We start from the raw sequence: 72,089 nt of genomic DNA on the forward strand, positions 1-72,089 counted from the left end.
CAGTTGAGTCTTCACAGCAGGCCCTTCCTCGACCAAATCAACTCATTTCTTCTCCAACTTGACAATCTCTCGATGGAGCTCCTCAAGTTTAGTGTCGACATCGGATATGTCATCTGCAATTAAAACCTTCCTGGCAGTGAATCTCTTGAAGTCCTTTTTCATCGCCGCAATCTGAGCTTTACCAGAAGAGACTTTGGCTTCCTTGAGGCTAACAGCTTGGCCCACGTCCTTTTCTTGATGGAAAGTGGCTAAGGCGTCCATAAAAAAGGATTGAAGGTTGGCCAAAGCAGCAGTCTGGCGAGAATCATGCCTTTGACCAAGCAGGAAGATGAACAATTCCTTAGCAGTATGACTCGCTTGAGAGTCAGCTCGAATCTGGTCGAGGAATCCACTGTCGAAAACAATAGCCTTCAGCCGGCCCAGGCTCTCCTCAATTTGCTGAAGGTTAGCTATCCCACTGGATTGAGCAGTCTCAGCAGTAGCATCAGCTTGACGAGGCGGAGAGTCCCATTCCAAAGTGCCATCGAGAAAGCCATCAAAAGCCGCCAGTGGGTCTGTCTCAAATAAGGTGTCAAGCTTCTCACTAGACGCATGAGATGAAGAACCACCCTTGGCTTGAGGTGAAGGCTGCACAGTAGCAGTTGTCGACTTTGGAGGAGGCATGGGGCTAGTATCCTTGTCAGGTTGCACTCTCGAGTGCGAGTCATCAGCTGGCTGCAGGATCTCGACCTGAGGAGCCTCCTCTTCATGAATAGGAGAAGTTGCACCTTGAGTTTCCTGCGGGAGAAAGTCAGAAAAGTTAGCCTTGGCCTTTTTAGTAAAATAGGGTGCACATCCAGGGCGCTGCCAAGCGATTGGTTGTGAATCCAAATCGAAAACCAAGTTGTCCCAATCAGAACTAGTCACTAGTATCTGGATCACTGGAAGAATTCGATAGAGTCAAAACTAGGGGAAAAGTGGGTTTTAGGATAACCCTAGGCACAGCCAGCTTAGACAGGCCAACCTTCTGGAGAAGGAAAAAGGTTTTTCAAAAAGAAGGCTCAAAGCAGAAGGTTGAAAATTCATGGGGATGAATGATTACCTTGCGAATAGGCCCTTTGGAAGGACTAGAGTTGGTGGAGCTCTTGGAATGGTGAGAAGACTGGCGACCAGATTTGCTCCTGGTCTTCTTTTTCCCCTCAGCTGTCGAAGTCTTTTTGATCGAAGATGCGGCCTTAGGGGGTTTCTCGACGCCCCCAGTTTTGGATTTTGCAAGATTGGGAGCTGGAGAATTTTCACGGGATGGAGGATTGGAAGTGGAATGCTCGTGGACATCAACCTGAGAAAAGGGCAAAACTCGATTTGAGTGGCAAGTCACAAACTAAAAATGCCGCAAAGTATTTCTGAAAATGAGAAACATACCTGAATAGTGGTGTTGCCACCACCTTCCTTGCCATCGATTTCAGGCTGAGCATCAGACACCAATGGAGAAGCCTTGCTTGTTGTTGAAGCGCCAGCCACTTTGGCCTTCTTTTGGCTAACTGAAGTAGTAGGCTTAGCTTTCCTTTTTCGACCCTGCAAAAGAAAATATTAGTCAATATTTCAAAGAAGCTAAAAGGAAAGGAAGAAGCCAAAAGGAAAATACCTTGAGCTTGTCAGCGAGGCTAACATTATCTTCCTCATCATCATCATCCTCAATCCCAACAGGATTATCCTTAGAAGAGTGGACCACCGGGGAAATAACTCGAGGAGCTGGTTGGGTGATGACTTCAGCTGCAAATGGAAAGAGAAGTTAAGAAGTAAAACAGCAAAATCAAGGCCAAGTCGAAATATTACCTTGACCAATACGCATATTCAGCGATATGTGGTTGAAGATTTCGACGGGCACATGATACGGGAAGTCCCATAAGTGGTATTTAGTCTAAGTCACTCGCTTTCGAGGAGGAAGAGCTTGATTGGCTAACACATTTAAACTTACATGGTCAACCCATTTGGGCAAGACCGGTGGAAAAGCCAATGCAAGCCTACTCGTAGGCAAAGATGGGAACCTAAAGCCAGTTTTTCGAATGACAAAAGATAGACCTTCCTCACCAGGAAGAATGACTAACTTGGATTTTTTAGCTTTAGATTCCCATTTTTGCCTTAAAACCTGAGCTGCTTTCGCAACTGTATCTCGAAGGCGAAGAGTTGGATACTATACCACACCAAAGAACTCTTGAAAAGACCGGATTTCTGCCAGGTGCATACCTTTGGTCTTCTTGAAGTCCTGCTTCTGCAAAAGAAAAACATCTGTCATGCATTGAAGACAATCTACAAGAGGCTTCGAAATCTGGGTCCAATACTCAGACCACCAGGTTTTAAAGGCCCTAGTGGCATAGTATGAAGGAGCATAGTTGAAAGGGCTCAGATTGAGGAGTCTCTTGTTATAGAAGTGAACAGTTGTGTCAAAAACAGAAGCCTTCTTGATGGTCCCAGGATATAGGACAAGGCTCTTGTCGAACAAGGTGTTGGGCAAAGCTTGACTAAGCCCAAACTGTCGAGAAACCAATTGAGGATTGTAGCCACACAAAGTGTAGTCGCTGATAGCAAAGCCTACAGTCAAAACCCTGGGCGAAAGGATGGTCCTCCAGAGCGTAACGTGGTGTTCCTTGGGTGACGCAGGGTCACACGTGTTAGGGTAAGAGTTCTTCAGCCAGAAAGGGCCACGAATAGCTTTTCCATAAGGAGAAAAACTAGAGCGATAATGCTTTAGCTCAAGAAACATGGTAAAATATTTCCTGAAATCAGCCTCAAAGCTCGACGAGTCATAGGCCGGGGTCAGGGTTTCAAGCCTGTGAACGTCAATCCTAGTGCTAAAAACAGTTGGGGGATTGTCTCGCACCGGCAAGAGAGATTCGAAAACCGCATTCAACCAAAGTTGAAATAACCACAGAGGTCCAGCTGCATTCAAAGAAACGATCTTGGTACTCCGAACGTCCTCGATAGCTTCATTCAGCATTTGATAGAGGTTACCAAGAACAAGCCTAGCCATAGCGAGTTGTCGACCCTCGTGGATCAAGTTGGCTAAAGGTAAAATCTTGGCAGGTATACGCAAGGACTTGGTACAAAAGACATAAGCTGAAAGCCAATATAACAAGAACGCGACATGTTCAGCATCAGACACCTCACCACTCTTGACATAATGGTCCTTAATAAACCGACCAAATGAGATGTTATCAGTAGGAATCGAGATGGGGCTAGCAGCTGCAGGCGCGGAGTGATAATCATCACCAATGGGCCACAATCCAGTGATGGCAGCAACATCCAGAAGGGTTGGGGTAATCATGCCAAAGGGGACATGAAGGCAGTTAGTAGACCTCTCCCAAAAGTAGAGCGCACTCAACAGCATGGCTGGGTTATACGAGATTTGAGATCTCGACAGCTGAATCAAATCGAGAATCTCAACATCTTTCCAATGCTGCCCCTTGTGCTCCTCAACCCTATCTAACCATTTGAGATAGGCCTTGTCGTTAGCAGAGGGGTTAGGAGGGGCTGAACGAAAGGCCCTTTTTGGATCATTGAGGAATGGCATGCGGTAAGAGGGTTGGAAAGCCAAAATGAGTTCGGTGAATGATTCGTGTTCATCAGGGAGACTATTAGGCCTATCATGCTTCACTACTTTCAAAGGACCCAAAATGGCGCGTAAAGTACCATTAACAGAGAAAGGAATGAGTACCTGGGATTTCCAGATAGCTCTCTTCTCCGCTTCGTTGGAGGGTTCTGGAATTGCCACGCGTTTGGACTCATCCAGCTCAAGCTCGGTGGCCAATGGAATGGTCTGGTCAGGGTCAGAAGCCATTGAAGAAGATGATAGGTGCGCTGAAGAAGACGGAGTAAGAACTCTGGAGAAGAAAGTTGAAAGCTTTTGAAGAAGGCAAAGCTTGAAGAGGAGCGTTAATGGGGTATTTATAAGCAGAAATGCAGACGGAACCAAGGCAGCATTGTGCTCCAGTTTATAAAATTTGGGGTCCAAGTGAATATTTTATTAATTAAATCACGTCGTTGCCCAGCTTTTTGGTATAAATGTAATCATGGCCCTAAAAAGGCTATAACTGTCAGCTAGTTGAAAGTCATCAGACGTTATGACTATTGATTGGACCTAAGAATCGAGCGGCCAGGGTTGCAAGGCATTTGAATTACTAAGATTGAATGGTCGCGATAAAAAATGCTTGGTGTCTTCAAGCTAAAGCAATCGACAACCAACATTTTCGGGGGGCAACTGTTGAATTAAAATTATTAATGTTACATTTCTCGACATCAATGTTGGAAAGATGGTTTCTCGACATAAGGGACCATGGTAAGACTTGTGACTCATCAAGTGACATTCCCCAAGTCAAGATAGTAAAGTAAATTTTGACAAACTCAGCGGAGGAAGCAGTTACCAAGTGATGGGTAGTTATCAGCACGTGCGTGTACCCACGATGCCACGAATGGCGACGGTTACCCACGACTCAAGACCACCCACGTTGCAAATAGACAATTAAAATCACGTGCTCAAAACCTCCGGCTGAACGTGGGGCAAGGCGCCAAAATTCAAACCCATGAAGCCCGCGCGCACTGAAGAACAACCGTCAAGAACGTGGAGGAAGAGAAAACACTATAAATATGAGAAGAATCATCAGAAAAAAGGTTCCCAACTCAACTCTGAAAAACTCACTAAAAGGCTCTCATGTCCGAATCAATGAGACTCAAGGAGCAAGACGTGATGATGGAGGAGTACGTTGCAGAACCAGCTGTTTATCTTTCCCGCATTTAAGCTTGTCGCTTTATCTGTTAATTTCCTGTAGAGATTTATCATTCCTGTTGTTTAATTTCCTGTCGAGATTTACTTTTCTTGCAGTTTTCCCTTTGCTTTGTTACGCTTTGATCTTCATGTAATTAATCTGTGTTTAATGAAGTCCAGTTTCTTTTAAATCGTTCATCTTTGTCGAAAAATATCAGCTCACACACAACACTTTGGCAAGACGTTTTCCCAAAAGGACCCTGATTTTAAACTTCCTTTAGTCGAACTAAGAGGATATTTGTTTACCAAAAACCATCGTAAACACTTATCTAGTATTTTTTAAGTTGCTTATCTATAATATTAATAAAAGCAAAGTTTTGCAGCCTTGGGGGCAAAAAAGTCTTTCAACAATTTATTCCAATATCTATGAGAGTTGGGTATGGATATTTTTGTAAAAAAGTCATTTTATTTCACTCAGGTTTGATCTCAGCCATTCATTCATATCAATTTCATTCCTTCTTTCATTCAATCAATGGATTTATTAAATTAGTGAAACGGTTTTCAGTTTCAAAACTGTAAACAGACGCTTCCCCTTTCACCTTACCTTCTTCCTTTTCTCCTTCTCTCAGCCGTTTCTAGGTTTCAAGTCGTTTAAAACCTTCTCTCAGACACACTGCTTTTCCGTGTCTGCCTCTGATTTCAGCACCTCCTCGACACCCTCCCTCGCCCTTCCACCGCCGTCTGGCAAACCTTCATCATGGGCTTCATCTGCGACCAGGTGTGTATTTCATCTCTGGTGGTGTTGTGCTGTTAATTTAGAAAGAAATTATCTGATTTCGTTTGTGATATGGTAGGATTCAGAACTGATATCGTTTCCCTTTTTTCCCTAATCCTGATGGAGAAGATTGCTGAGGTTTGGCACCGGAAATAGTTCCTTGAATGGTGGCTGCTGGCTGGGTGCCAGGGTTTTCATACTCGATTTGGGTTTTCCTGCAATTTTTCAGGTTGGTTTCTCTTTCTCACATCTGTGATTCGTTCATCCTCCGAGCATCCATTTGTTCCCTTTGTTTTTTTTCCCAGTTCGTGATGGAGATGATTTTTGGCTAATTTTCAGACACAACAGCTTTCTGGGACAAAATATTCTGACATTTTTTTAAGATATCTTCTATTCCATTCCAGAAACAATAATGACCAAAAGTTCAAATCAAAACAGCTTATTAGTTTATGCAATTTGGTTCTGCTTCAGCATGTTTGACTGAGAGATCTCATGCTTAAGGAAATTGCTTCATCTGCTTATCACAAAGAAATTCCAGAGTTTGCTCATCACATGTATCTCTATTTGGGATGTTCACACCATGGGTATGAGAATTTTCTTGCAATGAGTTATATGATTGATTTAGTGCCCCATGAACTGTTAGTTGGGCATCGTTGCTTTTAACTTGAGAGATTGTGCTGAGAAACATAGCAGAATGCATCATGCAGCTCCTGAATGCATTGCCTTTGATCTTTTATGATATATCCTAATTTAAGAGATCTAATTAATGTAGCCTTTAGATTTCAGATATTTGATTTATGGGTTTTTCTGTAGTGGGAGACTATCTGCCATAGGGTTTTCTTTATGGTGGGCAGGAGTACACTTCTTTTTGTATAGATGCCTAGCCTTAGTGAGTTTGGGAATACAATTAATAGCAGATCATCCAAAAACTTACAATTAATGGCAGCTTGGAAGGAAAAATTGCAGAAGCAATTTCTGAAAATTGGGCTAATCTTGAGCCAAAAACATAATTTTCTTTCATGAACCAAAAACATAATTTTCCTTAAATTTTTTCATGGTTTTCTAGACTTTTTAGACAGTGATTGGGTTTGGATCTCTTGATGACATGAAAATGCCTCAACTACTGTTTTACCTTGGTATTATATATGTTCTCTTGGAGTAAAAAATGCAGGATGTTATGGCTCATTATACAGAAGTAGAATTTATTGCAGCAACAGTTGTAAATCAATCCTTATGGATCAAGAAATTGTTGCTTGATTTGCAAATGGAGCAGATGGAGCACACGAAGTTCTTTGTTGATAATTAAGCTATTATATCAATATCCGACAATCCATTGTTTCAGAGAAAGACCAAACATTCAAAGATCAAGTTTTATTTTCTTAGAGAAGCTGAATGGTAGGAGTCTAGGAGAAGTAACTTAAGAATATTGCATAGCTGAAGAGCAAGTGGCAGAAGTTTTCATCAAAGCATTCCCCAAAGTGAATTTTGAGTTTTCAGCTAATCATTCAAGGAGGAATGTTGATACTTTGACTTGGTAGCCGTTTGCAGAAGTTCAAATTTAGATTTACTGATTTTCAGTTGTTATTTAAGTTTGAATAACTCTTATGACGGCTGGATATTTGAAGTTTGGTAGATTGTTAGTCAGTTGTCATATTATATTTTGTTTGGTTCTATATTGCAGTTTGTAATTATATTTAAAAGGCAAGTTATGATTAATGAAAATTCACAATTCTTCATCATATACGTTTTTCTCTTTGATATTGTTCATTTTCTTATGAGATACCATAAATTGGAAGAGGTTTTCATTCAAATTTAAAATAGGTTTATGTTCAAAATTGCAATGTTGAATTAGTTCTGGATTGTAAGAAGTTTCTTTGTCTTATGACATGTTCTGTGCCTTAACAATATGCTCCAAATATCTGTATCTTGGCATCTTTTTTCCCGTTATATTGATCTAATAAAGAAACCTGGAGTCCATAGGTGATCTGAGTATGTTGTTATGTAAGAACGAATTCAAAGTTGTGCAATTTTTACATGTGTGGTATCAATAGCTGATCTAAATATGTTGTTCTTTTTATATGTCCAACATCCAATGCCAACATTGGTACTTGATTAATCATCCACAGCCAAATTTTTCCATGGCATTTACTTCAAAATAGTCCTGAAAGCCTGCAATATTTTTTTGTGCACATTATTTGACAGTTGAATCATCCACAGCCATAGGGTGACAATTTGAGTTGTTGTTACAAAAACATGCACAACACATTGAAAGAAAGAAAGAAAAATGGTTTCCGAGATCTCTGTTTCTTCTTCTAAGCGCTCTTCAGCTACTCCTAACTTCTCTAACTCATTCACTGCAAGGTACTAACTTCCACTAACTTTTGTACTATCACTTGCATTATGTAAACTTTTAATAAACCATAGTACCATCTAGGTCTGCCAGTGTATCTTTCTAAATTCCTTCCACTAAATTTTGGAATTATGAAGCTCATATTGTGTCTCTTTGTTTTGTTTTGACTAGCAGCTGTGTAACACCAGTAAATTATTAAAAAAATTGAAACTGATTGGGGTTGTGCAAAAGCAATAATATGGAGATGATTTGATTAAATTAAAACACAGGGGTTTGCAAAATGATGAAATCCCAAAGGAATTTTAGTGAAGCTTACAATTGAATATTAAAGGTACATAAATTAATAAATTTAAATATTTATTACTATGCACTATTAAATCTATTAAAAAGATTGAAGCTGAAGGGGTTGTGCACAAGTAATAATGTGGAAATGATTTGATTAAATTAAAACATAAGGGAGTTAGCAAAGATATGGAATCCCAAGAGAATTTTACTGAAGCTTACAATTGAATATTAAAGGTACATAAATTAATATATTTATTAGTATATTAAAAATTAATGTAATTCTTGCCTTTTGGTTTCTTTCTTTGATGTTAGACCCACACTCTTGAGCTCTATATATAGTTACAATAGTATGTGCATAGGCATCAAAGCCAGAGCTAATATTATGTCATGGCTAACTCAATGAATCCATATTCTGTCATGTGCAACACTTGCTCTTCTTTGTTGATTTACTCTCTCTTATATGTTTTCATCTTAATAGTTTCATTTTGGCTCTAATTTACTTGGTGCAGAACTATGGTAAGATTGGTGCAGATGTGGTGGAATACCTACAGCTCCCAGATGATGGAGAATTTCTCCTTACTGACCCATTGGGTGTGACCAAGGAAGTATCCTTTAATTGTGTGTATAACTTTTTCTAGATAATCATGTGTATTCAAACTCTACTATATATTTTTATCCTTGCTGATTAATGAATGTTATTTGATTGATACACTTGATATATATTAAGCTTTCAACTGGCCAATTATTTACCAGCAACGAAACAAATTTGCTCATCATCAGTTCAAACCAATTCACCATATTTAATTAAAAGAAAACATCAGAATTCATAAACTAATTTATTATATCTTTTAATCAATAAAATATATTTAAATCAAGACAAATTTAACAAAAACAACACACAAAAAAAACCAAAAAATGAGTATCCCCCGTGCATCGCACTGGTAAAAAACACTAGTTATTAATATTGGGATAGATTATAGCTAAAGTATTTCATCCGTGTATTGTTTACTTTGAAAAGAACTACAATTACAATGGGGAAAATCAGCCTACTTGCGGTATCAAATGCACTGAACAACATAATAATTGATTAAACAGGAGCTGCTTTGGTCGACTTTCCTTTTTGGAGTCCTCAAGTTACATGACTTGCTTCACATGAAAAAGAAGAAAAACACCATTTTAAGACTTCGCAGAAGATTAATTGATGGGGCCATGGGGGTACCTAACCTGCATTTCCCATTATCATAAACTCCAATTGTATTTTTTTTTTTTTGTTATGCTTTCCTAAGGTACTAACCTAACTCCAATGATGTAAATTCCTTATGATTTCATTCCCAAGGTTTAAGGAATTTAAGATTCTCCCTCAAATGACTATTCTATTGGAGAAAGATAACTAGATAAGTGCACTTATTTTTATTTTGCAAGGATGGTTTATATAGAGTCCACAAATAGTATTCAGAACTATTTGTTGTCTTCATCATCTCGTGTTATTCAACAATCAATGAAGATCTAGATCCTCTTTCAACCAACCAATCCCTAGAAGCACGTAATTTCCCTTATCATCAATTCAATGAACATGATCAGATTTGGATAATCTATGTTGCTTCAAGAAAGCCATACAACTCCTTCAAATCTCGAGGAAAGCTGACACATTATACACTTCCTATCACTATCGGGAAAAACACATATAGTGGCGTGGATGGACACGTTATCTTCCACTACTGTCCCTCTTATTTTTTAACTAAAGGTATGACCGCGGCTTACCGTGAGATTAATCACCCGTTTAATTATTAGTGCACTAAGCGGTATGAAGTTGATTAAAGAGTTTGATTTTCCTATTCGCAAGATTTGTAAGTCGAATGTTTAATCACTTACTTAAAGAATGAAGTGCTAACTATTACATCAACGTACTTAATTCATTATTGTAGAAATACCAATAATGTCGCTCCATTTCCACCCTCATCTAGGGTGAGAAAAAAAAGAAGAGAAATAGGGTGAGAAAAAAAAAGAGAAATAGATATAATGAGTGATATAAAAGAGAAGGAAGAGATAAAAAAAATGAAATTGAAGAAAGTGAGATTACAATGACTTATATTTATAGGCTTATTTAATTAAAATAGAGATATTTGATAAATTAATTTTAAGTAGTTGGCTTAATTACATTTTGGTCCCCTAATTTTGACTATAGATGATTTTGGTCCTCCAATAATTTTTGGAGTAGATTAGTCCCTCAACTTTTTAATTGTTACAAATCAAATCTCTCTATCATTATTATCCTATATAAACTCTCAAATCCTCATTTTTTTCAAAGAAATTCTTCATAAGTTGAATCAATTTAATCATTGTAATGCTATTTCGAATAACTGGTAGATGAAAAAGATTTTGCTGGGAGAAATAACTCTACCATGATGAGGATGTTTCCGACTCGAAGAAGATAAAATGAAAATCAAATTATATTTGTGAGTGGTAACCAATTTCTTAGCATAGAATGTTAATCAAACTAAATTTAAACCGACATAAAATCATTATACTTGTGAAAATAGTTCTATTGTGAGAGACCAGAGCATTAAATTATGATTGTACAACCACACATAAATGACTCCCTATTCGACAGTTGGATCAAATGATCATCATTTATTCATATTATCCTTACTTAAAAGTTAAAACACTCCTAAACCCATATATATATAAAGGATATTAATGTTTTTTTAACCTCAGGTATAGATTTGTTTGAGCCGAGATCTCTGCTTAAGCTAAAATAACCACATGTCAATTGATTAAGTTAGAACAACCACATACCAGTTGATATACTATTTGGCGGTGAAATATTAATATTTATATCATAAGAATAATTATTTTTCCCAAAGTATCCCCACTATCGCAACCATGAGACTAAACCCCTAAAAACTCGGGAATCAGGTATGTCTCAAAGATTAATTATTTAGATCACACATATCAATAAAATGGAATGAATGTACATTATTAGAGACCAAAATCATGGAGTCACTAAGTGAACCAAAATTGCTAAAAGAAAAATAAGGAATCGAATTGCAAACTTGCTAAACTAAAGAAACAAAAATTAAAAAAAAAATTAATCTAGGAGAACCACAATCATGAAATCACTAAACGGACTGAAAGTTGTATTAAAAAAAATTTTAAGTATGACTCAGTTAGCTTAAAAAAATTAGAGGGACCAAAGTCACATTTAATCCAAACTAAAGGAATAAAAGTGCAATTAATTTATTTAACTTTCCATTCTATATATTATAAAATAAAGGAATCGAGATATTTTGTCTATGTTTAGTGTTTCTTTCCCTATCCCACCAACAAAATTGTCAATGTAACAGTGATGAGTAATTTTTAAATTAAATAACATAACAATTTTGTTGGTAGGACAACGCATAAGACACCAAAGTGGGATGGATTTTTAGCATTTCTAATTTTCTATCTCAAATGAAGATTCTAGGAACATTTTGGAATTAGAATATTCACCGCATTGATAACCACACCTGAAAAGAACTCTAGTGAAGACCCAACAATAAAAATGCTAAAAAGTATGGTACGAAATACAAGAAATCAAAGCTAGCAAATTGCGTTTCGTTGATTTTTCACTCCTAACATTTAGCTGCTCATCCAACAAACAAACCACTCCAGATCTTGTGCTTTTGGAAAAGTTATATGTATTGCCATGATCTAAATCACTAAGCTTTTTCCTAAATCTATTTACTGTTTAGTTTTGCACAAGATTTTTAAGGGGCCACAATAACAACACATGTTTTCTTGCGACATACATTTGGCATACATATTAGCGGCGGTTTCTAACCGTATATCTCATTCCAATATACCTTAAGAGAAGTTAACAACAAATAAGATTGCATCAGGAAATCAATGGTACATTATTTACAGTGACTGACAGTAAACTAACATGGAGGGGAATTTTTCCCCAACCAACATCCAAGTACATTACATTTTTAATTATGAGAAATGAGAACATAACTAGATAATGTACAAATAAAATACAGATAGAAGAACAGGACATGCATACAAGGCTAGGGCCTAGGGGTCAGCCTTACCAACCACCTGTTCATCACTAGAATCATATTCTTCATCACTTAGCTCCTCCTCATCACTGGATTTCTCTTCTGTAGCAGCTCCTATGTGTTCTGGCTTAGCAAACTTCTCAATGTACTCTGAAAATTGAAGTCAAAGACACATCAGTGTATGATGAGAAATTGTTGTTTCTGAAATAAGTAGTCAGAAATTATACAGAAATTAGATCTACCTATATTTCAAGCTTAGAAAAACAAATGAAAGTGATGCTTTCTACAGGTTAGTGTTCACAAAAGTCAAGAAAAAACAAGTACCAAATTCCCGTAGTAGTCATATGCACAAATGATATTATACATATATCAGGAAGTATAGCCTGTCTGCTGAGGCTAGACACAAGCTTAGAAGACTGACTGATAATGAAGAAATATAAGGGTGTGTTTGGTTGAGAAAACATTTCTAAGACTTTTAATTAAAAACATGTCACCTTGTTTTTACTTTATTTTCGGTTTTCAAACGCTTGTATAGGAAAAGATGACAGTTGTTTGCTTTGTTTCCTATACAAGTATTTGAAAATAGAAAATAAGTGAAAAACTTAGATGATTCTTTTGCAATTAAAAATAGAAAATGAAAAATGAAAACTGAATACATTTTCTCGAACCAACCAGGTAACCTTTTCCTATGGATAAGGTATGAACTTGAGTGAACAATGGGTAGATGGTGAAGATAGACATTTAAGTTTTGATATTATTAACAACTTAAATTCCGCTGGACCAACATTTGATGTAACTCAATGTGTAGGAGACAATGAGCCAACACCCTACAATTAAATATTGAGCTGCAAATTATCCCCATCAACAAACTCAATGGACTGTTTAAATCATTAATGATAATAAACATCTAGGTGGCCTACTAGACAAGTCAGAAGACAGATATACAACCCATTTGGATGCAAACCAAAGAACACTTATTGGAGCTTATCTAATACTTTTTTCCTAGTAGATAAGCTTCGATAAGTCCGTATCCATAGTCTTTTTATTTATTTGCTAAAGTGATTATAGTATATAACAACAATGGAGATAGTGTCTCCTCTTTCACTGGTAAACTTAACACCTAAACTCCTCCATTGCAAGTATATTTCCATATGCACACTAGATACCACCATATATGCCTCACTTTTCTGTTTAAGGATTTGATGGCATCATAGGAGGCAGCTGCAAAATAGTGGCAGAGATGGTGGTAAAGTCAGTTTTGTTGGCAAATGACAACATGCGATAGTAATAGAAGAGGAGAAGCAATAGCTTCTCTGTTAACAATTGGATAACAGTTTGAGGTTATAGATTATCCTAAATTATATCTGTCTGTGAGATTGTACATGCTCGTGCAATGCATTACAGTCCGCACCTACTACCCTGAGCTCTAGAAAGTTAGTTCAAGAGCCCGTTTGGATACAGGCTTATTGGAGCATATCTACTAAAAAGGCACTACATATAAGTGCTCTTTGATTTGCACCCAAACGGGTACTAAATGTCCATCCTGGTTTAGAGTTCAATTATAGCTCAAATAAGAAGAACAAAAGTAAAGGTTCACAGAAAACATAGCAAGCCTTGAAACTAGCCTTGGGATAAGAATATTCAGAAAATGAAATTCCATAAAGGATCAACAATACCTTTAACCCTTTGATCATAAGTAGCTCGGTCACGCATCATTAAAGCTGCAGCTTCTCCATTCAAGGGGTCTGATGGATTTGGATACAGAAGGAGTTGTGGGAGAAACACCTCAAATACATTGACAAGATCTGGAAGAACACAGATTTTGACACATTACAACCAACCAAAAATGTCATAATGGAAAACTTAAATACAACCGCACATTTTCTCAGAAGGTTCATAGAAATGTCATTACCAAACATGGGGCTCCAGGTCTGATTGATAACATCGAGACAAACTGATCCTGACCTGAAATTAATGTTATCCAAGACAATGAACATTTACTCATTCTTAAAATTAACACATGAGGTAAACTATACACTAGATAGTTTCAGAGGAGTAATACAAGATTCTCACATGTCATCAACATTTGGATGATAAATCTTGTTGACAAAGCCTATGGAAGGAGATTTATAAGGATAAGCATCTGGGAGCTCAACTCTTACTTTCCACACACCTCCTTCATAAGGACCTGCAGAATTTATCATATGGATGAAAAGAGGATTGTAGAAAAGCAAAGTGCACAATAAAATAACAGCACCATTGAGTTTCATATCCAGAACCAGAACAGAACAAAAAGAAAAAGTGAAAATCAGTAAACAATAATTGGACACCAACAAAGAAAAAAAAAAGAGCACATGCCAATTATTTTCTAGGGACATTCAGGCTAAGAACCCCAAAAACAAGCACAAAGGGGAAATCAATAAGGGAATTCACAGAAACTGCTTTGTCAAATTAAAACCAATTATATTACTGCTTCCAAAATCTATGTGCAGACTGTGCAGAAAGCACAGAGCAATCAACAAAAGAAACAAAACAATCTTCATACCACACAAATCTAAATCCAGAACCACCAAAGTCAATATCTGGTCAAATATCAAACACCCACCATAGCAAAAAATCTTCATCATCCAAACATTTCCCAAATTCAAGAAACAACAAGAGATAGAGAAAAAGAAAAGTGAAAACATACTCTCTTTGGGTCCATGGAAATGCACATAAAACTCTTGCATTCCATCATTGATCATCTCCACCGTGTAGTCACTCATCATCCTTTGAAAAAATGCAAAAAAACCCAGAATCAAAATCAGAATTCAGAGTCAAACTCAGACACCCAATTGAAAAAAGATTACAACTTGAATGAAAATTAATTGAGAAAAAAAAAGTTTGAGGATTAACAGTTTCATCAAGTCCATCTCTCGCCGCTTGCTTGGGGAAGACATGTTTTTTTTCTGTGATGCTTTTGAGAGAGAGAGAGACAGAGAGAGAGACAGAGAGAAGGTTTGGGAAGATGGCAAACAAGAGGTTTGTGGAAGGAAGAGCCTTTGCTTGTGCTACTCAAAGAAGTAAAATTGGTTCACACAGCAATCATATAAACAAAACTACTGAGTCAGTTTTGGGGATAATAGTTTAATATTGAAATTGTGAATAAATTATATGGCAAATGGATGGAATGGAGAAGCAGATTTGCAATAGAACTCTTATGGCAGTATTGTACTCTATTTTATTACCATATTTTACATGCCTTACACTTTCAAGATTCCTTGCTATCTTATTCACATGTTGCCTCTTCTAATTATCAATTCACTATGTATTTCATAAAAAGATGTTTAAAAATTAATTTTGAAGGGGTGGGGAGTGAATACAATATGAGTTATGTATTTTTTTTAAGCAATGTATTCTACAACAGGTAGTCGTGAGACTAATCTCTCATACGATGATTAATGCTCTAAGCGGAGGTTACGAGTTCGGGTAGTTGCGATTTTTTGTTTTCAAATATAAATTTATACACAAAACGCGTTCGGCAAAGTAAAAAATAGAGTTGAAATAGTTTTTATTTTAATTTCAAAATAATTTGACCTTAATTTTTAAAATCGCAAAAATGATTTTGTGATTATGGTTTTTAGTTTTAAGAGCATGTACGTCAATGCCACCACCCACCACAACCCCGACTCTCCACCACCATCGCCACCACCAACACCAATACGACACCACCACCACAATCAGCACCAACACCAACACCGACATTGCTACTACTACCATTATCGTCTCCACCTCTTCCATCACCAACACCAACATGGCCACTACCACCAACACTGCTACTACTATCAATACAAATTATGCTAAATGTAATTTCAGTGATGACTTTTGAAACATAAAACGAAAATACACCCCGAAAATCAAAATATTAATCACTATATAAATCAACTTAATTACTATTATTTGTGTTTTATTAGTCACTAAGGTCTGGCAAGTTTCCTGTCCAATGGTACATCATTTTTAAGATATAAAAGTTTAATTGGATTATACAAGTTTAAAAGGTTGTGTAAATGACCAATGTGGGTTACTAACCCACTACTCAATGGACTAATTGAATAAATAAATGAATAAATAAAATATAGAAATTCCAACTCAATCATCCTCAATGTAATTGGTTGATGGGTTATTTAACCCAAACTTTCTCATGAGTCATTTAGATAACCCCATTTTTTAAAATTTAATTTTAAATTCTAAAAATTATTCTTGATGAGAGAGAATTAATTTAATACTAACTTATAAATATCTTAATTCATATAATATTTATGGTTTAAGTCAAAATTCAATTATTATCTATTAATAAAAAATTATGCATTAATTGATTGAATGTGAATTTAGAAAATAATTAATACTAATAATTTCAATTATTTGAATATAATAGTAATTAAATTTATTATGGGAGCGGAGTTGTAATTTGGGCCGGTTTGATAGAACGGATAAGTAGAAATGATAAGATAGTGTAATAATATCATGTTGTAATCTATTGTTTATTGCGTCAGCAAGATAAAATAATACAATCTTATCTCTTATCGATTATGTTCATCATGTGTAAAAATTATCCTTAATACTTATCCTAACAAAATAAGATAACAACTTTATATTCTTTTTCAGTATCATAATCCCAAATTAAATTATTTCAATATTTTTATTTTATATACTTTATAAGAATATTAATTAACAAAAATAAAATATTTAATTTTGATATTATGGTAATTTTATTATTTATCAATTACTAGTTATTATTGCTAAGTCATTATTATTTAGTTACTCATAAATTAAATTAAAAATTATGTAGTTTATGAATGGTGAAAAAATTGGGCTTTCTCATATAAAGTAATAAAATTTTCATTATCACTTACTACTACTTAGTTAATATTATTTTTTGGTTATTTTTTTATTGTTTTATAAACTAAATAATTATGCACTAACAATAAAATACATTACTCACTCCTTGGCCAGCCCCATATCGCTTAATGCACTGACCGTGGGGCGAGGGATTAGTCTCACGGCTGTCGGTTGTGTGGATACCTTGGTCAAGACAAAAAAAAAATACATTACTCACTTATAAATATTGATTTATTAATACTAAATATAGACTAATTTAATATTATCTTATGCTATTATCTAAAATTATTTCTCTACTTATATAATAATAATTAATAATTGAAATGTAAATTATTTTTTAAAAATAATATATTAAATAATATTTTTTATATTTAATTAATTTTTATAAAATACTATATAAAACTTGAATTAGTGATAATGCACTATCAGTGTAATCATTTTTTAAACAGACATCCAATGATGAGTTGCCAAATCAGAAAATAAGCTTTTAATTTAATTGAAATAAAATAAATTAAAAATATTTTTGAATACGTGATACTCAATTATTAAATATATGTATAAAACAATTTTACACTAACAGTGTACGACCATTAAAGTCTATCAAATTTTAATATCAAAGAGTTTATCGCCGCATGTGTGCATAATTTAATTCACTAAACAAGTGGGCACATGACTGTGATCATTTGTTGGACCAACAATGGCACAAGTTCTGGTAATTTGCTTTCCGACATTGGAAAATCTGAATAAAGTAATGGTGATTGGCCGGTGGAAAGATGGATGTTTGATGGTACTCAATAAAGTGATTAAGGGTGGAAATATATGAACTTTTTAAAATGATAATAATTTTACTAAAGAAAATAGTCTAGAAACAATTTACCCATGTAAGGTTGCTAATGTGGAAGTGGGGATAAAGTCTCAACAACAAATTCCATTTGAGAATCAGCTGGTGCAACATTGCTCTCTCTTTGTTTTTCTTCTTGAAGAACCATAAAAAAAAGACTCAAATTATGGGACGGAAGGGAGTCATAAGCAGGATTTGGCTCTTAACTTGATTGAAGGAATCATATAATTCCACTGAAAACTGCATCACTTGTTCTTGATGTAAATACTCAAGAAGAACACAACTACAACCACATTGACAATTGTGTTGAAGGAGATAATTTTGAATTTAATCCCTAATTGATTTCATCAGAGTGATCTTGTGCGATTCGATGAATTTTAATTGTCACCAGAAAGCAATTGAGGAACCGGGACAAGTCTTGGATTATCTTAATGGTGAAAATAGAATGGATTTGCGAGATCTTCCGTAGAAAAGATGTATGTACATAAACATAGTAAATGAACTCAGTACCGAATTGATGAATAAAACTTGGGATAGCATATTGAAGATAGTAAACAGAAATTGAAGAAGAGAAAATGATATCTCTCATTGATGAATTGTGTCTTACACAGTTATAAACATTTGATCAACTATCATCTAAAACAGTTCAATAATTATAACTAACTGGTAGTTTTCTGCTTTCTATCTAAAAATAGGAACTAACAAACTAACAACTCTAATTGATCATTAGCTCACTAACAGCTATAAGCTTTTATTCACCCTCCTTCCTACACTATACTTCAATATCCTGCTTGGGCTCCCTTGTCTCTCCAACATCAACTTTAGCTATTTAGTTAATTAGTTAACTGTTATACTTCTTCAGTTAGAGTAGTTATAATAATCTTTCATGTCATCCATTGGATATAAGTTGGACCTCTTTACATAGAGAAGTATCGATTCAATAATGACTACAAGAGTATAGTCAATTGAAATTTTCACTCAAAAATAGGGTGGACAAAAAAGCTTATTAAACCAGGACCCCAAAATGTTCAATCTTAATCCCCTGTCAACAACATTGAAACTTGAAAGTTAAGAACCACAAATCAGTAACACAATTAGCATGTACCATAACTAGCTTAAAAAGGTTATCAGCACATTCTTAATTGAAATAAAAGTGTAAAATAAAACTACAATTTTCATATTCTCAATTATGACTTTAGTTTTTAGTACAAAATACAGATCTATAGGGAATAAACACTAAGATCAAACAGAATGCAAATAGAATTTTGCTCATAATCTTATCAACTATACATCACTTTTTTTCTTACCATATCCATCTTTAGCAGTGATAAAGAGCGTATATTATAACTAGTGTGAAATTTACTTTTCAGTTTCCACGAGAATGCACGTCAAAATATAACCTTTTGAAAAAGAAAAGAAAATCATGTATTGAAAGCAGAGCTGTAGATCTTCATTTACCCTGATAGTATTACATAAATAAATGTTAACATTAATAAAATTGTAACTTCAAAATATATAGCCAAAGTATTTTTTCATAATTACATTTAATAAATGTTGGGTTTCATTGTAGCTTTTTACCTTAATGACAATTCATTCCAGCAATATCTGTTAAGCAAACAGAGGTGCGCTGCATTTACATAATCAAACAACATTAATTGAAAAGTACACAACAAAAATCATTCAATTCATACATTAAGAAGAAAAAAAAGTGAGAGAGGTCAATGAAGTCTGGAAGACAAACAACTCCTGAATATGCAGACAACATAAATTTGCAAGAGCATGAATAGAACAGTCAATCACTAAGCATAGGTAAATTAATAAACCAAACTGAAAATATCTGAACCAAAACCGTTTCTATATCGCATTGAAAGAAAGAAAGGAACATCCAACATAAACCAGCATCAAAACAAAAGCTACAATTTGAATTGCATTGTTATGTATTTGACCATGACCCTCTATAACAAAATGTCGATTTGTATTCCTAAGGTTTCTGTGTTAAGTAAACCTTGCATTCTGTATCATTGTGGAACGACAAAGTCACATCTTCAACTCATAAGCATGTAACTGAAATAAACTACAACTCCTGAGCTGTTCAACTTTTCCTGCTTCCACCATTAAAAAAACACCATCTTTCCTGAATTGACCCTACACCAAACCCACCTTTCAAATTCCAACCTTCTAGTTCTACTCCTCAAAAGCAATGATGATTCATATTCAAAAGAAGGGGAGGAAGTTCCATCAGTACTGAAAATTGCCAGTGAAGATAAAAAAAAAATTTGCCAAAATATCCATTCTCAACAAAGCTCCAATTTTGACAGACATTCATTTCCTACGCTTTCCCTTTGGCCGTGGCTTTTTCAGGGTTAATGAGATGGGGCCACATGATTTACGTCCAAAACCACTCCTCAATCGAGGTTCTTGTGATTCATCATCTTCACTATTAGCGTCATCAGGAGTATGCCTATTCTGGTGTCCTCTGCGTTGCAAAAGAAATACATTTAAGTAGTAGCTAACTAAATCTGCAGTGCTCTTCTGAGGAAATGTTTTAAAAATTGGATCCCAGAAATATCCCAAATATTCCTCAGAAGATGGAGGGTCCCATTCTACAGCGTCCTTGAATTTTTTCTCTTCTTCATGTGTCCACAAAATCCTAACATCTTCACCTATCTTATCCAAATTCCATTGGTGAAAAGCCACACCTAATTCCAGCTTAACTTTAGCCCTTTTCTCAGCAATGTGGAATCTGACGCACTCAACAGAACCTGGCACTGAGCAGCCACATAAATCTTGTCTTCCCTTTCCTATGGGATCCCTTTCAATAAGAAGTCTGGAATTAACTTTTTGCAAGGGCCATATTTGGGTCCCCAACCACTTAGAATTACTTTCAGAAGTCAAGCCGGTCCACTCTGGTACTTCAGCCTGATTTCTCGGCCCTAGGGGGATGGGTAATACCGGACATCCATCAAAACCTGTCTTTGAACCAGAGGAACTGTCAGATTCTCCTCCAGTTCTTAGATATGATTTGGAAGACCTTCGCACAGCTGATGTAAGTTGTCTGGATGGTGGCTTATTATTACTTGTCTGCCTCTCTCTAAGATTGTAGGCTGGCTCATGGGGATCATCATACATGCAAGGATGCATCTTCTGAGTCTACAAAATGACAAAAGGTTTTGTTTTAATGTGATATCACAAGGAAATTTAAAATTCTGCTTTAATAAAAAATAAGTGGCAGTTTTTGAAGAAAAAATTTAATGCAACATGAGAACCAGCTAATAAAAAAGAAGACCTTTATTACCCAAAAAGCATGCAACTACTTCTATCAAGAACTTGTCAATAGATAGCAAACATAAACTTGATAGTTATTATATTAAATAATAGCAAGTGAGCACCTCCGCGCATAGTTTAACCTGCAATTTCAGGTATACCCTGCCAAAGAGGGCTAAATCCAAAAATCATAAATGAAGTAGCTAACAGACAAAAAGTAGCCTCCAACTCTAATTCCAAATAGATATACAAGTTGCAAGATACTAGATAGAACAGAAGCAGTATTTAAAAAAATAAGGGGTCTGAGCCCAAACTTTTTTTCTTTTCTTGATTGTTAAGCCCGACCTTCCTCAATATGTAAGAAAAGTGTGCTCAATGTCAATAAAATTGCATCACATGTAAGAATGAAATAAAACACACATAATTAAATTATGGAGACAGAATTTAAGCTACAAGTAATTAATAGAAGTATGCACAATGAAGTAGCTAACAGACAAAAAGAAAGATCAACAATATGAATGTCTCAGCACAAAATAATGACATGTGGCCTAACATTATAGTTCATACTTCATTAGTGGACTACAAGACAAATAAAATTGATTTTCCTTAGGAAACCATTTGATAGAGTAATGAAGAAGCAAAAGTTGGCATTAAAAGTTGGGGATAAAATAGAAGCAGCATTCCAGGGTAACAAGAGCAACCAATGATCACTACACACTCAAGCACAAATACACTTGAATAAGATGAGTAAGAATTTAAACTCGACTTAATTAATAGAAGTGAGCACTATGCAGTAGCTAGTAGCTAACAGACAAAAAGAAAGATTCACTACACACTCAAGCACAAATACACTTGAACAAAATGAGTAAGAATTTAAGCTCAACTTAATTAATAGAACAGTGCACTATGCAGTAGCTAACAGACAAAAAGAAAGATCAACAATATGAATAAAATTGATTTTCCTTAGGAAACCATTTAATAGAGTAATGAAGCAGCAAAAGTTGGCATTAAAAGTTGGGGATAAAACAGAAACCGCATTCCAGAGTAACAAGTGAATCCAATGATCACTACACACTCAAGCACAAATACAATTGAATAAAATGAGTAATTATGTGGTGTGTAAATGCAAAGATAAGTTTAACTGCGCAGAAGATAAACAGAATGAAAAATATGAATATTAAAAGAAAAATCTTTTATGAGACTTACTGCTTATGAGTCTATTAATTTTCAGGCATGCAGTAGCAACACGTACATTTACTAAATCAATTTAAGCCTAAATATCTTCAATTAATAGCTTAAATTTTCAGATTACCTGCCAAGTCTGTTGCTCGCTGCTCGACTCGAACACTTTTTTGAAAAATACAGCCTCTCGAAACAACAAAACCTGCTTCCAGAACTCCTGATTACTGTAAGAATTCCACTTTGACTTTTCAGGCACCGCACCAACTGCCGGATCATAAGGATTCTTCGCAACACCAGCAAGCCATCTCAGCCAATCAAGCATAGACTGCCTCTTCCTCTTACAGCCAAACTTCTCGCTATCACCACCAGATGAAGCCAATACCACAACACCATCATCACACTTCTCACCTTCACTCAACAATCCAGGCAAGCTGCTGTTCACGGCATCAGATGCATCGATTTCTGGCTCAGCAGACATTTTCCCTCCATCAAACCCTTCCAACACTCCCATTTGATCATTGCCCTCACACAAATTCCCAAGAACAGACTCATCCATCAGCCCACACAACTTGACCTCCTCCCCATCTACCTCATCCGCAGCAGCACGGCCATCTAGCATCCCTCTCACCTCAGCCTTCAACTCCATCAAACACCTACCAAACCTATCCCTATCACCCACCAAAACACACTCAGGAACCACCTTACTATCACCAAATTTCTTCCCCCATGTATCCAAAGGACTCAAGTATTTACCATAAAACAGTTTCACAGTAGGACCAACCCTCACACCACACCCAGACTCCTCCCCAACCAAATCCCAAAGCTTCCCATTGGTCACAGCCTCAAACCCACCTTTCCCCTTCACCACCATGTACAGCTTGTACAAATCCACCTTCTTCCCATCACCCAGCATTGGAGGATAAGGACGCAACAGATTCAGAGCCTGTAAGAACTCACCCAAAAGCTCCTCAAAACGACGCGGAGTCCCACCGCCACCACCGCCGCCGCCGCCGCTACCTTTCACTGTTCCCCCACCGTCGAGCAGCGACCGCCCCGTCATGGATTCCGAATCCAAACCCTAGAAACAAGCAACCAAGCTCCAAATCATCCATTTTTGCAACAAAAAATAATTAAAAATACATCAACCCCTTTTCTGAAACTTAAAAAAAATTGCGACAAATTGAGAGTAGTGGAATCAATGGAATGAAATTGACATCGATTGAAATTTTGGGTGTTTTTCAAAAATCAATTTTGGCGGAGTGAAGATGAGGATCTAGCACTGGCTAGGGTTTTTCGAAGCGTGTTCTATGAAAAACTTTTCCCGCGCTTTTCTCTCTCTACAATGACGTTAGAGAGAGAGAGAGAGATTGGGGAGAGAGAGAGATGGAGGGGCTAAAAATTCAAGTTTCAACAGAGGCAGACCCTTCTTCAAAATCTCAATTTTTGATTGGAAGTAAAAACAAATAAAAGAAGAGAGAAGGGAGAAAGACATACCAGATTTTTTTTATGGGGGGTGAGAGAGAGATAAGGGACCCCTATGATGGGGTTGAGTTGTGACTTGCTTGACCTTTTGCCCTTGCAATATGCAATATGTGTCTTTTCTTTTTCTTTTTTCTCAATTATCAAAAATTGATTTGAGAATTGAGAGAGAATTTAGAAGAGATCATCCATTTTGATAAAACTCACAAAATGGTGATATATTGTTAGGGTTTGGGTGATGAGAGGTTTCTCCAACACCACCCACCTTCTTATATATTGGTGGTTGGTTTGAGGATGCACTAACCATGGTTAATATTTAACTAGATGGGTGGGTTTGGATTGGGGTTGTCAATTGATAGTAATTTGTTGAGTTTTAATTTTTTTAATCAATCAAAGAGGAAAATATAATTTAGATATGGTTTTATGGAAAGGAGATATGAGAGATGGGAGGTTAGTCAAGGAGGTTAGTCAAGGGTGTCTTATGGATAGCTATGAAAAAAATATATATACAAAATATAAATTTACTTTTCTCATAATAAAAAATATCATATTAGTTAAACACAATTAATTATGAGATATATCATATATTGATTTTCATATTTGTTGACAACTGTTTGTGTAGATTTGAATTAAATGAATTTGTTATCTATTAATATTTGTTTGGTGATAAGATCAAGCCAAAAGTATTGATGGGAATAAGATTAGATTGCTCGTATGGGTCTATGGTCTAGTCAAAATCTTATTCAAGTCAAGCCCGATCAAATTATTCAATAAAAAATACCTTATACTATTTTAAAGTTTAATTAGCTAGTTACCCAAAGGGTTCCAGTTGTTGTGGTTATTATATTATAACAGATCAATTTTTTTATATTTGAGACAGGTGTCCTCTTTCGGAGGCAATCCTGTTCGAGCCGAAAATATTCACATCATGGTGGGGCTAACTCTCCTAGCTGGGGTTTTCTCCATCCACAAAGATGAGATTTATTAGGGTTTGGCTAATGATAAGTTACTCCAACACCACATTTTTATGTATTGGTTGGTTAGATAATGTACTAACCTTGGTTAATATTTAACAAGATGTTGGGTTTGGGTTGGGGTAGTGAATTGATGAAATTTTGTTGGGTTTTAATTATTTCTTTAATAAAATAAAGAAAAATATATAATTAAAATATAGTTTATGGAAAAGGAAAAATGATGTATTAGAGTTAGTCATGGGTGTCTCATGATTAGTCATGGGTGTCCCATGATTAGCTATTAAAAAAAATAAAAATTTTAATTCACTTTTCCTCCTAATAAAAAATATCACATTAATTAAACGAAATTAATGATAAGATATATGAGGCATTGATTTGTATATGTTGAAGACATTTATGGTCTGCGTAAATTTGAATAAATTGAATTTTTTATTCAATTTTTGACAAAAAAAAGTGGAATTTTATTAATCAACTAATAGATCGGACGAAAGAATGTCGTTCAAATCGAACAGACATTCTTCAATCCCTACAAAGAAATAGTGCGAAAGAGCGAACTTGGCTATAAAGCCTGCAGCTGGTTGCTCGTTCGACGAACATGAACCAAATTAAAATGTCGAAATAAATGCGAAACGACAAAACAATCAGAAATAACTACAACTAAATACGAGTAAGACTGAGCCATCCTCTTCCAAGCATTATCCACCACCAAGTTATCTGTTTCCACATCAATGTTGTGAAAACCAAGCTCATGCGCAAGTTGAAGACTCCACCGTAAAGCCATCGCCTCTACAAGGGAAGAAGATGATGTTGCAGGCCATCGCGAAGCTGCAAACACCAACACCTGTCCATGTGAGTTACAGATTAACATGACAAAACCATCAAATTCCCCCACAACAAAGCAACATCCACATTAAGCTTGATCGTTCCTTGCCTTGGCGGTTTCCACCGTGATCGCGCCACACTTGCAGCAGCCCCATGTCCAAAAACAACATTACCACCTCTCAACAAACCACCAACCTCGTCCCCCCCCCCCCCATGTCTGCCATGGCCAAGGACCTGGCCCAATCCAGCACCTTAACATGCGACATCCTCTGCCCCTGAAAACACCATTTGTTCCGGCGTTCCCATATAGCATAAATCAAAGTCAAAACCACATCAGAAACTCAATCATCCCACTGTTGCAGCACCTATGACAGCCATTGGAGGATCGGAAATTCTGAAGGATCATGACGGAAGTCCAAAGATAACCAGGGTCGTGTGCAGACATTTTGGGGCCTTAGGCGAAAATGTTAAATGGTGCATTTTTTTAGAGAATTTTTAAGAAACTTATCATAAATATTAATTTTTATATTAATCTTCTAGCCTTTTTAGCTGCAAAATCATTTATCATAGTTTTATAATCAATAAATTCTAATAGGAATTTATAATTTTTTTATGAAAGATTTGTTATTTTTTTTAAATAACATTATATACTTTTTTATGTAACAAAAAAGATGATATTATTAGTTAATTAGTTTTAAAAAAAAAGTTGATATATTGGTCTAAATTCATTTTTTAGTTGGCTAATATATAGGAAATAAATAATTCTGATTTTTTTTATACTTTGTTTGTTTAAAATTTATTAATAGTCAGTAACTAAATTTTTTTTTGGGACCTAAGTAAAAAAAAATTGGGGCCTTAAGCTGTAGCGTATTTCTCTTAACACTGTCTACGACCCTGAAGATAACCCAGATTGGAACCACACAGGAACTGATTCATCACAAAAAACAGTGCATGCGCAGCTAATTCCTCCATCTCTCCACACAAAGGGCACATAGTATCCAGTTCCACACCTCTGCGAGCAAGAGCAAGCCACGTAGGCAAAATCCAATGACATGGCCGCTAAGCTAGCTCCTTGCACCTAGGCAAGGACTTAGTCTTCCAAAGAGCCTTCCACGAATCCGAGAAACCTTCCCCTGAACTGAAACCCACATTTCGTTGCATTCCCTCCAACACAAACTCATAACCTGACCTTGTCGTATAACACCCATCCTCTGATTGAGCCCAATACAACACATCCATGCCTACACCTCCTGACCATGGGGTCTTGACGATAGCCTCTGCCTCATGAGGAACAAAATTATGGCGGATCAAAGCACGACCCCAACCCCGCCGGTTAGCATAAAAGAGATTAGCAACATGAGTAAGAGCCACCCGGAGATGTTGGCTAGAGTAGACCCTTCCTCCCGCTGCACCAGGGATCCATTGATCTTTCCAAATGTCCACCCCAACGCCTGATCCAATCCTCCAAAGACACCCTTGCTCAATCACCCAATGAGCTCCAAGAATACTACTCCATATATAACTAGGATGAGAGCCTTTACGAGCCATTATCAAAGAAGAGTAGCGATATTAACAAGCTTGAAATGTTCGAGCCTTTATTGTTTTTTTTAACATATTAATATTTATTGTTGATAAGTTAAAGCCAAGAGTATTGTTGATGATAATAGTTGAATTGATAGACTAGTTAGGAAAGGATGGTTTTGGGATGGAGTTGAGATATTAGAACAAATGGAATATGAAAAGAACCGTGTTAATCCTCAAATGACATGTACATGCCTATTTATAGGCTCAATTCACCGACCTCAATGGTGGTGAATTATTTTAGTTCTTTCTAGAGTTTTCATGATAGTTTAGTATCTCTATAATTCTAGGCTTTTCTATCATAACCATACACATCATCTCCAAGAGAATTCTAGAGAGTTTGTGATAGTTAGATACAATTGTCTAAACTAATCTAGAAATTTCCATCACCTTTTAACACTCCTCCTTGATGTAAATTTCTTTAACTCCAAGCATAGTGCGTAGCTCTTCAAATCTTGGTTTCCGCAATGCCTTCGTGAATATATCTGCAATTTGATCTTCAGTTCTGCAGTACTTGAGCTGAATCTCTTTACTTACCTCTGCTTCTCTGATGAAGTGGTATTTAATTGCTATATGTTTTGTCCTGCTGTGATGCACTGGATTCTTCGCTATTGCGATTGCTGATTTGTTGTCACAGTAGATTGTAGTATGATCACTTTGTTTTTCTCCCATTTCTTCAAGTATTCTCCGTAGCCATATAGCTTGACTTGTTGATTCTGCAGTCGCTACGTACTCTGCTTCAGCTGTTGATTGTGCAACTGTAGCTTGCTTCTTTGACGCCCAAGAGAATATTCCTGATCCAAGTGAGAATGCATAGCTGGAGGTGCTTTTCATGTCATCCACCGAGCCTGCCCAATCACTGTCAGTGTAGCCAAGCAACCTTGAGTTGGATTTGGTTTTGTACCATATGCCAAACTCTTTTGTTCCTTGTAGGTATCTTAAAATTCTTATGCCTGCTCCTAGGTGAATTTGACTTGGGCTCTGCATGAATCTTGATAAAAGGCTTGTAGCATACATGATGTCTGGCCTGTAGCTGTTAGATATAGAAGACTACCAATTAGACTCCTGTAGCGCGATGCATCAGCTTCTGGTGCTCCATCGTCCTTTTGTAGTTTCTCATTTGTCACTAGCGGAGTACTTACTGGATTGCATCCATACATCTTGAATTTCTTGAGTAAACCTTTTGTGTATTTCTTTTGTGAGATAAATATCCCATCATTTTTCGGACTTACCTCTATACCGAGGAAGTAACTCATCAAGCCAAGGTCGGTCATCTCGAAGGTCTTCATCATGTCTTCTTTGAACTCCATCATCATCTCCGTATTATTTCCTGTGTAGATAAGATCATCTACGTACAAGGAGAGTAGGAGAGTATGCTGACCTTGAGTCTTGATGTATAGTGTAGGTTCACTCTTGCTCCTCCTAAATCCTCGATCGATGAAGTACTGATCAATTCGACTATACCATGCTCGAGGAGCTTGTTTTAAGCCATAGAGTGCTTTTCTCAGTCTTAGCACCTTTCTTTCATTGCCTTCGCACACGAACCCTTGTGGTTGCTCCACGTAGATCTCTTCTTCTAGTACACCGTTGAGGAAGGCTGATTTGACATCTATTTGATGGATACTCCATCCTCTTTGCGCTGCAAGAGCTATTAGAGCTCTTATCGTATCAAGACGAGCCACTGGTGCAAATGTCTCATTGTAGTCGATGCCAGGTTGCTGTGAATAACCCTTAGCTACTAGTCTTGCCTTGTGTTTCTGTATAGTGCCATCAGGGTTGAGTTTTGTCTTGTAGACCCACTTAACCCCAATGATGTCTTTTCCATGTGGGCAATCTACTAACTCCCATGTGTTGTTTTTCTCAATCATCTTTATTTCTTCTTCCATTGCCTTGACCCATACTTCTTGCTTTGATGCAGCTTCAAAGCTTTCAGGCTCAAGTATGGCCAAGTTGCAAGTTTCATATATGTCTGCCAATGATCTTACTCGTATAGGAGTAGATTCAGGTGAAGAAATTTCTTCTTGTGGTTGTTGTGGAGGTGAAGGAGGCTCACCTGGGTTTTCTGCTGCTTCTTCACCTTCTTCTTCGTGAGGTAGATGCTTTAGTACGGGGATGTTCTTCTCCACTTTTTCTTCATCCCAATTCCAGGCAGCATTCTTGTCGACTTCAACATCTCGACTGATCATAAGCTTCTTTGTCTGTAGGTTGTAGACCTTGTAGCCTTTAGACTTTGTGCTATACCCAAGGAAGATACCTCGTACAGTCTTATCTTCTAGTTTGTACCTCTTTACATCTGGCACATGAATGTAGCATATAGATCCAAAGACTCTTAGGTGCTTTGCCGATGACTTCTTGCCGCTCCAAGCTTCAATTGGAGTTTTATTTTGTACTGCGTTTGTTGGACATCTGTTGAGTATATAGACAACTGTGTAGACTGCTTCTGCCCAAAAGGTGTTAGGCATTCTCTTCTCCTTGAGCATCGATCTAGCCATCTCCATAACTGTGCGATTCTTTCTTTCCGACACACCATTTTGTTGTGGAGTATATGCGACTGTAAGTTGTCTTTCTATGCCTTCATCCTCGCAGAATTTGTCAAACTCCCGGGATGTATACTCCTTTCCACGATCACTTCTAAGTACTTTTATATGTTTTCCACTTTGTTTCTCGACAAGGGCCTTGAACTTTTTGAATACCCCAAAAACTTCAGATTTTGCTTTTAGGAAATAGACCCATGTCATTCTAGAGAAGTCATCAGTGAAGAGGATGAAATACTTGTTGTTGTCATGTGATGGCGTCCTCATCGGTCCACATACGTCTGTATGTATCAATTCCAACACGTGTTTTGCTCTCCATGCCTTTCCTGTTGAGAACGACACTCTGTGTCGCTTTCCGAGGAGACATCCTTCGCAGGCTTCATTGATCTCCTTTAATGTATCACAAGCATCTTTTGCACTTTTAGCATCCAAAATGCTTGGAAAAATTGCGTCGGTCACCGCTTGCTGCAAAGTGAATAGCGCTTTTGAATCTTTGAGCTTATTCTCCTTCAACTCTTTCTTTTGTGCTGAAGTATCTGCAGGAGCAGTATATCCTTCTTCAACAACATCCCAACAGTCTTGGAAGCAAAAATATGTCTTCATTTTTGCACTCCAATAATCATAGTTTTCCCCATTAAAAATAGGGACAGAGATAGATGAAGGTTGGGTGATGTTGGCCATATATTAGAAAAATTTATAGATGTGGGTTAAAAGTGCAAGGTAATTTTTAGTGGTAGTTGGGATAGTTTCGAAATAAAAGGGAGGTAATATAACTACGCCCAATATAAGATGGAACGTAGCTCTGATACCACTGATAATAGTTGAATTGATAGACTAGTTAGGAAAGGATGGTTTTGGGATGGAGTTGAGATATTAGAACAAATGGAATATGAAAAGAACCGTGTTAGAGATGGACACAATTATACAATAGTAGCTTTCTGGCTTAATCCTCAAATGACATGTACATGCCTATTTATAGGCTCAATTCACCGACCTCAATGGTGGTGAATTATTTTAGTTCTTTCTAGAGTTTTCATGATAGTTTAGTATCTATATAATTCTAGGCTTTTCTATCATAACCATACACATCATCTCCAAGAGAATTCTAGAGAGTTTGTGATAGTTAGATACAATTGTCTAAACTAATCTAGAAATTTCCATCACCTTTTAACAGATGAGGATAAGATGAGATTGCTCGTTTGGACTATGGTATAGTCGAAATACGATTCAAATCGTACCTGGTCAAATTAATAAATAACAAATATCTATATATTTTTTAAAATTTAATTATTTATGCAATACATGTTGGCAGTGACGAATCCAGGAGTTTTAAGATGTGGGGAATATATACGCGCGCGCATATATATGTATATATATATATAACATATTTGCAACTTGTTTAATTTTTAGTTGTTTTCTATGTTGTGTTTTGATTTTTTTTTAGAGGAAAAGGATATATATAAATGAAAGGGTAAATAGCTTGGGAACAACCCTTCCAAGAAGGAAATAAAACACAGGAAAGCACAACAAAACAAAGCAGAAAGAAAACGAGAGTACAACGACAAAATGAAATAAATATAAAACAAAACAGGGAAATAAAGAGCTACAAGGGAACCAATGCCAACACCAGCACCCTCAAGCATCCAAGCAAATCACGAGGGAGGCCAAAGCACCACCAGCCAATAGACAGAGAAAGAGCCCACACATAATAGCACCATGACCAGCATCAAATTAGCATGAATGCAGAGGCATAAAGGCATAAACAGCAGCACCAACTAAGCAAAGTTTTCCCATAAGGGCACATCTCTATCACATCCCAATTTAGCGAGATAATCCGCCATGGAATTGGCTTCTCTATAAATGTGGGAAATCCCTAGGCACCTGACCTCACCCAGCAGCCAATCAATTGAGTTGAGGTCATTTAAAAGGGCCCAAGGCCTATTAACTTTGTTGTTCACCCACCCTACAGCAAGAGAGGAATCATCACTCTCAAAGTAAATATGAGAGAAGGAAAATTCTTTGTAGAAAGATAGGCCCTATGTATGGCTTTGACCTCAGCTTGGTAGGCCCAAAGAATTCTCGTAGCTGCTGCAAACAACTTATCACAAATAACTTTCTGTTCCATTTCATTTCTACTCAATTTCTTTTCCTACCTCTCTTATTTTCTTATCACATTATTTATCATATCTTACATTTCTCCCTTGTCTCTTCTTATCTCTCACTTGGTCTGAATGAATGTTTATCTCCTTTTGAACTTAATTTAATAACTTATAGTCATTAACAAGGTTAGGAACTCTGTGCCCAAAAAAAGCAAGAATTAGGAACTGAAAAGTACAGTAAAACATTTGACCAGGACATGTAATTCGAGGGAAAATGCCTAACCAATTAATTGGTATTATCAAATATCTGGTATGCATGCATTTAGAAACTGAGACAAATTTAGAAGGAATAAGAAGAGGTTAATACTGGATGAGAAAAAGGGAAGAGGGCTGAAGTGATGGACATGGTGTTGTATTGTTAGAGAAGAATACTATCAAATGGAAATAAGAATGAGTGATACAATGGATCGGATATACTATCAAATGGAAATTAAAGAAAACAAAAGAGTGTATTACCTAGTCGAAATGATAGTGGGAGCATTTTATGTAGTCTGGGGGAAATATTACATTAGTATGCTAATATTCTATCACACTGTTAGCCTATTTTTTGGAATTCAGGTGGGGTGATTTGCCCCATCATCCTTAACCTGCATCCGTCCCTGCATGTTGGTCTAGTGGTGGTTATATTATAATAGATACATTTTGATAAAATTCAAAAAATTGAAACTTATCAGGGTTTGGTTGATGAGAAGTTCGTCCAACACCATATTTTTATGTATTGGTAGATTAGATGATGCACTAACCTTGTTTATTTTTTAACAAGATGGATGGATTTGGGTTGGAGTTATGAATTGATGGAATATTGTTGGGTTTTAATTATTTTAATAACATAAAGAGAAAAGTATAATTAAAATAACATTTTATGGGAAAGAATATATATATATATATATATATATATATATATATATATATATATATATCGTTAATCGTTTGGTTCTCTGCTAAGGTTCTTGGACTTTGCTTCCAAGGTGGTGGTTGCGGCCACTCCAACAGCATCACCGGCGTTCACGTCCCCTGTCTCTGGTAGTGCGGCGGCGTCTCTGGCAGACCTTCAGGTTTCAACATTGTCCCTGTTTCGCTGTCACTGATCCTATTTCGTAGACCTCTGCTTGTGCCGCCTCTACCCCCACGGTGCTCGCCTCTGCCTTCCTACTAGTGCCCCGCCGCTCGCTGTCTCTCTCCGAACGCCGCCCTTCGGTCGCCGTCAGTTGGCTACTCCCCTCCATTTCGCGCACCATTGTTTCTCCAGTGCGTTTTTTTCCTCTGTTCTCTGGTCCTCTGCTCTTGCTGTCTGTTTAACTTCGGCTAGGCAAAGTTTTGCACGGGTTGTGTCTCCTCCCATGTTCAATGCGATGATGAAGGCTGGCTTCAGACGTAGAAGTGGCTCTTAAAGGTTGGTGGTGGGTTTTGTGCATTTTCGGTTTGCACTTTTGCTCTTGTCATGATCTTTCTGGGTCAACTTGTACTTTTATTCAGTCTTGGGTATCATTTTGGGTGGCTCAAGCTTCTTTATTAATAATATTCGTTTCATTTTCAAAAAGAAACTTACATTCAACAAAAGCTTTCTAACTCACTTTTTTTTAAATATAAGTGAGTAAGTAATGTCTTAATATTGCATATACCTGCTAATTTACTCGAGATATTTTAAAAATAAGTAATTTAGTAAACTTTATAACTGTATTAAAAGATAAAAATTTATAGATTTTAAGTTATAACTTTCTTGTTTACTTCCGTTTAAAAAATTAAGGAATGAGAAAATTAAACAAAGAAATAAAAAACTACAAGTCTAAGATATCTCTAGCCAAAAAAAAAAGGAGGCAACGCTCTATGGAGGAACATCCAAAATAGAAAGACCACACTAATACTAGCTAAATAATCAGCAGGGCCATTAGCTTCTTTATGGCACGACGCATATGTACTTTTCAATTCCGCTATGGAAGTTAGCGAATAACATAGAGATATTTGTCATATAAATTGAACCTAAACTCCTTATCTGATATGAATTGCAGAATCTCCAACGAGTCTTTTAAAAAATTATACTAAGTTGAATTATTATACTTGTTAAGAATTGGGGTTTTGTATTGTATTTTTAATTAATGTTATTTTATTTTCTATTAGTAGTTATATTTGTTTTTACTGGTGAATTAAAATATTGAAAGTTGTATTTTGATTAATTCAAATTAAATTGCGGGTAGTGGGTATGAGTATGAGTATATAGGTACCTAAAGAATACGAGTACGAGTATTCAAGTTGCTATCCATGTAGATATGAGGATGAGAACAAGTAATTTTTGAAAGGCTTAAATATGCTAGGGCTTCAAGAGATTGTAAGGGGAATCAAATTCGGTCCCTGAAATTTTTGTCTTTAAAATGCCATCCCTATAAATTATTTTAATTAGATTGGATCCAAAGTGTGGTTTACCATGATGAGGCACGAATTTTGTACGGTCAGCATTTCACTTGGAATTATTTTTATTTTTAATGCAAATGTGTAAATTACTAATCACTTCATGAATTGATTCCCAAATTACACATCAGTTTCCTCTCTTATTCTTCCTCCATAACCACCACACCTTATTTCGACCACCACCACAACTCATCCTGGCCACTAGTGGCGGATTCACCTTATACTCAGGGGGTTCATGTGAAACCCCACATTTCAGATGAACCCCTGAAAAAAAAATATTGCACTTACCTCCTTATATAATTTTTTTTTGAATTCCGTGAAAATTTTAAATTATACTAGTAGACCAAGTTTTGCACCTATTTATACCAAAGACCCACACTCACTTACTCCTCCCACTCTCTCACACACACACGCGTGCACTCAACCACTCACCCTCTTTCTCTTGTTACCCTAAGTCCCACCCAACTGCGAAGTGAGAACTAACCCAGGCCAAGCACGCACGCGACGCACTCACTGGCGTCCGGCCACCACCACGCACCACCTGCGCTGCGCTTGAAGCCAAATCCAAAAAACCTGATTCGAAGCCCGCAAAGCAGCAGCATCAACATCAACAAGGTAATTCGTAATTCGCATTGCTCTGATGTTCGTTCTTGCGTGGTTTTTGCGTTTCACGGTTTAGCTCCTAACAACGGCGGCGACGCTTTGCAGGTGGTGGGAAGAAGAAGGAGGTGAAGAAAGAGACTGGGTTAAGGCTCACCCCTCAGGCATCGGAAAGTTGAAAACTTTGGAGAGGGTATTCCGAGGTATTTTTTTCCCCCTAATTATCATTTTGACATGATCTGTGTTTTCTCAACATTGTTAATTTTGATCTGATAGTTTTGTGTTGTTTGACTTTGATATTTGCCTCTTTGGTGCAGCTATTTCAATGTTTATTTTTTTCATAATTCTTGTGTGCAGCTTGATTGGTTTTCTTCTAATTGGGTGTGCATTTAAGCTGATTTCTTTCCTGGTTGTGTGATTACTTCTTAGCTGAGTGATGATGTTTTGAATTTATTTTTTTGGTATAGTGAAGTTGAGTCTGTTTTTAATTCTAGGAAGGTCATGGACAAATTTTTAGTAAAGAGAGCAAGGTCATCAAGTTGGTTGGAAAAGGAAGACATGTGTTATTTATCCACAAATTTATCTTCTTTTGCCTGTTGCAACAACAACGGTAGAAAGAGCTTTCTCTGCTATGAGAAAAATATGCTGCGTAACCGAATTTGAGATACATGGATGAACGATTGTTTAGTTACTTACATTGAGAGTGATGTATTCAATAACATTGACTCTGAGCTTATTGTTCAACGATTTTAGAATATGAAATCACGTTGAGAACAACAATGACTTGTATAATTTCTGATGTATAAACATATTAAAGTTGTTTTTAATTATATTTTTACCGATGTGTTCATTTGAAAAAATTGAACCCCCTGACCCCGGGTCTTGGATCCGCCACTGCCGGCCACCATACCAACCTCCTCCATGACTACACCTTCCTCCTCCCACCACCTTGCTATATTATTCTTATGTTAAACCTCGGTTACAAGTTGATGAAAGATATTTTGTCACTCTACGTTCGAATCTCTAAAGACTCTATTGTAATATAGTAAAAAGTTTTGTCGTATCCAGAACGAGGCGTAGTACTTATGTCGTTCAATAGTTCACAAACTTAAATGTTGGTTTCACAAGAGATTGTTTGTTTATACATAAAAATATAAATGAAAAGCAAGTAAACTAACGGTGAAACAACAAGTGAGAGAAATTGTTGGGATTAGATTTCATTATTTGACTTTTTTCCATTCTAGTGATTCAAATACAAATTGAGCCTAAGAATATGATTCATCTACACCAATTCAACTCTACTTCATCGATGTCTCGCATGAGTGGATATCTATAACTCTCTAATCATAAACATTGACGTCTCACATGATTAAACAAGATAGTTATCATGAAGTTTAGGTGTTTAAGTGACTAACAAACCTAACTCTATGTCTTGCAATTGTGATTATTAGGTGATTAACTCTAGTTCGGACTCCAAACGTTGTAGCTTCCACTCACAAGTCGAATCAAGCAAAATACCATAGGTGGTCAATCTAAGATATAACATGAATATCAAGAGAAAACTACTAAATCATAGACAAAGAGCATGCTTTATATTGAAGAGAATCACATGGAATACATAAGTATCAAAATAACTACATCTAACCCCAACAAAGAGATATTAGCTATCCATTTTCATGGATAGCTTTAAGATCATGAAGACAAAGAAAGAAGAATCAAAGAATCCGGCACCCAAGTTTCCTCTCCGGCCTCTTAAGCTTTCTCCCTTGTTTCTCTCTCTAAAAGTGATCTATCCTCTCCTCTAAATGTGTTAAATAGTAAAGAAGATATGAAAAATCTAATTTAAATGGGTTCTGGCCGCCCCATTCTGGCTAAGCATCAGGTATAAGGCTAAGCCAGAGTACATTTCCCTCCCATAGCTTAACAACAACAGTCGTGCTAAGCCTAAGAGACCTTAAAATTCACTCAACGCGCACTGTCATGTTTGGCTCAACATCAGATGCAATGCTAAGCCAAAACCTTCTTTTTGTCAATCCACATGCACTGCCCTGTTATGGTTTAGCATCAGATACAATGCTAGGCCAAAATCTTCATTTGATCAATCAACATGCACTGCCTTATTTTGGCTTGGCATAAGATGCATTGCTAAGCCAAAATCTTATTTTTTTCTTGAATTCATTGCTTTAATCTTTTGCTTCTTTCCTACGTCAACAAACTTAAAATTAAACACATATTTAAACTAAAACTTTATATTTACAAATTCTAACCAAGGAGGGTGAATTTGATGGCAAATCTACATTAATAACAAAGATAAGTGCCTAAATATATCATTGAAACTAGGTAAAAATGACACTTAATCACAAGTATAATACAAGGTTGTCCTGCCTCTGTTCAACATCTTAATCTCTCTCAAAATTGTGCAACCAAGAACATAACATGTTGTGCTTATCTCTCGATTTCGTCGCCTTCACCACAAAAGGAACCATCTCTTGTTTCACTTCCATTTGTTCTCCCCTTCCTTCTTCCTTGTCTTTGTCTTTTCTTCTTTGCGCTCCAAGAAGCCGTTGAAGCCTACCTCGAAAACCCAAGTTGGGAAACCCAGAAAACCAAAGATCCAAACAAAGGAGAAACCCATAAGATGAAACCATAAAACCCATATCAGAACCCAACCTTCAACCCAAATCTTATACATCTGCATGACTCCGTCACCTAGCTTCAAATCACAACCCAGAAGTTTTGAATCTCACGATTTAGGATTAGGTTTTCTCTTCAAATCGTAACTCAGAATGTGGGTCGAAGTTCCTTGTGTCGTCGAGGCTCTCCTTCGGGTAGTGTTGTGTCTCTATCATGAGGCTTTAGGGGGTTGAACTCTTTCTTTTTCTTCTGCTATAAATAGAGACCTATATGATGGGTATTTCCTTCAGAAATTTCATCTCTCTCATCCTCCTTTTGGTTGAATTTCCTCATTTTTCACTTGAGAATCCTTCAATTTTTCTTCCCTATTCAAGAGCATAAATGTAGAATGTGGTTTCATATTGTGTGGGCTGTTTCTCTTAGCACGTACATTTAATTGACGATCCATCCGTCAGATTGAAGATCAATGAGTTCTGAACAACATATCAAAATTGCAGCTCGATCTGACGGTTAACGAGTTTGTATCAGTTATTTTACAAAAATAGGTCAAAGATGTTAGCTTCATATATAAGCTGGGTTTCTGTGAATTTTATCGCATCTTTTCACATTGTAACAAATTGTGTCTCAAAGGTAAGGGTGACTCGGTCCTTGAGATCTTGAGTCTTGTGTGCTTTTTAATCTTGCATGTGTTTGAGATGAAGGAGTTAAAATTGCTTTCTGGATTCTTGATTGATATTTGATTCATGGTTTGTTCGATTGCTTGAGAATTGTTGAATATTTGAGGTTGTTTGCCTATTGACGCTAACTTAAATTGTTGGAAAGATTTGCATGATATTTGGAACTTGTTGCATTATATTTGAGTATTGTTGGAGTTGATGCCTGATCGTAGTGGACGTTCTGATGAGGTGGCAATGTGATGGTTTGTTGTCCCGTGTGATTATCCCACATTGTGAGGTGATATTGATTGGTTGTTGTTGGTGGAATCATATATTTGCATCCTAGATTGCTAATCTTAATTGTTGTTTAGTTTGATGATGTTTAATGTTTTGATTCACATGATAATCTCTTACTATGACTATTTTGTTTGCTTGATTTGTTTGAGTTAAACCTTTCTGTTTGCAACTTGTTGTTTGCGTGCTTAACGTCATTTTATATGATGGAGAACCACTCGGTGATCGAGCGCAAAATCGATGATAATCTTGAGGCAGCGAAGATAAAGATCTATGACTTCTTATTTGATGCTAATGCTACAAATGAACATTAATTCTATCATCTTGTTATCTACTCTTTTGAATTCAAGTTTTCTTTTGGTTTTGTTGAAGTCAATGGGTCCAAGATAAATATTTTGAATATATATTATATTATTTTTATTTGGTATTTATTTTTACCGTAATTAAGATAAGTTGCATTTAAAATTTAAAATTGAATTGTTTTCTCAAGTGCGACGATGGTTAAAGCTCGTTTAATCTTAGGAGATGGAGATAATGAGTTTTTTTGAAAATCATGTCACCTTTTAGAAAAAAAATCCGAGTTAGATACCTACACTTGTTAAATTACTAATGTGATGCCTGATTAAAAAATTAAGACATTACAATATCCAAGTGTGGAAAATGTGCAACCAAGACGTGCAACCAGTTTATGAACGTGCATCAAATCTTGTGGTAAATGAGTTTTTTTTTTTTTTTTTTTGAACTTGGTAAATGAGTTTGTTGTAATAACTAAAAGCTAGAATGTATATGAACATAAAAACCAACAATAATACGTTAAAAAAAATAAAAACCAACAACAATATTAGTGGCTACTATAATTTCAAAATAAATCAATTTTATAAAAAAAAGATAATAATAATAATAATAGTAATAGGTTGAAATAAAATTTCAGTCCCAGTTATAACAAGTTTGACTGTAAAATGATGAACTAAAATTTATTCAAAACCATAAATATATACTTTTCATTTATGTTTAATAATTAAGTCCTTGCTGAGCAAAATAAAAAGGAAAAGAGGAGCTCAGATACTCTTGGTTTTCATCCTGAGAATCAGGAGGTGATGGTCCCACCATCGCAATATATTTCATCACAGCTCCCCAGGTTTGCACCTTACAAGATTCGAACCCGGGTCTTTATCGTGACAGCACAATATTTAACCACTAGACCACAAGTGCTTGATGTTAGTTGCTATCCGTTTAAACACCTATATAATATATATTTTAGTAAAACCACGGCGTCCAAAGCCAAGGTATAAACAATGGTTGTGTAATATTTTAAGTATTTGTGTCTAAATTTGATGTGTTAGATATATGCTCACTTAAGAATTGTGTTTTGTATGGGTTTAAACTTGAAAAGGAAAACTTATCTTGCTTTTTTTTTTTTTTTGAAATTCAACAGCAAATCTTTTAATGGCCAAAAGGCAAATAGTTCATTACATCTGCATCAACCAAAGAAACTACTGCTAATGGAACCTCTTATACCCAAACCATATTGGCATAGGCATATGAGTTCCTAGCTAGGAAATCCGCAACAGTATTACCCGTGCGTCGAACAAAAGAAACAGAAATATAATCAAAAGCTGAAATTAAAATACGACAATCACTAATAATGGAACTCAAATAAGAGCGTCCCTCCTCATGAGATCTCCAAGTATTAGACAACTGCAAGCAATCCGTTTCTAGAATAACCCGGCGAAAACCCAAGTCAGCAACTAGTTGCATTGTCCACCACAATCCCAAAGCTTCAGCTAGAAGAGGAGAGCTTATGGAAACTGGGAATGAACATGCGGAAGCCATCATCTCGCCAACACAGTTGCGTGCAACCATGCCCAAACCTGCAATTCCACCATCACGAAATGAAGCATCGAAGTTACATTTGATGATACCTCGAGCTAGTCGATGCCATGTCGCTTAGAGCTGTACTTGTCAAATGCGCTGGCCTTCTACTGCCTCTCAGACTTGGCCATGAAGATCTGCAACTCGCCGTAGAACTAGCACAACAAAGGCCTTTCGCTGCTGGAATATAGCCTGATTTTGTGCTTCCCAGATAGCATAAACAATTGTCTGAACCAGGGCCGAACTTTCGCTGTCATCTCTGTCACAAACCGCAAGCCAAAATTCTGCAAAGTTGGGGAAGGAGTCCACACGAAGGGACAACAGTGAAGCAAACCAAACCTGACGAGCTAGAGGACAACTCATGAACAGGTGGTCTTCATTCTCTGTATCGGTTGCACAAAGCCCACACCTAGGATCAACATCAACATGGCGACGGAAGAGACGCTCACGCAGCGGCAGGAAACCGGAAACAGCACGCCAGCACGTTTCTTTGCATCGGGGCAAGGCTGGAGTTGCCCAAAAACGCTTCCAGAACCTGGGACCGTGTCGTGCAGCTGCTGAAGATGATGACACCTCACGGGATTGCAGCTCACGCACAAAAGAATAGCCTGCCTTGGATGAATACTTGCCATCAGAATTACCTGGCCAATAAAGTAAGTCACGACCACCATGCAAACTCAAGGGGATAGTAAGTATCAAAGCAGTTGTACTTGGACTAAACACATATTCAATCAAGTCTCTCTTCCAACAATGTCTCTCCCTGACAATTAAATCCTCCACTTTTGATAGAGCCAATTCCTCAAGGAGGCCCTGCCTACAAAAAAAATTGAGGTAGCCCCCGTCACCTGATGACTCAGGATTTAAGGCTATTTTTATAATTTCTTTGCATGCATTTTAATATATTATTGAAGATATTTTAGTCATTTTAGGGCACTTTAGGCTTATTTCATGCATTTTAATATTTTTATTTGGTTTTAGTATTTTTCTACATTTTATATTATTTTCTAGATATTATTAGGATTTATTTACTTTAATTTAGGATTAGATAAGTTTATTTTAAGTTGCAATCTTATTTTTATCTCTTATATATTTTTATTTGCTTTATTTTAGGAGAAGATTTTGAGAAAAAAAGAAAGAATCCAAGAAATAAGAAGAATTCCGTATCTGATATCTTCCCCAACGGAAGAAACCGCTGCAATAGCACTAGATTTTACCTGCTGTTTAATGTAGCGACACTTAAACCGCCGCGAAAGAACCTGACGGACCAGAACGAAAAAATTACTATAAATTCCGTTTTTGACCTACTTTTTGGGATCTTTTCATCTTTTCTTTTCTCCTAAACCTAATAAACACCTTTTGGAGACTTGGAGGCAATTTCTTGGTGGAGAGGAAGGCTAGGCCCTTGAGGGCCGGTGTCAGGGCCATGGAGGAGGTGATAGCTTCTCCGGACGTCCATGGCTCCGTTCTATTTTGGGTTTTGTTTTTCTCTTTACCTATTTTTGTGTTGACTCTCTTTTGGTATTTGGAATGACTTAATTTGATTTTCTTTCTTGTTCAATATATTTTTATGCAATTATAAGTATGAATTTTCATTATTTGGTGTTTCTCTCTATATTTAATGCTTCAATTGGTTAATTGGTGATTTAAAGAGTTCATATCAATTCGTAAATAGATTGGGAAATTGATATGAATTGATGTAGCTTAATTCATAGAAAGGGGAAAAATTCCTATGTCTTAGGTTATTAATTCTCTTTGCGCGTTCAAGTATCTTTTGCCAATATGATGCTTTTTAGGATTTGTATGACAATTGAGAAGTTGGTGTGAATTTAGTTAATGAGAGAAACCACTCTTGCATCAGTCATCTTAAGAAAGGCATGTCTTAGGTAGGGTTTAGGTTTTCTAGGTGACAATAGGAGACATTAACTCTTAGGTATGAATATCATGAGTTGGAAAATAGATCTATACCGAGTGACAAGTCGGGATACTCACCTCTCTATGATATGATTATCTAGTATGAACTATTAGGATTTCTTGAGTGACAGTCAGAGATTCTATCCACTAGGACATGAACTTCTTGGGTTAGGAACAAAGCTTGGGAATGTCTTATCGAGTAGGTATGTGCTATAATGCTCCTTTTATGATCACTAGGGCTTAAGAGATTAAGGCTAGGTTCTTAATAGGTAGATTCGCTTAGCTAAGAAATTAGTGGGTGAATAGCTCTTATCGACATCTTAAATGTCAATTTCATCTTATAAGAGTATATTGGTTGAGAATAAGTTGTAAATCAAATGAACTCATTTTCCAAATACATTTTCTTCTTTGTTTGCCTCCGTGAAACTTCTTTTATCGCTTTAAATATATTTTTTCTTTTATTTAAATAAAACACATATCGTGTTTAAACTGTTCAAACAATGTCTAGCTAGTGAAATTAATACGTAGCAACACAATCCCTGTGGAAACGACAAAACCTGATATTATACTATGATTGGGTCTTGAAAGGGATTTAATAGTAGTTAGTGGAGGAAAACATCTTCATTAAATATCCTTTCATCATCACCCAATTATCTGTAACGATATTCACTTGAGCTTCATTGCCAATGCGCCACATTCCACCTCTTTCAAAGACCCAACTTGTCTTCATAATACTTGTCCATGCATAGCTTGGACGGAACCCTTTCTTGGCACCCCGCAAGTCACAATTATTAAAGTGTACCGCCTTGAATACGCGAGCCATTAAGCACCCAGGGTTTGTATAGATTCGCCACCAGTTTTTGCCCACCAGGGCCAGATTAAATGCTTTGAAATCTCAGAATCCCATACCACCTTCCATTTTACCTTTACAAAGGTTTTCCCACTTGGTCCAATGCATTCCTTGGCGAGTTGGATCACCTCCCCATAAATTGTTGAGATCATACGGTCAATATCTGCACACAAACCGTCATGCAAGATAAAGCATGACATAACATAAGATGGATTTGCCTGAACTACTGATTTTATCAAAACTTCCCTACCCGCCCTTGATAGGAACTTCTCCTTCCACCATTTAAGCTTCTTCCAAACTCTTTCCTTGACAAAATTAAAGATTTGAGTCTTGGACTTACCAATAATGGTAGGTAGACCCAAATACTTGTCATAGCCTTCAACCGCCTTTACATTCAACAGCTGCTTAAGCTCATAGAAACAATTCTCAGGTACGTTTCAGCTCACAGAAAGCATAGACTTATCAAGGTTGATCATTTGCCCAGAAGCTCTTTCATAAGATGTTAGAATGGACTTCAAACATTGAGCCTTCTCCACTCTAGCTCGAGCAAACACAATACTATCATCTGCAAAAAGCAAGTGAGATATGACAGGCGCATGCCGACTAATTTTAATACCACTGAGGTCAGAAGTTAGAATTGATTTTTCAATTAAAGCCGAGAATACTTCTCCACAAAGAATAAACAAATATTGTGACAACGGGTCCCCTTGCCGTAACCCCCTCTTAGGGACAAACCTAGGCTGAGGGTTTCCATTTAACATAATAGAAAAGTACATTGATGTTACACAATTCATGACGAGGCTTACCTAGGATATCGGGAAACCCATCTTTGTAAGCACATCCTCTAGAAAGGACCATTCAATTCGGTCATACGCTTTGGACATGTCCAGTTTAAGCGCCATAATGTCATTCCGGCCAGTAATTTTCTTATTCATATAGTGAAAGCATTCGTATGCTATCAAAGCATTATCTGTGATCAGATGCCCCGGAACAAACGCACTCTGATTTTGGCAAATTAAATCAGACAGAATCAGTTAAGCATTATCTTGCTTTGTTACTTAAGATACTTGAGTTACTATGTGCTTTCGCCTTGCGTGAACTAGGAATGTCTTAAATCTTGTTGTGTTTCTTAATGTGAATTAATGATATAATTTTATTATTCCAATTTCTTAATGTGTACTGCATCAATGTTGTAATTTTATTATTCTAATTTCTCCATGTGTACTGCATCAATTCTAATTTCTTAATGTGTACTGCATCAATGTTGTAATTTCGTTATTCTAATTTCTTAATCAGTACATCGTCAATGTCGTAATTTTATCATTTAAATTTCTTAATAAGTACTATGTCAATGTTGGGGAATATAGCCGTTGGGGAATATAGTCGTTGGGAATATAACCGTTGGGGAATATAGTCGTTGGGGAATATAGTCGTTGCGGAATATAGTCGTTGGGAAATATAACTGTTGTTGTTTCTCTTATTTATACATGTCATATTTCATTCATCTCAACATTCAAGAGTTCTTTCGTTCTCTCATCTTGTATTCCTCCTATCAAATTACACCAATATTTTCTCATATAGAGCTATATAATGGATTCGAACAATTTACCCGAATGGAACACCTTTTACAACGAATGTGTTGAGGATTTTATGAATGACACGGTTTGTTGAAGATATGATGCATGAGGAGATAAAGTTCTATCAACAACAACATGCCAACATTGTTAGGCCCAAGCAAACAAGAAAAGTGATAAAGAGAGATCGTGAAGCTAGGAATGAGCGGTTGTGGAAGGACTACTTCTCTAAAAATCCTGTATGCACGGAAGAGTTTTTCCGACCAAGGTTTTGAATGCGAAATGATGTGTTCCTCAGAATTGTAGAGGTCCTTGGGTCTCATAACTCGTACTTTTTAATGTTTTTTGATGCAGTTGGAAGACAAGACATGTCACCATTACAAAAGTGCACCGCCGCTATTCATATGTTGGCGTACGGATCAGCTGCTGACAGTGTTGACGAGTACGTTCGAATTGGTGAAAGTATTGCAATTTAGCGCTTAAAGAATTTTGTAGAAGGTGTGTGTGAAGTATTTGGTGGGAAATACTTGAGGCCTTCGAAATAGGAAGACATGACACGCCTACTTCAATGGGGTAGTCTTGTGGATTTCCAGGTATGTTGGGTTCCATTGATTGTATGCATTGGGAATGGAAGAATTGTCAAGTTGCGTGGAAAGGTCAATACACCCGAGGTGATCATGGAAGGTCGACAATCATGCTTGAAGCAGTGGCATCACAAGACTTGTGGATTTAGCATGCAGTTTTTGGCATTGCAGGTTCTAACAATGACATTAATGTGCTAAACCAATCTCATGTGTTTAATGAGGTTTTGAGTGGAGCTGCTCCCATGGTGAAATTTAGAGTGAATGGAACAATGTATCACATGAGATACTATCTAGCATACGGTATCTATCCCGAGTGGGCTACATTTGTGAAGACCATCCCAATGCTACAAGGAGAAAAAAAAGCAAAAATTTGCCAAAAGACAAGAAGCAACAAGAAAGGACGTCCATTCGGAGTGCTCCAATCTCGGTTTGCGATTGTTAGTGGTCCATCACGCTGGTGGCATCCGAATGACATGAAGTCAATAATCTATGCTTGCATCATATTGCATAACATGATTATTGAAGATGAGCGTAACACGTACAAAGGTAATTTTGTTTATGAGCAGGTCAATAATGACATATCAGATGCTGAAGTATTAAGCGGTCCTATTCCCGCTTTTAGAACTATGTTGGAAAAGAGAGAACATCAAATTGAAAGGTTAATCCATCGCCAACTTCAAGGAGACTTGGTGGAGCATATCTGGGAGCTTCCTGAAAACGAGAATAATGAAACTTAATCTTCACGCGTTAATGTGTATTTCATTTAAAATGTATTGTTGTTTATTTTTCATTGAGGTATTTCCTTTCGTCTTTATTTTTTTAATGTAATGTATTAAGGGCTCTCTTAGGGATTGTGGTACTCTTTTTTCTTCACTAGATTTTTATCCCAATTGGATTTTTCCTATTAAGGTTTTAATGAGGCTCTCTCTCTCTCATGTTTGGCTCTCTTTTATTTCTATCATTCAATACAATGTACTTTTTAAAAAAAAAATTAAGTTAACATGCTCAAATTTAAATTTTATTGTTTTGAATTTTTAGTAAAATTAATTTTAAATTAAATTCGTATGAGTATTAATTAAATTAATATTTAGCTGAAGTATTGATTTACTATTAAATTTTAAATCTAAATTGGGTGAAAATAAATATCATAATTTAATGTTGTATGGTGAGACACGAGTGAGACCCTTATAAGAGTCCATACATTAAAGCAAAATCTGCTTCAGACTTACTTAGCAAGCTTTAAGTCTGATGTGACACATGATTAGTTGCAGAATAGTGTTGACTAGTGTATAAGAGCTCAGATAAGGGCCAAGCCATTAGAGTTGATCCTAGGAGATAATGAGTTTTTTTTTGAAAATCATGTCACATTTTTGTAAAAAAATCCGAGTTAGGTACCTATTTCTAGTTCTCTACTATAATTTCCAGAAAAAGTCTCTACTATACAAATTTTATGGAATAAATTATAACGAGTTTGACTGTAATGATGAACTAAAATTTATTCAAACCATAAATATATACTTTCCATTTTTGTTTCATAATTAAGTCCTTGCCTCAAAATAAAAAGAGGAGCTCAGATATTTTGGCATTTTCTGTGGTACAGGAAAAAAAATTTGGGTCTGGTACAGGAGTGACATGTACCATAGAAATAATAACATGTGGAAATATTATTTCTGATTTCTTGAAATTCTACATTAGCCGAGTAGGATTATTCAAATTATGAACCAAACCCATAGGTTATCTTTGTTTTAATTTTAGTCCTCATATCAAGTGCAAGGAATACAGAGTTCACCTTCTTCCCCTTCTCTTCCATTCATCAGTGGTTTGGTGCGTTCCACTCTAATTCGAATTTGTCCCAGTTCATTGATTTCACTTCTCTTCAGGAGGTGATGGACCCACCATCACAATATATTTCATCACAGCTCCCCCAGGTTTGCACCAAGCAAGATTCGAACCCGAATCTTCGAATCTTTATCGTGACAGCACAATATTTAACCACTAGACCATAGGCTCTTGATGTTAGCTGCTCTCCGTTTCAACAGCTATACGGCGTCCAAAGCCAAAGTATAAACAATGGTTGTGTAATATTATTTTTAGTATTTGTGTCTAAATTTGATGTGTTAGATATATGCTCACTTAAGAATCTATATATATATTAGAAAAGAACAACTTCTAGCATGACGTGTCGCTCTTACAGGCCAAGTTAGTGACGTGTCGCTCCGAGATTAATTCTAACTTAATTATTTACACGTCAGCTTTTCCACCTATTAATTCTCATTTAATAATTTACACGTCAGTTTTTCCACCTTGGCCCTATTTGCCCTTACCTTATTTCTCCTGATATTTTAAAAAGTACATTTTTAAATTTTAGATTTGATTAGCATTTAGGTTGTTTATTTCTTGATTTTATCTTAATTTATTTTTGATTTAATTTTAGAGTATTAATTAATTTTTATGGTATTTTTATTGAATTTTCGGATTTTTAATTAATTCAAGATTTTATGAGCTTTTATTGTGATTTGCAAGATTTTTGTAGTTTTTATCTATATTTATTTGGTACCTTTTTAAATTTTAGATTTGATTATGATTTTTTAAAGGTAATTTTAAATCTGAATTTTTTTTTTCATAAAATATTAAAAATTTAAAAGATTTGCCCTAATTATCTAAGATTTACCTAGATTAAATAAAAAACTAAAAATTCAATAAAAATACCTTAAAAATTAATTAATAAAAACTACCAAATCATAATAAAAACTCATAAAATCCTTAATTAAATAAAAATTCGAAAATTCAATAAAAATAACATAAAATTTAATTAATACTCTAGAAATAAACTTTTTCTTCACCTAAAATTTATTTATAAGAAAATTAGAAAACTATGAATGTGAGAAAATCAGTTTGTTAGACAATTGATGAGCACATGCAAGTGCTGTCACGAATCAGGTGAAGAATTATAATGGTCCCATTACAAGTAAATTCTCATAAAAAATACATTTTTAAATTTTAGATTTGATAAGGATTTAGGTTGTTTATTTCTTGATTTTATCTAATTTATTTTTGATTTATTTTTAGAGTATCAATTAATATTTATGGTATTTATTTGCTAGATTATGATAGTTTTTATCTACATTTATTTAGTACCTTTTTAAATTTTAGATTTGATTAGGATTTTTTAAAGGTAATTTTAAATCTGAATTTTTTTTCATAAAATATTAAAAATTTAAAAGATTTGTCCTAATTATCTAAGATTTACCTAGATTAAATAAAAAACTAAAAATTCAATAAAAATACCTTAAAAATTAATTAATAAAAACTACCAAATCACAATGAAAACTCATAAAATCTTTAATTAAATAAAAATTCGAAAATTCAATAAAAATAACATAAAATTTAATTAATACTCTAAAAATAAATTTTTTCTTCACCTAAAATTTATTTCCATAACAAATCTTGAAACCGATTTTTTAAAGTTAATTTTAAATATGAGAAATTTTTTCATAAAATAATAAAATCTTAAAAGATTTGCCTTATTTATCTCAGGTTTACCTAAATTACTTCTTACTAATACTGCATGAGCCATCTCCTCCCCTACATGTCTCTACTGTGAACCGGTTGACATGGAGGAAAAATGAGGAAGATAACTCGAGTATGCAACTTACTTTATGTGGTGTTGATAATTGTGTAAGTCGATAATTGTGTTAGTATTTGGCATAAATGTTTATGTTTCACTTCCTAAAGGTTATTTTTTGTTTCTGAATTTGATTGACTTAATTAGTGAGCACTATATTTGGTAGTGTTGATTCAATTCCTAAAAGCTATGACCTTTAATTTTCTCTTAATTTGTTCTTTGTTCCCTATTTTGTGATTGTTTTGTTTAATTTCATATATGCTTTAGCATTTGTTGGTGGTTTCTGTGATGCTTCCATATCTCTTAAATAAACTAATGCCGTGATGCTTCCTCTTATGCAACCTTTATTCTGAATGTACTTAATCGGCCAATTGATAGCAGACTTACATGCTTTTATCCTTCCCATTGCAAGTTTATTTAATTTCATCGTTGTCTTCCAGTTTTGGCTGCCAAAACTTCATCTACAATGTCAGTATCATGAAGGCAGAGAAACTCTTTCAGAAGAAGGGACGTCCAACAAATTTGACCCAGGATCCCAATTAAGGAAATGAGATTTAGGTAAGATACTTATTCATATGTTTGCTTTCAATTCCAGATTTTGCTATTTTTCTTATTAATTAATTTTTTTTGTTGTCAATTGTAAATCGCTTTTAGACATAGCTATAGTCTCTTTTATTTTGCTTTATTCCAGAACTGCATCCTTATACCTGTCACATGCATGGGTATTAGTTGTACTCATAGCTGCATCTTTATAACTCATAAGTTATATTTAGTTTGGCTTCATAACTAATACTTGAACTTTTTCTTAGTGGGAAGCAAGCCTTAACACAATTAATGAGCTTAATGGAAAGGGAATGTGGGTAAGGAGAATGAATCATATAGCTACTAATTTGTGTTGATTTTGGATCTTAGAATTATGAATTTGATGCAAATAACTAAATATGGGCATGTATAAGAAAATCCTTCTCCTATTTTGACACGTGTTACACTGAAAATTTTAAATAGTGTCATGTATCAGACTCTACGAACAATGAGCCAAGGCCAAATAGCATGCAAAGGTAACATCTTCTTTTTCTTTACCTTTTGCCTCAGGAACAATCTATTTCACAATATTTCTGTGATTTTATGAATCTGCCTTTCACTTACTGTTAAGTCTTTGCAGCTTCTTTCCTCATATTAATAAGATGTCATTATTTTACTATGTAACTTCATATTAAACATGTTCTACATAACAAGGGACAGATCCATAAATTTAATGTAGTGAAGGCAATATATACATATACATATAAATTCGTAAAAAAATTAACATATACTATTAGAAGTGATGACATTTTTTTACAAATGGACCATAATAAACCATATGCTTTTACTACTCAAGTGAGAGCGTTTAGCAATGTGGGACACAAGTGATGACATATAGCAATGTAGGACATAAGTGATAACATTTTTTTATTAAAGGTCTCATAAAAAAGCACATACTTTTACTACTCAATTTTTTTTAATGTTTTTCCTAAAAATAAGTGAGGGCACTTGCCCTCATACTATATAACTTGCATCCGTCCCTGTACATAACAATATTGTTTATTTTTATTTTATTTTGTTCAAATTACAAGGCAAAAAGCTCCTACGGGAAAGAACATTTTAGCATAGAATTGCTTTAATGTCAAATATAATAAGAAAATAACATTTCATATATGATTTAAGTACATTGTTCATAGTTTTTCTAATGATTTTAGGAGTAAATATACATAAAAATTATGTGAGAGTTCACGAGGTCTGTGGTATTTCATTTGTGTTTAAGCAATCTTTTTATTAGTTTTTCAACTGTACAAATTTCAATCTATTTTTTTTATACATTAGAAATATAAATTGCACCCATTAGGAATTGATCCCTAGACCTCCCCCATACCCAACCCATATGCCCCATAGCTTCTACCATGAGCTATCCTACGGGGATACAAATTTCAATCTATGCAACAAAAGTTTCAATTTAAGACTTTTTGCCCAATTTGCTCATCATTTCAGACTCTTCTATTTCATTTGTTGTTTATTATATTTTTAATAATCAAAATATTGATTGATGTATCAAAATACAATAAACATATTCCCCGTGCAACGCGCGGGTAAAAAACACTAGTTGTGTTTTGTATGTGTTAAAAACTTAAAAAGGAAAACTTCTCTTGCTTTGATGACCCACGCGCATGAGCTTGTTGAAGTTCCATCCTGATGAACATGTGTGGTGCCTTCTGGACCAACGGTAGCCCCATCCAGCCCACTTAGCATAAGGCCCAAAAGAAAGTCCATTTAATATTTTCCCTTTTAATTGCTACTGATGGTCAAGGTATGCAGGGTACATTGCAAAGATTTATGGTTCGCACCGCCGCTAGTTCTTTCTAATTCATATGTCACCAATTTTTACCATTTGAATTATCTTTTAGGGACTATCAAAATTTTAGATGTTAGTTATAGTAGTGAAATAATTTCTCGAATTCAATATAAAAATTAGTAAATACTAAATAGTAGAAACAAAGGGGTAACATAGATGCTATATCAAAAAATCAATTTAATAATTTAACAAAATTATGTTTGTTTACAAAATACAAAACATAACCCCAAAAAGAAAAAAAAAGAAACTCATTATTTTTTTAAAACGTAACGGCACAATTGTCAATACATCAACCACATGAATCAGAGAAGAGGGACAGTTAAAAGTTAAAACTAGGGATGACAACAAAACCCGAACCCGGTTTGTTTTACGGGCAAAACCCGATATGGTTGAGTTTGAGTTTGGCATTGGTAAATCTCGCACCCGATCCCGAACAATATATATGAAATTACAAAATTATTCTTGTATATACCATCATGTTAACAACTTGATTTGTTAACAATTGCAGTTTGTTTTGCAAAAAAGTTTATGCATCAAGTTATGTTATGATGTGGGTTTGAGGCTATAATGAGTTTGAATAAACTTGAAACCTGACAGTTTTAAATTTGAGTTTGGTATGAGAGTTCGGGTTTGGAAAAGGCAAAGCCCAACCCGATCTATTGTCATCCCTTGATAAAACGGGCAATAAGAGACTATTATAACATTCCTTCTAAAGTTTTTTTTTTGAACTATTAGTTACACACTTACACTTGATGTTGGCACGTGATCACTTAGAATAATATTCTCATGATTCTTTTGCAGAATAAAATATGACAATCCATACATGTACTTTTTACAAAGGGAATGATTCCTGCTATATTTTATTTTCTTTTTGTATGTGTAACTTATCACAGTTGTCATAGATCATTCAACGGTATAAGGCCAAAAACACTTCATTCTTTTATCGCTCACTTTTTGTGACATATATTATATACCACATTCATTACATATAATTATCAAAAATGTTTTGTTGACATGAATCACATAATCCGTAAGTGGCAATTGCTGAAATGTGGTTTACTTTATTGAAGTGTTTATATCTACCATCTCATGTATATTAACCAAAATTTCTCATCAAGTAGACAATGCTAATGACTTGTTTATTGAAATTGTTCTAATGTATGAATGATACAAGGCAAACAAAAATGGAAAAAGTCAAAATATTAACCAGTAATTGAAATATAAAAATGTCTAGCAACAATCATCATACAAGTTATAAAACAAAGAAATTTTCTCATCAGCCATCCATTGAGCATGCATCTCTAATTATAAAACCATGAAACTAATTCATTGGCAGGTCAAAGCACACCCTTTAACATCAAAGAACAAGATAATTGTTAAAAGTTCTAGTGAACAACTTTAGAAAGATTTTATTTCATGGTCAGCTGTCAGCAACTAGATACAGTTAATCAGCAATAACCAGTATTTCACATCTAGTTAGAATTGCATATTTTATCTCCACTCCTCTTTTTACTTCTTCAAACCTTAGATGTGGTGACTGGTGACCAACTGCCAAAAAAGCACAGTAAGCATGATTACTGTATGTATAGGAAAAGGGGAAAGGCTTACTTTCTTGGTAACTAGGAGAGCATGGAAAAATATATCCAATACAAAAGTTTTCAAAGTCAAGCGGGTAACAGTGCCTTTTAAGATCTTGACCTATTGGTAGTTATGAATGGTCTTCTTGGAGAACCTCAAATGTACTCCAAGTTTGAAAACTAGTAATTACAGTAACTGATTCTCTGCCATACTAGGAACGTGTTGGTGCTAAACGTCCAAAAGGCAATTTCATAAGACAAAGGTACAGAAAGGGCTGGTAAGTGTCAAGTGTGGACTGTGGATTCCTCCAGGTTCAAGGATCCAGCAGTGAGTGAAGTAGCTATTAATTCACAAAAGAAGATAAGAAATGAGATTTATTTCGAATGAAGATCAAGGAATAACAGTAATTACAGCTTGAAAATTCGAAAACAAATACCAAGTTCTTGAATTACAAGAGCAGTTTGCACTAGATAAACAAACGATTGAATACTTGTGGTTATGGACTTATGGTTATGGGCAGTCAAGTCCCTAATGATGAGAACATTTTCAGACACCAACCCGAAGTCACAGATTGTCTACCGATTAATCCTCATCAGTCACCAAAAACATGCATTTGATAATTTAGACATAATATGAAAACAATTAAAGGCACTTACTTTCTTAATAATGGAAAAATGTTAAACTGGAAACTTGATTCTGTCCCAGGCATAGTTGATTTCAAGAACCATAGGTGCTATCAATTCCAATATCATATAACCTGCAACAGCATACAATTTATTGCCACAGCTTGCAATATCATATCAATTCTAATATCATAACTTGCTATAGTCTACAACTTATTGGCCAACTTGCAATAAGCCATGCTAAAGCTATTGCAAAATTCCATGAGTTATAAAGCTGCAAAAAGATTTGGACAATCATATAACTTGGAGCGTTTAGAGGAGAATAATTTACCTTGGAGAAAACTATCTTCTGCCATAATATCATAACTTGTTCAATTATCTGCTAAAAACTTTCATTTTCATCAGTCAGGTGGGATCAAAATTGAATCATGATAATTGTTGTTGCCACGATTTCATAACATCATATCAAAGACAAAACTTATTTTGATATGGCTACACTGTACTGTCAGCTTAAAAAAGATCAAATGCACAAAGATATATGAAAGTGAATATTTCATTTCACTTGAAAGAAGAAAATTTGAAATTAGAAGGTGGGAAATCAACCCTTTCAAGTTCCAACATCCTAATTTCAAGCAACCAAAAGTTGTCCAGCAAAGGCAACTTAATTTACATCCAAATCTAGGTTTTTTTTCCTCCATTCCTCTCCTTAGGGAGAAAAAAAAAGGGTGGGAAGGGGGAAAGGAGGTATACTAACTTACAATGCTATAATCAGGACTAAAAAGGGTGTCATCGAACGTTGACGTTGAAATCCAGAGGGGAAGAAGCATCCCCTATACATGATTCTGAATCAGCAGTTGACACTTCCAAGTTGCCACCGGATAAGCTTCCAACAGAGGATACTTCATTCTCAGAATCACCCTTTACCCCATGAAAGGATTCCCCTGTAACCAACGCTTGTAGCATCTTAGGTGGTGGAGGAACGGTCACCTCCACTAATCCCTCTAACATTTTCACCACGATATTCATAGTAGGTCTCATTGCCTCATCATCCTGAATGCACCAAACTGCCACCAAAGCAATCCTTCCAGCCTCGTCAATGCTATATACACTTCCAAGCTTCTTATCAACCACAGCAGCCACATTACCCTCGATTATCTGCTGTGCTGCCCACGGAGGAAAGAACCACTTCTCTCCAGTCTCACTACCACTCTCACCACCACCAGCAGATGGTGGTGTCTCTACATTCCGGCGACCGCTGATTAGTTCTAGCAATGTCATGCCATAGCTGTAAACATCAGCTTTGGTGGTGATTGCCACACCCGAAATCCACTCCGGAGCTACATATCCCCATGTACCCCTCATGGTTGCCAAAACCCTGCTGAAGTCCCTGCCTATGAGCTTTGCCAACCCAAAATCAGAAACTTTGGCAGTGAAATCACTGTCCAAAAGGATGTTTTCAGGCTTGATATCACAGTGCAGGATGCAACATCTACATTCCTCATGTAAATAAGCTATGCCTTTAGCCGTTCCAATTGCTACCTGGAACCTAACATCCCAGCTCAAACATGGCCCATCTTTCCGCAGATAAGCACTCAGGGCACCATTATGCATGTACTCATAGACCAAAAGCCTGTGAGAATTCTCAGAGCAAAACCCTCTGAGCCTCACAAGATTAACATGCTGAATGTTCCCAATAGTGGACACCTCTGCCCTGAACTCTTTCTCCCCGCCCCCTGGCCTCTCCAAACGCTTCACTGCAACTAGAGAGGAATCACTCAGCTCCCCTTGAAACACCGTCCCAAACCCGCCATGCCCAACCTTCTCCGAAAACCCCCGAGTAGCCAATTGAAGCTCCTTGTAAGAAAACACCTTCAAATTCAACATAGGAACAAACTCATCTTCCTCCATCCCCTTCTTCTTCAACCTCCTCCACATCACCAACAATGTCACTACCACCACACTCAAAACCGCAACTGCCCCGACAACAACAACAGCCAAAACCTTATGACTCAACCCCTTCCTCACAGATCCCTCTCTGGGAACCCTAACATACAACACATCACCACCACCCGCAAAAGCAGTCGTCGAATTTTGGAAATCCACAAGAGACCCATAAAAATTCTTGCACAAACCACCCCTTTCATCAAAGGACAAACCAACACAACCACAAGAAGCTAAACACTCACGCTCACACAAGCCTCTAGATTTCACCTTAAAAGAACTCACATTAGCACCACCGAACCTCACAGCACCCAGATCTTCAAACCCATCATTCTCACCACACGTTCCCTCACGCCGGCAGCCCCCAGAATAGTCACCGGAACCCCACCCATCACCATCCACAGGCTCAAAACCCGCGACACACTTACAGAACCTCGAAATCTCGCCGGTGCAGACGCCGAAGCTCCCGCAGAGTCCCCGAACCTGACAAACCTCTTCAGGCCTAGACCAAAACATGTTCCACGACCCAGCCTGAGCAAACCACGTGTACTGCCGGACCTGGCCGTAAGGCTCCACACGGAACATGGTAGGGGGTCTGAGCCCATTGTCCAAAGCGTTCTCGGAGAATCCAAACGACGCCGTCGGAGAAAACGGGTCCTCGAAATTGAACCGGTAGATGTAAGGCACTGTCATCTCCGGCACGTTGAGGAAGGACCCATTAGTCCAATTCCCAGTGGACCAGTACGAAACGCTGCCGTTGAACACCATCTCGAACTCGCCGTAGTCCGGCGGCCTCAGCCGCAGAGAGTAAAGCCCCGGAGATGGGTCCGCTAACGTGCGCCATGAGGTGAGTGTCTTGAAGCGGGTGAGGTTCATGCCGGGGAGCCAGGTGTCGGTGGGTTCATCGAAGCTCTGCCATGAAACGGCGCCGTTTGTGGAGAGGAGGACGAGGTTGCCATTTTCGAGAAGCTTGAGCTTCACTCCCTGACCTTGACCCTGTATGTTGTTGGTTTGCCAGAGGGTTGAAGTGGGTGATGGTGATGGTGAATGGGTGAGGATCAATTGACCGGTTTCGGTGAGTTGGAGGGTGGCGCCGGAGAGAGTGGTGGCGGGTTTGCGGCGGTTGGCGACCCAGATGATGTTGGGGGCGGGGAGGGAAGTGAAGCGGATTGCGAGGTACCAGCGAGGTTGGTTATTGTCGAAGTTGAAGAAGCCGAGTTCGAAGGTTTGATTGTCGCTGTGAATGGTGGTGTTTCCGGTGAGTAATGTGGTGGATTTGGTTTGAGAGGAAGAAGCAATGAGAGTGAAGAAGAAGAAGAAGAAGAAGAGAAAGAGTGACATTGTTGGTTCCGACATGAATCTGAGTCTGTCTGGGTCTCTCTCTGATGCTACATACATACCACTGAAACAAGAGGCAAGGACTAAGGAAGAAGGTAGCTTCTCTTGTGCCTCGTGTTTCTTTCTTTCTTTCTCATTTCTAATCTTCAAACCAAGACACCACAAGTTCATATGTCCAAATTACCCTTCACTAGTAAGAATTTTACTTAATTTTGTTCATCACCAAAATATCTCAGCATTTGGCGATTATGGGGTCAATGCTTTAAAAGCTCCAAGATCATATTGAGTTGGTAGATTTATTTTTAAAAAAAAATATTCATAGTGCTACTGGAGAATCAAATCATCTAAATGTTTAAGAAGTTTAACTATCTACTAAGTGTGTTGACACTTATTGGTACTTTATTTAGTTTGAGCGAATGATCAAGTGTCTGTTTGGTTTTCAATTAGAAAGTCCGTATGAAACATTGAAATTCGAGATCACGATTTCTAATGTGCATTCAGCCAACGAAATGCACTGGTTGAGTTGAGTGAATGTGAACATGCTCCAGAATTGGCTAGAAAAGTGTTGGAGGTCGGCAAATTTGTTTTTGAAAAGAAGAAATACCTCATGAGTTCCTCATTATGTGAAATATCGGTTAATTTAGATCCTAAAAATATATTTGTTAAAAATTGTCTCACTTTTTCATACACATTGTGTTAATGGATGAAATTTGTTGCTTCAGAAAAAATGCATTTACCCAAGAGATGTAACTCAGTTGGCAACTCAGTGTGCGGGAAGAGCTTTCGGGCTCAATCTCGCATAATACACTTTGAGGGAGGATGACGAGTTTTAACTGTGACTAAATCATAAATCTAACGGCATCCAAAGGGATCAAGTTTCAGATGTGTTTAAAAAGAAAAAGAAAAAATGCATTTACATTGAAAAGAAAGTTAATATAAACATGACCTAAGTACCTAAGGAACTTCATCAACGTTTTATGAAACTACGAAGACTAATTTGATCGACATCTATACAATTAATGATCGCGGGCAATTCCTAATTGTAGGACGAACTCAGCACAACCCAACATTTTTTTTTTGGACAAATTTAACAATTCATTCTTTAATTTATTATTTAAAATTGAATGGAAGTGACGAGTACTTATGTTTTTTTTTATTCTTTTTGTTGTTTTTCAATTAAATATGTGAGGAGTATGTTTGTGGGTTACAGTTGATATTATGATGTGACACATCATGCGCATATTTTTTTAATAATACTGTTGTGGTTTAAGCTTGTGAACTCGTATCCAATGACATCATACCCTTTTTCATACACTACAGGAGTTGAGTTAATTACGAATTAATCATATTCCTAGGCACTGTGATATGGGCTGTTCGGGTATGTTAAAATAATTATTGAAGAAAATAAAAAGGTGTTCTTTTCTTGAACTTTTGGGAAACATCCATTACAAAGGGATCAATAATACATTGCTTTTCATACATTTGAAATATACTTTCTCAAAATTATTTTAGTTTAAAAGTCAATACACTAATCATCTATGCTGATAATTATTTTGAAAGTAATGTTTTTATTTTTTGCAAAGTATTGGCGTCTTGGTGTGTGGATACGACGCTGAAAAATAGGATGGTAGCTCTTACCTCTATCCCTTTCACAGAACATTTTGGAAAGTACTTGGGGTTTCCAATTTACACTGGCCGGGCAAGGAAGGAGGATTTTCAGTTTGTGGTGGATCGTGTTGCTTCCCGGCTAGCAACATGGAAGGTTAATTTACTGAATAAACCTGCTCGTGTCACTTTGGCAAGATCAGTTTTGACGGCAATTCCAGTATATGTGATGCAACTAAATTGGCTCCCTCAATCGGTCTGTAATAGTTTGGATGCGGTGGTTCGAAGGTTTGTTTGGGGTAATGCTCATGGTAACGGGGTTAGCATGGTGGCTTGGAGGAAGCTTACACAACCGCGTAGGAGAGGAGGGTTGGGGATTCGCTCGGCTCGCATGAGTAATGTTGCACTGCTTGGAAAACAGTTGTGGAATCTAGTTCAGCGAACAGATAAGTTTTGGGTCAGAACGGTGGCTGCTCGGTACTCTGCTGGACCTGGTATTTTCTCAACTGGTGTCCTGGCGGGGTCTGCGTTCTGGAAGGCGATGTTGCGAATCAGAACCATCTTGCGCGATGGGTTTTCTCTCCGAATTGGCAGCGGACGCTCCTCGTTTTGGTATGCGGAGTGGTCTCCCTTTGGACGCTTGTGTGATTACGTCCCTTTTGTTGATGTGCATGATTTAGAGGTTTCGTTGGGAGATGTTTTTTCATCGGGGTCGTTCAATGCTGATTATTTGTATACCGCGCTCCCTGCTGAAGTAAAGGAGTTTCTGGGACAGTGCAAGAATTTGGTGTGTGATGAGGAGGAAAGAGATTGCTTAATTTGGGAGCAGAATGTGGATGGTGACTATACCGTGAAAGCAGGATATCAGTGGTTGTTGGACCGGGAGGATAACCCAGTTTCCATCATGCAGCCGTGGCGCAAGGTGTGGCAGCTCCCAGTTCCTGAGAATATACGGTTTTTTGTGTGGCAAGCTCTCCATAACGCTGTACCCACCATGGTTGAGCTCGCGCATAGGAATCTCGTGGCGTCTAGCTTGTGTCAGCGATGTAAGTCTGCGCCAGAAACTCTTCTGCATTGTCTTAGGGATTGTCCGCTGGCGAAGAAGATTTGGTTTGCGATTGGCTTCGTGCTTCCGGTGGGATTCTTCTCACACGCAACTGTGGAAGAGTGGGTTGAGAGTTTCCAAGGTTTTGGGTTGACTGTCATGTTGGCTACAACTTGGGTTATTTGGAAGCAGAGATGTCGGTTTTGCTTTAATGGAGAATTGCATATTGGCCATCGGGTGGTGCGCGAGGCTCACGCATTGTGGGAAGTGATTGCTCGCGTCTACCCTCCGTCTGCGTCGACTCCTCAGCTTCGCCTGGTGCGGTGGCAGCCTCCTCAGGATGGTTTTGTGGCCTTAAACACTGACGGCAGCTCGTTGGGTAACCCAGGTGCGTCTGGGTTTGGTGGGGTTGTGCGCACTAGCAGCGGTGTGTGGAGGGTAGGATTTGCCGGGTACATTGGCGTAACAGATTGTCTTCATGCGGAGCTCTTGGCTCTGTTTCATGGTCTTCATGTGTGCTGGCAGAGGGGCTTCCGCCGGGTTGAGGTGTTCACGGACTCTATGGTGGCCCTAAAATTGGTAACCGGGGAGCACTCTATATACCATAGGTATGGGGCGATAATTGGCTGCGTGAAACAGATGCTGCAACAGGCTTGGGAGGTGCGTTGTAGTCATCTGTTGCGGGAAGGGAATGCTGTAGCGGACTTCATGGCGAAGCTGGGAGCAGGCATGCAGGATGATTTGGTGGTGTTTGAGGATCCGCCACCAGGGGTTGCTCCTCTTCTGCGTGCGGATTGCATGGGCACTTGGCATTGTAGGGAGTAGGAGGTTTTTTTTTTGCTTTTCTTTGTTTCCTGTTTAAGCTCTTGTTACCAAAAAAAAAAAGTATTTTGAAAGTAATACTATACACATTATAAAAAGAGATCAATTATATAAAGAATGTACTCACAAAATGTGTTACTGGTCTTCCTTCCTGAAGAACACATTAATTATGGTCTTGATAAAATTGATTGTAATGAATATTTATATGAGAAAGTGATTAATGGTATTGATTTTTTAGAAATATTTAAATTAGTAGGTTAAATATTAATTTATAGTTAATTATATGTGATTTATTTGAGATCAAGATTGAACCCAAATTAGGAACATGAAGAAAATGAGACGACAGAACATAATTAGCAGATTATAGTATTTGAAATTCTAGCATAAATTAAGTTGAGAAAAGAACACCGTACTAGTATTTAAAGGCAAGTACATGTTTATCTATTTCAAGAAGAATTTACATGTCTCTTGTGTAATCGTTTATCTATTTCAATAGGGGAATGATTGCCCCGTGAACTAAGCATAAGATTACAAAACACTTTTATTCTTATAAAATGAGTTAAAGTCATTAAGAATAGAATAGTGATGATGCCATCAAGAATGAAGTTCTAGGTTCAGCAGATCCTAGTTTAATCATTGTATTAAAAAACTAAATCTACTTTATTAAAATAAGTTTAGTGCAAGCCAAGCTCTATGTCTCAAAGATACCTTTTGAGGCCAAATTAATGGTCAAACAAAATTAATCTTAAATATAATGGATACGAAAACAATTCAATTTCTTAATGAACATAACTTCTGTGATTAATCTTAATACTTAAAGGATATGAAAGAATTCAATGTCTTGAATAAACAACTTGATTAACTTGAGCTTAAAAAAAGCTTGTGGAGTGTTCGGTAAAAAGGAATACTGAATCTGAATATGAGATGTAGACAAAGTTGTAGGCTTCAACTCTGGGATACTAGTTCCTCGTAGAAGGAGCTTCTTTTCATAATTAGTGATAACGTGTAAAAAGGAGAAGAAGAAGCTTGAAGACATTTGATGAACTAACATTTACGAATTCATTTCATTGTATTCATTCATTCTTTCAAGAATTCACTATTGTTGTAAAGCTTGTTTACATTCATACCTTGTACTCTTGTAGGCTTATATACTTAGAAAACGACAAGAGAGTAAGCGCACACATCATTTTTCATCATCTCACAAGCAAAATCTTATTTCACATATTCTATTTAGTGAAATTTGTAAAGTTTAAAGATTGTTCAGAAATAAGTACTTGTACTTCACGATAAGTTTGGAAGAATATTAGGAGTTTAGTAACTAAACATAACTCATAATTTGGGGTGAACAATGATAAATTATTCGTGCATTTTCCTTAATCCTCATCTTATTTGCTTAGTTGTTATTTATCCGCTGCATCTAAAAATGAGTTTAATCGGAAACTTTTGAAAAAAAACTAGTAAGTTACCCGTGCAGTTGCACGGGTCGCGGTCGATCGACCGCGATCAATTTTACTTAAAATTAAATAAAAATTAAAGATTTGATTAAGTTTGTGACAAATTTATGACGTACCACTATTTTTTAAAGTTTTTTTCATAACTAATCTCTATATAATATAAAAAATTATTAAGTGAGAAATTTAAAAAATTATTAGTTTTGTTAGCATAGATATTTCCCCCATTGATAGATGAAAAAATATATTTAAACATTGAAAATAATAATTTATTAGTTTAGAAAATAATTTAAATTATAAGAAAATGATTTATTTATTCATTGAAAATATTTTTATATTAAATTTTAATGTAAATTAATTCTGAATGAATAAAGATATAACTAATATCTATATAATATAAAAATTCATTATGTATGAATTTTTTAAAATATATAATTTTCGTTAGAATAGCTATTTTCCCCGTTGATTCAAGAAATTATTTCTTTAAAATGTGAAAAATAACTTATTTAAATAATTGACACGTAACCTAAATTGTTCAAATATTAATCAAATTATTTAGTTAAAATTTTGGAAATATAATTTTATATTAAAAGTTAATGTAAATTAACTCCGAATAAAAATATTTTCCATTTAGGGGTTAATTTAAAAAAAAAATTCAGACGGGGCTAAATCAAAGAACCCTCATTTTAAAGGGATCAAAAGTATATTTTTTTTTTAGAGCAAAAGAGATATTATTCATAAATAATCGAAAGAGAAAACAAACCACAAAGAGGGGAACAACCACCAACCCAATCAAGGACCAAAAATAACCACACAAAAGAAAAAAGTGCAACCAACCTAACACCTGAAAGGAAAATTTTCTTTAATAACTTCAGCCAATAACTAATGTCTATAATTATAAAAATTCATTATGTAAGAATTTTTTTAAAAATATAATTCTTGTTTTTTTACAGTAAATATAATTCTTGTTACTTGTTAGCATGAATATTTTCCCCGTAGATTGTGGATTTGACAGTTTGTTTGTTAGTTCATTCTTATCATGCGGATCACTACTAAGTTTATTTGCCAAAAAAAAATTCATCGTTGATTTATGAAATTATTTATTTAAATGTTAAAAAATAATTAATTGAAATAATTTATTAGTTAACCAAATAGTTTAAATGATAATCAAATCATTTAGTAAAGTTAAAAAGTAATTTCATAGTGAAAGTTAATTTAAATTAACTCTATATAAATGAAGACATAACTAATCTCTATGTAATTCAAAAATTCATTTTGTAAGAATTATTTTTTTCAAATTTTTAGCAACAATATTTTCCCCGTTAATTAATGAAATTATTTATTTTAATGTTGAAGAATAATTTATCGGTTAACCAAAATAATTTAAGTTGTAATGAATTCATTTAAACTTTGAAATAATATTTTTTTTAATAAAAATTAAAGTAAATTAATTATGTATAAATGAAGATATGTCAATCCCTATATAATATAAAAGTTCTTTATGTAAGAGTTTTTAAAAATTTCTTACTTAGTTAGCATAGATATTTTCCCCTTTAATTAATGAAATTATTTATTTAAACTTTGAAAAAAAAATTATAAGTTAAACAAATAATTTAAATTATAATTAAATATTTATTTTAGGCTTAAAAAATAATCTTACAGTATAATTTAATGTACTGTATAAATAAAGATATTTTTAATGATATTCACTCCCTATAATTATATATGTTTTTTTCATATAAAACTATTTTTACCCTATTTTTACCCTGTATTTTTAGGGATTTAGGTTAATTAGATTTAGGGATATAGGGTTAATTAGGTTAATAAGATTTTAAATTTAATTTTATTTTTAATCAATGTGTATTTAAGAAAAATATAAAAGCTACGTGGAATAATTGACTCAGCAAAAATGAAGCCACATAAGCTGAAAACACGAGTAATGACCTATTCTGATTAAAAATAAAAATTCCAAGGATTTGGAATCGGAAAAACTTTTTCCAGGGACTTATTTTCGTACGGGAGACAATTTCAGGAACCTCCAGAGATGAGAGGTTTCCCCCATAATGCATTTCTTAAAAATCGTACTTTCAACTTAGAGATTTAACAATTATTTTTAACCAATGAAATCAACACTATTTAGATAAATTTTTCTCTTGAGAAGTGAGAACCATTGTACAGCTTCAGATCCAAATATTCAAAATACCAGTAACCTCCAAAGAACAATGAGATAACAACTAATCTTCAAGCAATTGGCTCACAATCACAAGTTACACCTAGCAGCCAGTGAACAAACTAAGCAAACCCAGCTTCAAATAAAACTCTACACCAACAAAGCAAGCTATCTAGGTTAACTTGGTTCCCAAAAATCCTCTTGACATCTACAAATGATGGAACACTCCAACATAACACAACCCCACTCCAACACAATCCCAATAAATCCCCTGCATCAAAAGTCCCAGATTCAATCTGACACTGACTGATTTGAAGTAGGAAAACCAAAGACAATAAAATCAAACACCTTATAGCAACTAAAAATTAGCAAGCTTTGAAGTAACTAAATTTACATCAAGAGTTCACATTTATCATCAACACCCACAAATCACTTTCCCTTGACATACACACCAACTATCTCCAAATTGGATTCCCAAAGCAACTTCATCCTTCTCCAACCTAGCATTGGTTAAGTGAAAAAGAAGAGAAAAAGAGAGTCATACAAAATGTTTCAACAAATAATTTGAAGCATAGAGTCCAGATTAGAATCATGTTCTAACTTGCACAGAGATTTGAATACTTCAACCAAAAATTATTAATGATGTTAGTAAAAAATATAGCAAAGAGAGCCTATTTTGTGTGTTATGGGATCTGCATAGTGCATATTGATTTGTGGCCAAACAAATAACGATTATAACCAATATTACATCCAAAACTTAAATCCAGCGACCATACTTCTGTCAGCAAATAAGTTTTACTCCCTAAAAAACTCTAATTTTCCCAAAACTAAGAGGAAATATAATGAAAATGGAACATTCATCTCAACATTCATTTTAAGTTTAATTTAACTATTATAAGAACCAATATGGCATCCAATAAGCAATGTAATATGATAAAACTTGGATAGTAGTTAATAAATCAATAAGTAGGAGAAAGAAGAGGCTAAAATTAAGACCTTAACAAAGGATTTTTTTCATAGGAGAAAGAGGTTTCCAGTCATGTGCTTCTCCAGACAGTGTATTATTCCTTGAACCATATTCTTGGTTGTACCAAAAATAAATATTGGTCCAAAGGGTGTCCCAGTCATGTGCTTCTCCTTCAGCATAACAAAAAGGTGTTAAATGCAATGTTATAATATAATTAGCCTATTGGAAAATTTAACATAACAAAGAATGATAAATTTCAACATAAAGTCACAATATCAATATTAATTTTAATACAATAGCATCATCTAAAATTTTCTAGTTACAATATCTGTAAATTAAACACAAACTAAAATCTTTGAAAAAAAAACTAAAATCTGAAAATGTTACCAATCATCTAGATTTTTCAAATTACAATATCTTTTATTACCTTACTTATACATATCCAGAACTTCGTTTGACAGCATAAACGGTACAATCAATTCTTAATTCCTAACCACCCCATTCCACTCCACCAGATACCAAAAATCTAAACATAGCCAAAAGGAAATCAAAGGGAAATAATTTTGTTTATCAAAACAAAAACATGGATCAGCAAACAGGAACCCACGGTTAGTAGAAATAGCAAATGAAAACAAAAACCCAAATTCCTTGCATGGAAAAGGGAGGCTTCAAGTTAGGTGATTTTGCAAAAAAAAAAAAAAAAGAAGAAGAAGAAGATAAAAGAATGAGGAGGAACAACAGCAGAGAAGAAAAACAAAAGAGTGATGGAATAGCAGAAAAATAATAAAAAGGGTAAATGGTCACAATGGTCCCTGAAAGTTCCCACTGACTTCAGAATCGTCCCTGGATGAATTTAATTAGGCTCGCGGTCCCCAGAAGTTACAAAAAATAGTCATAGTAGTCCCTGACGTTAAAATCATATAACGTCCGTTAACCTTTTACTGACATGGAATTTTTTTTTTCCCACAATCAATGCCTACGTGGAAATAGCCGTTGGGGGTTTATGTTAAACACTTCAAATTAGTCCCTGAAATCATCTATATGAAGATGAACCCTAACATTTGGGGGAAAATCCCAAATTCATCAACCTTCAATCTGAAAGGGAGAAGGGAGATGAGTGGTAGTTCTAGGTCGCGACTTCCACAGAGGCCATCGAAAAAACCCATGGGAAGTTCTAGCTCAGGGATGAACGATGGAGTGCCCCATTGCAAGTGTGGTGAAGAAGCAGTGGTTAGGGTTTCCAAAACTGATGCCAACCCAGGAAAACCCTTCTATAGTTGCTATCTACCAAAGGCAAGTAAATGATTTTCTGGGTTCTTCATTTTTGCATATGTTGGCATGAATTCATAATTTCTGGGTTGTATGAGTTTTGTTGTACAGAGTCATTTATCTAATTGCAACTTCTTTCGATGGGTTGAAGATGGAAATGAAGTTGAATCAAATGCCCTAAACTGTATGCAGAATGAAGAAGTTGTGAGGGTGTTGAATGAGATTTCTCTGAAGAATGCAGTGTTGATGCAGGAGGAGGTGCTTATGAAGGAAGCTATTTTGAAGAAAAATGAGATGGTGATTGAACAAATTAGGTACATGAATGCAGCCATGTGCAAGAACAATGACCTTGCAGCTCAACAAGTTCAATTGATGAGAATTTGTGTCATATTGATGACTTTGTTTGTGTTTGTAATGATGATTGGGAAGTTCATGTAATGTGGGGGATCATGTAACAATGTAGTCTTTTGAGTGATGAATGTAATGATATTGTCAAATTATCAATGAAATGCATTATTGATGCTTTTGGTATGCATTTTGTCATGCTTGCTTTTGGTCATTTCCACCAAATCTTCTACTCCATTCATAATATAAGATCATTACAAAGTCTGAACAAACACATATTCCATAACAACAACCAGAACTTAAATAGACAACCATAATGTGAAATAGATAACCATTCATAATAAAAGATCAACCCTTACAAAGTCTGAACAAACACATAACACAATACTGTCAACCATTACAAAGTTCAATGCTAAATAGCATAACAACAACCAGAACTTAAATAGACAACCATAATGTCAATGCCAAGTTACTAAGGCTACTAAATATAATGTCATCAGTCAGTACATAACACAACCAGTTTTAAAACAAAAAAGAGACATAGGCTAGCTGCTGCATCACAAAAAGACTCTTCTGGAACTTCATTGTCATCAATTGTCCTCTGAGGTGTATTGGAACATAGAAGGTGTTGGCATGAAACACATATTTCCTCCAGGATAAGCATATGTCACTTGCCCTGGTGGTGGTGAGCTTCTTGCTGTTTCTGCCCTTGGTGGTACTGAAGTTGAAGCTTGGAATTGTGGACGAGTTGAGGAAGATGCTTCCACTGATTGCCTAGGTGGCCTAATTGAAGGGGGCCTATAGGCAGCAGGAGCAGGAGTGGGCCTATAAACAATTCCAGCAGGCCTACTTGCAATTCCAGTTGGTCTATTGGGCCAAATCACAAACCCAATAGGTGCAGCAGCAGGCATAGTGTTTGAAAGATGAGCATTTCCACTACTTGTAGGCACAGGAGCTGTATTAGCAGGAGTAGCATTTCTTCTAGGTCTGTTGGCATTCCTTCTAGGTCTTGTAGCAGCAGGCCTACTTGTAATTCCAGCAGGCATAGTGTTTGAAAGAGGGGCAGTTCCACTACTTGTAGGCACAGGAGCTGTATCAGCAGGAGTAGCATTTCTTCTAGGTCTGTTGGCATTCCTTCTAGGTCTTGTAGCAGCAGGAGTTTCCTATCACAGTTCAAAAAATTAACATTAATTAATATAATGAATTAAGTCATATTAAAGAGAACATAATGCTACCATTTTACCTGGGGTTTCTGAGGAGTCCCATTGGGGGCATTCTGGGATACATCAACCTCATCCTCAATTACTTCAGGTGGGGGTGGAACCCAATTTGTTGGCCTTATTGGTGCACCAATGTTCTAATCTCACCTTGCCAAATCCAGCAACCTCATCAAACTGTGGAAATTGTGTTTTGTTGTAATTGTTGGCCTCATCATCTGAACTGACAGGACTATGAAGGTCCTCACTTTTGTAGCTGCCTAGGTCCTCATCCAGAGACCACTCACTTTGTTCAATTGTTTCTCCTTGATAAGTTGGATCTGAATCTCCTCCTGAACTTGTGCTACCATCAGATTCAGATCCACTTGTGTCAGGCACACATCCCTGCTTCCTCTTCCTCTTGCTACCATCAGATTCAGTAGCTTTTGCCTTCCCTTTCTCTTTCAGATTCACTTGTGTCTCATTCTGATCTTCTGCCTCATTATGTACTCCATCCTCATTCATTGGATTGCTTGCATCATTAAGTTCCTATCACATGTAAAAAAAAATTAACATTAATTATTATAATGAAATAAGTCATATTAAAGAGAAGAGAATGCTACCATTTTACCTGGGGTGCTTGTGTCTGAGGAGTTCCGTTGGGGGCATTCTGGATTACTTCAACCTCCTCCATCACAGGGGGTGTAATAACTTCCTCCTCATCCACCACATGGACCACAGGGGGTGTAATCACAATCACAACATTCTCATCCTCATTAAAATTAGGGGGTGGAATAACCTCAAAAGGGACTGGTTCCAAATGCTCATAGTAAATCTCGATCTCTTGGTTGTTGGACTTAGATGCTAAGCATGCATCCATTAGGTCAGAATCAGTGCAAAGTTCATTTAACTTAAGCACATCTGGAACTTGAGGATTACGCCACCACATCTTCATAGTCATAACATATCCATGTTCCCTTGCCATAGCTTCCAGATCAAATAGGTTCAGCCTGTCAGAATCAAGATCCTCCCACACACACATAGTTCCCCCAAAGTATGAGGCAGTGCCATCCACATGCAAACTTATCTCACCACCATGCATCAATATCACAGTGATCCTTGAATCCATCTACACCACAATGGCAAAATAAAATCTCAGAATTTCACAATCTTAAGGGTTTCAAAATTTCACAATCTTACACCCACAATCAATCTCATTCCTTATAAAACCCCAAACCCAACTCTAATATACCAACATACCAACTTCAGAGAACCACATAAACCATAAAAATCATATCTTTTCCACAAAAATTCATGTCTTTTCCATAAAAATCATAACTTGAACTTCAAAATCGCAGACAAGGTACAGATGTGTCAAAATTTAGGGTTAACATGCATAAAGGTAAGAACTTTCAACTGCAGATTGCAAGGACTTGGGGTTTGGGAGACATACCTTGACGCTGCAAACGAAGGGTTCGCCCTCCTTCGTTCTTCTTCCTCAGCGAGCGACAGAGCGATTTTTCACAACACCAGCGAGCAAGAGAGCTTCCAAGCTTCCAACTAGTGTCGTTCTTCTTCCTCTTCTCTCTCTCTCAACCTTCACCAACGTTCTGCTTTCATGGAGAATAGTAGGAGTTTCTAAAATGGAGGGAGATTGTAACAAGGACCAATGTGACCTCCTTCTAACCCAATCAGAATCCAACACATACCTAGGGACCAATTTGACTTCTTTTGGATCTTTCATTTTAGGGGGGGGAACATTTTCTATTTCCACGTAGGCATTGATTGTGGGAAAAAAAAAATTCCATGTCAGTAAAAGGTTAACGGACGTTATATGATTTTAACGTCAGGGACTACTATGACTATTTTTTGTAACTTCTGGGGACCGCGAGCCTAATTAAATTCATCCAGGGACGATTCTGAAGTCGGTGGGAACTTCCAGGGACCATTGTGACCATTTACCCTTAAACATTTTCCTGCATAACAAGCAAGCTAATCCAAAAACCTGAAGAAGCAAACACACCCTTTTTCCTTTCATATGGCCACTTCTCATTATTCTAAATCAATGCATCCTTCATGCAAAGTCTTGTCTCTGATTCTTCTCCTTGTTTACTTGCTTTTTGTTGGTTCTTGCTCTGCAACAAGGACAGGGGCAACTATGAGGCTGAATCAAAGCACACAAATTCTCCGACCGAAGAACAAACCGGGTTTTCCATACAAAGGCATGGTTTTCAATTTCTTCCCCAAAGGGAGCATCGTTTCACCTTCAGGGCCTTCAAGGAGACATAACAAAGTGGTGGATGCCACACCTCCAAATTGAGCTGAATAAGATTTCCTAATTTACATTATTTTCTTCCTTTTCTTCTTTAGTTTTTGGTATTTGATTTCATGGAAGAGATGCAAGGTTCACAATCAGATACCATGCTCAAGGAAATTTGATCCTTAGAGGGTCTGTAATTTTTTTTCTTTTTGGTTGATCTGTGATTCTAATGTTTACTGTATATAAGAGATTATTGGCATATAGTAATAATGTAATATAATCACTCATTTCAATTTTCAAGTATGAGAGAGTTTTGTGAGTGTTACTATCTATTCATTTAATCCAATTGATTTTTGCTTTTTGATGATGAATTGATGATGATCAATCAAACCACATGGTTCTCTTGAATATCAGTTAATTAGTTTGTTTTCATTTCTGGGTGCAACTAGCACATCAGAAACATCAACAGTGGTCAGAATTGATTGATTTCATTCAATTGAACATGCCCCTCCACTTGTTTCTTTTCTCTGTTTCTACGTGTAACATTGACTTGATGAGGTGAGTGTTGATGAATAAAAAAGCCAGATTTTGGACGTATTCCCAGAACTGTAGCATGAAAAGGCAATAATAGAGTGTTCAGTGACAAAGTCCTCCAAGTTGCAATTTGGAAAACTTCGACGTGAGGAGTTTGATTGGCCCACTCGCTTGTGAAACTTCCACTCAATGAAATTGAAAACTTTGTTTTCTTCATAACTCTGTTTTATGCTTCAAAATGGCCTATGCTTATTTGCTGTCATGTTGAAAAAACTTGGCATGTTGTACATATAGGCCTCCATGGAACTAGTCCAATGAGACAAGCTACAGCTATGGGTAAGATCTTAATGTTGGGGTCCATATTTGGTAAAAATCCATTTTTATATGGGGATGCATCTTGCATATTCAATCATTATGACCATGTAGTGTTGGAATTGTACATGAATTTCAAAGAATTTTCAAGTCCCTCAAAGGAAGGGCACTAATAGAATAAAATTCATGATCTCAATAGCAGCATAAAACCCCGTGATATGTTAATTAGTGTCCTGGAATTTCTTCCAATCAAATTTCAAATTTGTCTGCTAATGAGATATTTGTCACCATGACCATAAGCTAAAGGAAATTCAGGGCTCTTAGTTACTATTATTAATTATTAAATAAGAATAAGTTGAATTAAAGAGTGCCTTGAATTCTGAAACTTCTCAATACACTAAGAATTGTCAATACACTAAGAGTAGGATATTCTTCCATTATTATGATAGCAGGGTTCATATCTAGTTACTACCAACTATGCCCTAAACTGTAGCATATTTGGATTGGATAAGCTTCACTTTTATAAGGATCAATTATAAAATTCAGAAGCTACTCAGAAAAGCTATTCTCGATAATCGACGATAACATCAGAATCAATTGTAGAAGAGAAACAAACATGCACTTTAGATGTAGCAAAGTGGTATAGCCTATCTTCAGTTTGAAGACATGTTTGCAATGTTCATGCTGACTTTAAGTGCATATGCAGCATGCAAATTGCAAAAGATGGATCACACCCGTCAATGCTTTGACAATATAATAAAGGCTGCACATTTTCAAAGCTGGATACTCTCAAGACCTATTTGTACGGTTGTCTTGGAGACCTTGGTGAATACCATTATACCAGATCGCTATAACTTCGGAAATAGGTCAAACCTGATGCATTGTTAAAGACCGAGGAAGAAGAACAAATTAATTTTGGTTTTCCTGGCAAATAGTAAGCTTTATGAGAAAGAGATTAAAAACAGAGGAAGTAAAAATTAAAACTTGAAGAAAACAGAGGAAGGAAGGAGACTAATCGAATGCGGTCTAGCAGAGAAGTGATGAAAGAGATATGAAAATGAGAAAGAGTGAGTGAAAAGTGAGATAGAAAATCTCAATTATTTAATTTATTTCTCTTTCCAAATTGAATCCTGACTTTGCAGAGTGCAGACTTATCAGTTTAAAATTTAAAATCAACACAGATCAATAAGCCAAACAAATGAAAGGAGGAAGAGCGGGAAATTTAAAAGCATGAGAAAACTTAAAATAAGCCAAAAAAAATGAGGAACTGACACGTAACCCAGGAGGGGTTTCTTTTCTTAGAGTATATTGATTCTTTCAAAAGAAATAGTGGTACCAT

At 36.1% G+C, this 72,089-nt stretch overlaps 4 protein-coding genes, 1 long non-coding RNA gene and 1 other non-coding gene across 14 annotated transcripts; 2 read left to right on the plus strand and 4 right to left on the minus strand.

The window, feature by feature from the left end:
- Positions 1 to 5,302: 5,302 nt before the first annotated feature.
- Positions 5,303 to 8,816, plus strand: LOC130746131 (uncharacterized). Of its 4 annotated transcripts, none has more exons than XR_009022018.1 (4): positions 5,303 to 5,519; positions 5,596 to 5,745; positions 5,856 to 7,877; positions 8,661 to 8,815. It is a non-coding gene; the product is annotated as an uncharacterized LOC130746131 (long non-coding RNA). The 4 variants fall into 4 exon arrangements; XR_009022020.1 differs by having other exon boundaries at positions 5,646 to 5,745; positions 8,661 to 8,814; XR_009022019.1 differs by having other exon boundaries at positions 5,596 to 7,877; positions 8,661 to 8,816.
- Positions 8,817 to 11,994: 3,178 nt separating this feature from the next.
- LOC130746132 (ubiquitin-conjugating enzyme E2-23 kDa-like) lies at positions 11,995 to 15,303 on the minus strand. 2 transcript variants are annotated; one of them, XM_057598671.1, is made up of 7 exons: positions 15,084 to 15,303; positions 14,878 to 14,957; positions 14,262 to 14,376; positions 14,101 to 14,153; positions 13,865 to 13,993; positions 13,372 to 13,409; positions 11,995 to 12,338 (listed from the first exon to the last, which is right to left on the minus strand). In XM_057598671.1, the coding sequence occupies exons 1-7, from the start codon at positions 15,125 to 15,127 to the stop codon at positions 12,303 to 12,305; spliced, it is 495 nt and encodes a 164-aa protein (XP_057454654.1). In that variant the 5' UTR covers positions 15,128 to 15,303; the 3' UTR covers positions 11,995 to 12,302. The 2 variants fall into 2 exon arrangements, with proteins under 2 accessions (XP_057454654.1, XP_057454653.1); XM_057598670.1 differs by lacking the exon at positions 13,372 to 13,409 and having other exon boundaries at positions 15,084 to 15,285.
- A 4,384-nt stretch (positions 15,304 to 19,687) lies between these two features.
- On the minus strand, positions 19,688 to 24,027 carry LOC130746133 (AT-rich interactive domain-containing protein 1-like). 2 transcript variants are annotated; one of them, XM_057598673.1, is made up of 3 exons: positions 23,848 to 24,027; positions 22,484 to 23,431; positions 19,688 to 21,057 (listed from the first exon to the last, which is right to left on the minus strand). In XM_057598673.1, exons 2-3 carry the CDS (start codon positions 23,411 to 23,413, stop codon positions 20,230 to 20,232), a joined length of 1,758 nt encoding a protein of 585 aa, XP_057454656.1. In that variant the 5' UTR covers positions 23,414 to 23,431; positions 23,848 to 24,027; the 3' UTR covers positions 19,688 to 20,229. The 2 variants fall into 2 exon arrangements, with proteins under 2 accessions (XP_057454656.1, XP_057454655.1); XM_057598672.1 differs by lacking the exon at positions 23,848 to 24,027 and having other exon boundaries at positions 22,484 to 23,821.
- A 15,519-nt stretch (positions 24,028 to 39,546) lies between these two features.
- On the minus strand, positions 39,547 to 39,625 carry LOC130709692 (small nucleolar RNA snoR114). The gene has a single exon (XR_009010169.1). It is a non-coding gene; the product is annotated as a small nucleolar RNA snoR114 (small nucleolar RNA).
- A 12,803-nt stretch (positions 39,626 to 52,428) lies between these two features.
- On the minus strand, positions 52,429 to 56,931 carry LOC130746134 (G-type lectin S-receptor-like serine/threonine-protein kinase SD2-2). Of its 4 annotated transcripts, none has more exons than XR_009022023.1 (4): positions 54,254 to 56,931; positions 53,827 to 53,884; positions 53,529 to 53,629; positions 52,429 to 52,842 (listed from the first exon to the last, which is right to left on the minus strand). XR_009022023.1 is itself a non-coding variant. In XM_057598674.1 (1 exon), the coding sequence occupies exon 1, from the start codon at positions 56,832 to 56,834 to the stop codon at positions 54,282 to 54,284; it is 2,553 nt and encodes an 850-aa protein (XP_057454657.1). In that variant the 5' UTR covers positions 56,835 to 56,930; the 3' UTR covers positions 54,033 to 54,281. The 4 variants fall into 4 exon arrangements, 1 of the variants encoding a protein (XP_057454657.1); XR_009022021.1 differs by having other exon boundaries at positions 52,430 to 52,842; positions 53,827 to 53,874; XR_009022022.1 differs by having other exon boundaries at positions 52,430 to 52,842; positions 53,827 to 53,877.
- Positions 56,932 to 65,881: 8,950 nt separating this feature from the next.
- On the plus strand, positions 65,882 to 66,541 carry LOC130744769 (uncharacterized protein At4g04775-like). The gene is made up of 2 exons (XM_057596927.1): positions 65,882 to 66,127; positions 66,215 to 66,541. The coding sequence occupies exons 1-2, from the start codon at positions 65,882 to 65,884 to the stop codon at positions 66,539 to 66,541; spliced, it is 573 nt and encodes a 190-aa protein (XP_057452910.1).
- The last annotated feature ends 5,548 nt before the right edge of the window (positions 66,542 to 72,089 follow it).

This window comes from Lotus japonicus, chromosome 3, assembly GCF_012489685.1.
Source record: "Lotus japonicus ecotype B-129 chromosome 3, LjGifu_v1.2".
In the NCBI taxonomy this organism is placed as follows: domain Eukaryota; kingdom Viridiplantae; phylum Streptophyta; class Magnoliopsida; order Fabales; family Fabaceae; genus Lotus; species Lotus japonicus.

What these genes read in the sequence shown, in the direction of transcription:
- LOC130746132 (XM_057598670.1), bottom strand. Translation starts at nt 15,127, where the DNA reads ATGTCTTCCCCAAGCAAGCGGCGAGAGATGGACTTGATGAAACT. An exon ending in GAGATGGACTTGATGAAACT is followed by an intron (nt 14,958 to 15,083) that starts GTTAATCCTCAA and finishes ATTTTTTCAAAG; the next exon opens with GATGATGAGTGACTACACGG. An exon ending in CATCCAAATGTTGATGACAT is followed by an intron (nt 14,154 to 14,261) that starts GTGAGAATCTTG and finishes CATTAATTTCAG; the next exon opens with GTCAGGATCAGTTTGTCTCG.
- LOC130746133 (XM_057598673.1), bottom strand. Translation starts at nt 23,413, where the DNA reads ATGACGGGGCGGTCGCTGCTCGACGGTGGGGGAACAGTGAAAGGTAGC. An exon ending in GCGAGCAACAGACTTGGCAG is followed by an intron (nt 21,058 to 22,483) that starts GTAATCTGAAAA and finishes GTCATTTTGTAG; the next exon opens with ACTCAGAAGATGCATCCTTG.
- LOC130746134 (XM_057598674.1), bottom strand. Translation starts at nt 56,834, where the DNA reads ATGTATGTAGCATCAGAGAGAGACCCAGACAGACTCAGATTCATGTCG.
- LOC130744769 (XM_057596927.1), top strand. Translation starts at nt 65,882, where the DNA reads ATGAACCCTAACATTTGGGGGAAAATCCCAAATTCATCAACCTTCAAT. An exon ending in ATAGTTGCTATCTACCAAAG is followed by an intron (nt 66,128 to 66,214) that starts GCAAGTAAATGA and finishes TTTGTTGTACAG; the next exon opens with AGTCATTTATCTAATTGCAA.